The sequence below is a fragment of the Panicum hallii genome, chromosome 5, assembly GCF_002211085.1.
Source record: "Panicum hallii strain FIL2 chromosome 5, PHallii_v3.1, whole genome shotgun sequence".
Classification (NCBI taxonomy): Eukaryota; Viridiplantae; Streptophyta; class Magnoliopsida; order Poales; family Poaceae; genus Panicum; species Panicum hallii.
The window spans coordinates 10,879,279-10,940,226 of NC_038046.1; the positions used below are offsets into that span (position 1 = coordinate 10,879,279).

The 60,948-nt window shown below is 49.0% G+C and overlaps 3 protein-coding genes and 1 non-coding gene across 5 annotated transcripts; 2 read left to right on the forward strand and 2 right to left on the reverse strand.

Moving 5' to 3' along the window:
* The first annotated feature begins 43,482 nt into the window (after positions 1–43,482).
* Positions 43,483–44,441, forward strand: LOC112894041 (zinc finger A20 and AN1 domain-containing stress-associated protein 2-like). The gene has a single exon (XM_025961614.1). The coding sequence runs from the start codon at positions 43,666–43,668 to the stop codon at positions 44,116–44,118; it is 453 nt and encodes a 150-aa protein (XP_025817399.1). The 5' UTR covers positions 43,483–43,665; the 3' UTR covers positions 44,119–44,441.
* A 292-nt stretch (positions 44,442–44,733) lies between these two features.
* On the forward strand, positions 44,734–44,804 carry TRNAG-CCC. The gene has a single exon. It is a non-coding gene; the product is annotated as a tRNA-Gly (tRNA).
* An 8,728-nt stretch (positions 44,805–53,532) lies between these two features.
* LOC112895883 (alliin lyase-like) lies at positions 53,533–57,435 on the reverse strand. 2 transcript variants are annotated; one of them, XM_025963884.1, is made up of 6 exons: positions 57,268–57,435; positions 56,747–57,140; positions 55,009–55,309; positions 54,599–54,897; positions 54,236–54,522; positions 53,533–54,113 (listed from the first exon to the last, which is right to left on the reverse strand). In XM_025963884.1, the coding sequence occupies exons 1-6, from the start codon at positions 57,395–57,397 to the stop codon at positions 53,884–53,886; spliced, it is 1,641 nt and encodes a 546-aa protein (XP_025819669.1). In that variant the 5' UTR covers positions 57,398–57,435; the 3' UTR covers positions 53,533–53,883. The 2 variants fall into 2 exon arrangements, with proteins under 2 accessions (XP_025819669.1, XP_025819668.1); XM_025963883.1 differs by lacking the exon at positions 57,268–57,435 and having other exon boundaries at positions 56,747–57,149.
* A 1,408-nt stretch (positions 57,436–58,843) lies between these two features.
* LOC112892406 (alliin lyase-like) lies at positions 58,844–60,609 on the reverse strand. Its single transcript, XM_025959582.1, has 2 exons — positions 60,145–60,609; positions 58,844–59,603 (listed from the first exon to the last, which is right to left on the reverse strand). Exons 1-2 carry the CDS (start codon positions 60,489–60,491, stop codon positions 59,192–59,194), a joined length of 759 nt encoding a protein of 252 aa, XP_025815367.1. The 5' UTR covers positions 60,492–60,609; the 3' UTR covers positions 58,844–59,191.
* Positions 60,610–60,948: the final 339 nt, after the last annotated feature.

Consider the following 60,948-nt stretch of genomic DNA (forward strand, 5'->3'; position numbering starts at 1 on the left):
ATAGGTTGCCTACTTATAAACCGACATGAGTGGCAGCCGCACTACACAACCTCAGGGGGGAAAAAAGGAGCGGAAAAGGCAGCCACTTTTTTTTTTTGCGTTTCTTTTCTTCCGTTGAATCCTAGCCATGTCACCGTTAATGGACAGGGGCTAGCAGGCGCCAAAAGGTGCGCCACGTTCCTCGGCCTGATTCCAGCACGATGCTTCCTAACCTAATCCAACGATCACCACTGGCCACTCACCAGCATTAGCGATCCGCGTCGCACGACCGTCACCAGCTAGAGTTATTTAATTAATCCGATTACTAGCATTCTAGCAATGGCAGGAAATGTTTTTGGCAGACCAGCAAGCTTTTTTTCCCTCTCTTGTTTTCTGCGTCCGTTGCGAATGGTGGCGGCATGGCATGGCATCATGTGGCGCTGGGGCCGAGTAGGGTGGTGGCAGCGCGTGGCCGAATGCCTCCACGCTCATCTGCTGCAGCCTGCGGGAGGAGGACATGTAGGGCACCCAGGGGCAGGGTTATGATGGCACAGTGACTGGCTGCAGCAGCTTGAGCCTGAGCGGGTGGCCGGCCGGCTCCGGCGATCTAGCAGCAGGCAGGCTCGTAGCATCGGTGCGTGAAGTCCGCCGAGCAAAGATCACAAGGCGGGTTGCATCGCTCGAACCTGAACGCTGAAGCCTCTCCGGTGCCGGCGCTACAGCGCTAGAGCACCACCCCTCGATCTTCTCTGTCTGGCTTGCAATCGCAAGAGTTGCAAGGCTGGCTGGCTTCAAAGAAAAGTGACGGAGCTACGTATCATAAACATACGAGTAGGTCAAGCAGCGTGCCGGGTTGTTCGTGCCGGCGATGCGGCATTCATTTACCGCCATTCGTGAATGCGGCGCTGCCCATGAATGCGCGGGAGGAAGGGAGGGTACTGCGACCAGTAAAGCTGCGTGACCTCTGTAGCCGGCCTTCAATGGGTGTGGCCTGCGCCCATCACCTGCAGAGGAAAAGCTCGTCGTCCCGGTCCATCTGGCGCTGCTAGTGCTAGGTGCCTGCTCGACCGATCTAGTGCTCACGCAAATGGACAACGCTTGCAGTTGCAGAGTGGAGGCGCGCCTAGCTAGCTAGCTATACTTGTATCGGCTACGCCAATCCAACCTTTGCATCGGACAAGCAGGATGACGCGTGTCGCCCCTTGGTATCACTGGCGTATGCAAGCTCGAAATGGTGGCGATCTTCCCTACTCATCGGTTTGCCAGTAGATTTGCGAATCATTGCAGATCTCCTGAAAAGCGCAAGCGCCACAATCATAGCCGCCCAGCCGATTGAGCGAGCCTGGTAGGCTGACGCCGATGCGATCTCTCGGCATGGCGGCATCAGTGGCCGCTTAACCGAATGACAGAGATGAGAGAACGCCCCCTCCCCCCAACAGTATCGGACTGTTCGCGACGCTCCTACCACTGCTCCTCCTACCCTGTCGTCCTAGCGTGTACGATCGAGCCGCGTGCGTTGCAGCTAGCCGCCGCAGGGACTGGAGGGGGCGCGCACGTCTGCAGCGGCCAGTCACGCGCACTGTGCGCGCCGCGATGCCGCGCCACACGGGTCGATAGGCACGCCCGCGCGCGGCGGGCGCGCGTCGCGGCCGGCCGTAACGCGCGGCGCGCTCGGTGGATCGGCCGTCCGGCTCCGATCCGCACATGGCCCCCCCACCCCCGCGGCGCGCACGGGGCCGGCCGGCCGCGCGGTCGCCGTCCGAGGCGAGCCCTCTCGGTACCCTTTTGCTCGGTTCACGGACACCCGGACGGTGGTTGCCTACGGCTGCGAGCGCTTTGCCGCACGTACGGAGTCCCTTTCTTGGCGGCACACGCGCAGGACCCGGAACGCGCGGAACCAGCGGCGAGGCGCTCGTACGTTCCGGGCTACCGGCAGCGGGCGTGCGTTCCGACCACGCGGTTAGTCCTGTCGCCGTCCTGCCACTATTTTTCCTGACCAGCTAGCGGTGGCGGTGGCGAAGTTACCGGTCCGAGATCCGACATGCATGGCTGGCTCATGCAGTCAATCGATCACAGGCAAGCTGTGATGCAACTAGAACAGAAATTCAGAATTGACCTGCATATACATTACTTGCTAGCTGGTTCAAGTATGATTGAAGCCAGCGTAGTGTATGTGCAAGCAGCTCGCAAACCACAAGGAGAGCTGGACAGCTCGATCTGCAAGTGAACTTGACTTGAGATATACAACTAGTAGGCTAAGGCCGAGATCAGGGCTTAAAAAAAGGAGCCAATGCAGGGTGACAGGATTGAGCTCAAATGATAAGGCCTGCATCAACCAAATGATCACTTCGAAAAGCCCTGCTGCGCAGCTGATCCGTTTTCCTCTCTGACCCCCGGACGATTTTAAAAAATGGGGCAACTTTTGAACGTTGGGCCGATACAATAGAAAAGAACACATGTTTACTGACTAAGCAGGCGTCTTGCATAAATTTAGTCGTCCCCAACTAAACCGCCACCCACATGCGCCGACAATTTTATTATTTCGGTCAACATACAGGGGCCCCTTTTATCAAAGGCAATTTGTGCCTCGGCAGATTTGCACCACCTCGCGGCCTCATCCGTGATCGGGGGAGGAGATCCAAAATCCCCCGCGTTTTCCTTTTGACAAAGTTGATAGTTGGATCTTGAAGTGACAGGAGGCTTTGCCTCATGGAGCGGACTGGTCGTGGATGAAAAACCGATCACGCGAAGAGGACAAAATTTCCTGTTGGGTTCCACATCAGTTACGTGCAGTTTTCTCTCGCGGTACGGCTGCCTAATTAATTTTTGTGACTTTCGGACCCGGTGCTCCGTCTCTGATGGAGATTTGCTCTGAATCCGGATCGCTTACCGCAGGCGTATTTACTCGTGAAAGCTCCATCCTCCGTCTGTTGCTTTTGGATCATTGGGTGGCTGACAGGAGCAATCTTGTCCCAGATCATGTGCTCCTCATTTTCATTTCGAATACGGTATGAATATTTACTTTCGTCAGGGGCCAGTTTTCTCCACACGTGTAATGGACATTAGTGTAGAAAAGGTAAGAGTGAAAGACAATTGGAAAAGCCTAGGGCGTATCAGGTGTAGCTCAGGGAGATAGTTCCAGACGGCGCTCCCTACCTGCTTGTGCTGTTAAGATCAGGAACCGAATTCCGGAGAGAAAAGGCGAGAAAGGACACCAACCAGAAATACCAGGAGCACGAAACTCCCCTCCTGCTCAAAGCCCAGATCTTTTCTCCACTCCCTAGCAGTGCAGTAGCCTCCGGCCGCAAGCAAGGCAGCGAAGCTGGCAGTCAAGGCCGCGATCACGAACCCCTGGCCGGTTGGTCGCCCTTGCCCCCAATCAATCAGCCGCCTACGTTCCGGAAAGAGCCGAGCGGAGAGACAGCCACCGAACGGTGCGACGTTGCCATCACACCCAACCGTGCGGTCAGCGCGACCCGGGTCCCCCCCACACCGCACCCACAAGCATCCGCCCGCGAGCACGAGTGGTGCCCGTCCCCCCGTCGTGCCGCTGGCTCTCGGCGACCAAGCCAGCCGTGCCCCCCGTCCCGTCACGCGCGGAATCGGACCGAGCAGAACGGAACAGAATCGGAACCAGGAACCAGCAACCAGACGTAGACGTCGCGCGATTACGTGCCCGCCCGGCTCCGCCTCTCACCGCGCCGCCGCCGCCGCCTGAGAGCGAGAGGCCGCTGGCTCAGGCTGGCGCTTTCCGGCGGGTGGGGGTGGGGCGATGCTCACATGGGCGCGGCGGTCCTGGCCGCCGGTCGCGATCGGCCACCCCACCCCGTGCGGGCTCCGCCTTCCCCGGGCCGGAATTCCCGTGGTGGTTAACGAAATTGTTTAGTTTAAGATGTAAATGATTCTCTTTTTAATCATAATAAACAGTATTACATATTTATATGGATTCAAAGAACCAACACGTCGGTATGGAAGGGACACGCCTCTTCCGAACGGGCCTCTGTTAATGGACGCATCCGTTATTAGCAACCGCTAACTAATCCATGTGTTAATCACATGGTTAACGCTAATTGATCACACACTAATAATTTCTAACACTCCCCCTTGATCAATTTGCTTCAAATATGCTTCATGTAATCCTTGTTCTTTGTTCTTGAGAATATCCAAAATAATGGGAAAAACTCCTCCAAAACCTTTTAGGAAAAATGTGAGGAGAAACCATGTTGTTTATTGATATGCCATGAAAAACTCCTTAAAACTGATAGGAAAATGAGGAGAAAGTAATGTAGCATATATATGAATTACTATCTTATTGTTGACATATGAGATTGTAATATCCTTCTCCTAAAATCCAATGGGAAAAATATGAGAAAGATTAATATATCTTTGATATCTCCTCGAAAACCCCCGTGGGGAAAATTAGAGATAGATATACGTGTTTGCATTGATATTGTCTCATTAAAAACCTTTATGAGAAATTGAATTAAAAACTCATACAGGAAAAGAGTACAATATGAGGCTTGATCAGGTCTAATCTAAGTAGATTCTCCTCCTAAATCTTGTAAATCTCGTAGTCGTCGCATACAAATGCCACGTACCAATTTTTGAAATATTGATGTTGGTAAGGATTTTGTTAATAAATCAGCGAGATTATCACAAAATTTAATTTTCAAAATGTCAATTTCTCCACTTTATTTCAATTGGTAAGGGTAGAATAATTTTGGTGCAATATGTTTAGTTATATTGCTCTTTATATAACTTGTATCCATCTGTGCAACACAAATGGTATTATTTTCATAGATAATAGTCGGTGATTCGATGGAATTAATACCACATGTTTGTTGGATATGGTTAATCATTCTGCGTAGCCACACACATTCACGTGAAGCTTCATATAAAATAATTATTTCAGAATGATTGGTGGATGTATCCACTCATGTTTGTTTGGAAGATTTCCATGATATAACTGTTCCACCATGTAAAAATACGTACCCTGTCTGGGATCTGGCATTATGGGGATCAGATGAATAACCAGCTGAAAGGATCGATGGACCAAGAGGGGGGTGAATTGGGCCTTTTTCAAATTCTAAAACAAGATAAGGCAATCTTAACCTATGCAAAATTAGAAAGGCACCAATTCACCAACCGGGTAACTAAACTACCTATGCAAGCTAGGAAAGATAAAAGAGATAAAGCCTAGCAAGGTAGAGCAAAGTAATGATCCCTAAATCAAGCACATGAAAATATTTGCAAGAAAGATAATGCTTGAATAAGTAAAATGGACAAGGGACAACCGGATTTTTTCCCGTGGTATCGATGTGTTGGCACACACCTCTAATCCACGTTGTGACACTCACAAAGAGTATTGTCACCTCCCAAGTCACCAAGACGAGGGCGCTCACTAAGAGTCTCCGTTCACCATCCCGGTGTGGTGGAGATCAAGCCACGTACAATCTTCTTCTCCGGGCTTCCACAATCCTTGGCAAGCTCCGCGAGAATCACCTCGATCACCAAGATCGCCTAGGTGATGCCAATCACCAAGAGTAACAAGCTAAGGCCTTTCACTTGAGCAAGAACCGATCACCAAGAACGGATGCACACAAGCATCTCTCTACTCAAGTCCTTAATCTTGCTTCTTGAATGATTGAATGAACAAGTGTATGAAATGATGAAGCTCAAGGTGGCTCTTGACTATAGTATGAGTGTTTGGGTGTTGCTGGTGTCAAGAGTAGTAGAATGACCCATTGGAGGGGTATATATAGGCAGCTCACACGAAAAGAGCCGTTGGAGAAAAAGCTGCCAGAAAACTGCGTAGCGCCGGTTAATCCGACGTCCCTCCAATAGTCATCGTCGGTTTAACCGGTGAATGTAAACTACCCCTTCTGAAAACTAGCCGTTACAGTTTGGGCAGATTAACCGTCGTATCATCGGTTTAACCGGTGAGTGTAGTCATCCATTGATCAACTGAAACACCAAGTCTCTGGACAACTGCACCGACGTCCAATTTCAAATATCGTCGGTTTAACTGGTGAGTGTAGTTGTCCACTGATCAACTGAAAACCAAGTCTCTGGACAACTGTACCGACGTCCAATTTCAAATATCGTCGGTTTAACCGGTGTATTGACTTGTCCAGACCTGGTGACCTCGTTTAACCGATGTATAGAAAACTTGAGGCGTCGGTTAAACCGGTGTTAAGGAATTTCCTGTTTTTGCCTTTTCTGACTTGAGTCTTGAATGAAATCCAAATATTCTTGAGATATAAGTTGAGAACCACTTATTTGAGCTTCTAGAATCCTTGGTGACCATTGTGTGCATCCATTTTCAAATGACCATGTCCATGCTCAAGTTACTAAGCCTAAACCCCTCTTAATAGTGCGATCACTACAAAACTATAAAACCTATACTAACCTAAGTGTCCTTCTCAACCTTATGACACTTAGGACTAGAAGGATCCTTAGTCTTGACATATTATTGAGTTGAATACCGAGATCGCCTTTTTGAATAATGAAAGTTAGGGGCCTCTTTTGACATATAACCAAATGAGCGATAATGATCTATAAAGCTGCACAAACTCATTAGTCACAATAATGGTTGTCATTAATCACCGAAACATACCTTGAGGGCCTAGATGCTTACAATCTCCCCCTTTTTGGTGATTGATGACAACATAAACATAAATAACGAGAGAGCGAGAAAGATAAAGCACGAATAAACACAAGCAAACTCGAAAAGAGAGAATCAAGGAACTCAATGGCTCAAGCGAAATTCATAGATATGTCTCAAAAGCTCAGCATGCTCAAATGACAAATGTACATATCCATGAACTAACACCAAATATAATACAATAAGAAACATCAAGGTCCTGATCACGAGCTCTCTCTAATGCTACCCTCCCCCTGACTCTCTCTCCCTCTCCTCCTTTGGCATCGAAGCACAAAAAGGAGAGCTACTGATCCGGCTGACGAGGGACGGCGAGGAAGCGATCCGGGTCATCATCGTCGTCGTCGTCAGACGGTGGATCCTCGGTGACTGACGGTAGCTGCTGATCTGAAGTGCCTGCTGGTGTTGAGCTGACCGGAGGTGTAGCTGTCGTCGAGGCTCTGGTGCTAGCACTGCCGGGGAGAGGATCCGTGGAAGTAGTAGCCGGCTCAGCAGAAGATGTGTCAACATCTGAAGTAGTGAGTGCTGATGCTGCCGGCTGTGACGACTGCTGAACCAAAGAGACCTCTCCTCCTCCCCCTGAAGGTAGTGTCTGTGGAACGACGGGGAGGCCGGCAGACTGCACTGCTGAGGGTGACTCCTGGAAGAGTGAGGTCGCAGGCAGTGGAGAGAAGAGTGGACGACTCGCAGACCCAAGTAGTGCTGACAATGAGAACATAATCTCCGGGGTCGCGGAAGAAGCTGGAGCAGTGGAGGCTGGAGCTGGTGTATCTGCAAGTGGTGGTGCTCCAGCGCCCTGAAGGCCTGACGGTCCTGGCTGCTGTGGGGCGAGTCCGGTGTGAGAATATAGCTGAGAAATCATCCCGAACATCGCCATCATGCCCTGCTGCATCTGCTGAAACTGAGCGTCTGTCCTCTGAGATACTCTGTCAATGAGGCCGACAAAACGCTCCTCTGTAGCAGCTCGCTCTCGGGCGGCCTCTCTCTGTATCTCTGCAAGCTGGGCCTCATGGGCTCTCCTGGCCTCCTCCTGAGCACGGCGGTCCTCCCTCTGCTGTGTAACCAGCTGCTGCAGAAGTGCGGTGAGCTCAGACGGCTGAGACACCTGAGACTCTGAAACTGTGGTAGCAGCAGCAGCTGACACTGGAGCTGGCTCTCCGGAACCTCCTGCCTCGTGATCGTGACTCGCTGGAGCAGGTGCAGGGAAGTACTCCTCATCCTCGGAGGAGTCTGACTCTAGGTCTGACCAATGTATCTCATCATCTCCTCCGGGAAGCTGTGCCTCTGCGGCTAGCAGTGCCTCATCCTCCTGGGCAACACGGGCCTGTACCTCTGGTGACAGCCGTGCCATGGCAGCTCGATCTGCCTGTCGGCCTCTCCTCCTGTCTGAGGGTGCGGTCGGACGGTAGACTGGAAACCAGGGGACCTCCTCCTGCCTGTAAACTGCACTGACGGGTGACTCAGCTGGCACAATCATTGTGGCAGAACCAATCTGAATTATACCGGCTCAAGTACGCGAGTCCACTTCCGAGGGCTCCAACGTGCTTCAAACGGTATAATCCCTTGGCCTGTCGGGTAACGTCCCGATAAACCACCGATACACAGGATCAAATAAGGTTATCTCACACGAAGGTGAGTCCAGAGATACAATCACAATCACATTTTACATAACAGGGAATTACATTACAAGAGTTTATAAAAGTAGTACAAAGTTTCAAATTTAGAGAAAACAATACAACTGTTTAAGCTATGATTTTTAGCAGCGGAAAAACATATGCGATGATCTACAGCACGTCGACAAGACGGATGTCATGCTAAGTCCGGGCACGACATCACTCGATATCACCAGTGTTGGCCGGGGACGGATCCCATTCCACGGACCAATCATCTGGAAGAGCACAGGGCCAAGGCAAGGGAAGAGTAGGGTCTTCACAGATATCACCTGAAAAACATACAACTAGCAAGGCTGAGTATACTAATACTCAGCAAGGCTTACCCGTCTCATGGTATACTTAGCCATGTAACTAGACTTATGAAGGCTTTTAGCTTTGGGTAGAGTTTTCAGCTGAAAAACAATAAAGAGTAGATCCTTACTTTCAACTTTTAGCTTTCAGGTTCTAGTGGATTAACCATTCTAGGTAAGCACCTATAACTACTCAAACATGGTAGAATCTTTAACCAAATATCATTTTTGATAATCGTAAAGTTGCTCTTGTTACTCTATGTGGTAAAGGGGGTAAGCAGTCTCATTCATCGTGAGAGGCGGACGATTCCTGAATCGAGATTCAACCCTTGCAAGGTAAACCTAACACACACGCTTGGAACGCCACAGGGTCGTTCCGAAGCAACCGTTTGCCTTTCATTCCGACTCGTGGATCAGGGCCACCACAAGCGACTGCAGGTCATACGCACTTCCAAAGTGCAGGACGTACGTCTGTAGCGCGACTACAAAACCCGCACTCCTGGTTGCCCAGCAACACGTATGCCTACACGTCGAACAAAGTAACCCAAAGAAGCAAATACATGTGGTGGGTGGTATGTCCACTCCTCGGGCCGATCGGTTACTAGGCTTACCGCTTACCATATTTCACGGCATGTGGCTAGTACTTTCAAACGCTTAACCACCGCTACCACACACCGCGACCTTATCCAATTCAATAACACAGACGGGGTATCATCTCAACCATGATACCTCGCAAACTCCCGTCCGTCATCCTTATAGTGATAACAGGAATGTAAACATTACAACTCCTATATCGCGCGAGTGACAGGAAATCACCCGACTTCTACCGGCCCTATTAGCATAGCAGCTAGTCGGACTCGAGTTCTAGTGTTCAATACATTGGTTCCTGGAACAATGCAACTAAAGTTTCCAAACAACTCCTAAGAACTTAATGCATACAGATATATGTAAATAATATAGGTTGCAGTGTAGTAAAGTAGGGGTTATATCCGGAGCTTGCCTTTATTGGTGGGTCTGAAGTCAGTAAGTCAATATCTTCCGAACTTTGGTTCGGGGCTTCAGATAATCCCGCGACGAAGTTCCCGGGGTCTTCAGAATAACTTCCTTCTGGTTCCGGGATTAGTTGGTAATTTCCGTCGGCGAGAGTGGTCGAATCTATATGATATGCAAAATGGAGTTTAATGAATGCATACACTTTCATTTCAATTCACGATAAAGTTGCAATCTAAATAAAGAACATTACATTTCGACAAACAACCTAACTACCCTGTACTGGGCAGTCATTTATTGGGTATCAACCAAACTAACTAGTTACGTTAAGCAACAGGGTGGGTTACTCTAAACATTTATACTAACTTCATTAGGTAGTATGTTTGGTTATCTAATTGGTTGGTGTATAGGTCTTGGCCTTAACCGATGAGGATGAATCAGGTTTAGCTGACTGATGAGCTTTGGTCGTGTCTAATAGAGGCGTGTCTACTGTACAATCTTATTGATCTAGGGTTGTGTACTTTGGTCTGGGTAGCCGATTGACAGGTGCACTGGTTTTCTAATTGATCGATGAAAACATCGATCACTTTAGTAGAGGGATATTTCCTAAAGCGGCTGTGTCCTAGCTAATCTGTGTGAGCATCGGCGTACTTAACTGATCGCGTGCGTATCAGCATAGCGAATTCATGCTTTAGTAAAACTAGTCGATCGGTGATTTGACCTTCTAGCCGATTTAGTATATCGGCACATTCGCCGATTTATACATCGGTAGAATTAGTCGAGTGATGTATCGGCATAGCTAGTTGACTAATGTGAGTAACTAGCCGATGGTGTATTAATAGACTAGTCGAACTATGTATCCGTACGGCCTGTGTCTCAGCGTATTCAGCCGATTGGTGAATCAGCTGTGTAGCCGGTTTTCATCCTTAACGTTCTCTTATATCTACTGGGGCATATCAGCTGTGTAGCTGATTGTCCTACTCTGCACTGGCTGTGCCTAACTACGATGTGCTTAAGTGTTATCTTACGTAACTAGATGTGGTTGCATCGGCTGGATTATGTCAACACAACAATTGAGTGCCGTACAGCCGATGGGATTATCTAAGTTAGACCTATTTTAAGAATTAGGTGAACAGAACACTAATATTAAACTAGGTTGGTGAGATCATAAGTGTGGAGTTAGACTAAGGAGGATGTGGTTGAGGGTATGTAACTGGTAAGCATATAGCCGATCTCTCAGCCGATTTATCGGCTGATAACAGTGTGTGGATAAGGATAAGAAAACTAAGAATTGACCGGCCATATTTGACCGCTATGGGAAACAACTGGAATCGGCTTAGATCAATGGGTAACCGAACTCTAAGATCATGTGTGCATCGACTATGTGCAGCCGATACGTTATCTAAATCGGATGGCTAGCTGATCACTGTGCGCATCGGCATAGCCGATTTGTGTTTTTAGCAAACTAGTCGAGAGTGTGAACATCGGCTGTTACTATGTGCACATGCGTTAGATTTGTGAATCGGCACAAGTAGCCGATTCCCTATGTTGTACTGGCTGTGCTTAGCCGATAAATACATTCTCTATTGGATGTACCCATCCTACTATTGATGGAAGTGTTAACCGGAGTAATCCGTGTTGGAGTGGTTCGATGATATCAGCAAACATCCGATTGACGCATAACCGGCGTGGTTGTCTAGATCGGATCAGGTGGGTCAGAGCACTAGCATCGGATCGGACTGATAGGGTGGTTAACACTGGGCCGATGGGCTTTTGCCGATAGGGAAGAAATCAAAAGGCTTATGGCCGATGGGGTCCTACAGACCTGTAGCCAAAAAGGTATATGGCCGATAGGGTCGTGCCTATCGAAAATCAGCTGAACTAGTAGCCGATTGCTAAGCCTAGTTACAAAGGTATATTAACTAAGTAGTTGATACACGAGGTAGACTAAGACCTTTATATAGGAAGGGGCTCTAACAATATTGCAATCAAGACTGAAGTAAAGGCATGAATATCCATATGAATAAAAAGTTAACTAAACATCACAAAGAGTCTGCCATAAGGGCAGCAAGTACATCAGGCATGGTGCACTATTTATCTTTAGTCAATCTATGGCAAGGACTTTGGCTACCAATAATTAATTAAGTTTAGCGTCACACAAATAATAGGTTAAATATAAATCAAACATTTCACGTTCGAACTAGACCTCTCTTATGCTTTAAAGTTGTACAACAAGTCTAATTAAGATTTAAACAAGCGGTACAAGAAACACATTGCAATAACAAGCAAACATGACTAAATATAGCTTAGCTATTTCTTCTATAAACAAATTGAATTGATTAACTTAAAAGAATTTAAGTTATAAAGCAAAATTAGGTTTGAAAATTCCACATCGATTCATACTTAATCTATAAAAATGGTATGCCAAAAATCATGATCTATAAAGTTAACATGTAGAAGCTATGAATATTACACTCTCTTATCTTAGATTTAACATAGATTCTAAACTATTTAGTTTCATATCAAACTCATTTAATAGAAGTTGTAGAGCTCAAAATCTAGTTTCTAACAAAACTGGTTTTGTAATTTTTAGAATTTCCTACTATTTTCTATTGATTTTACAAATCAGCAGCATCACTTCACATGAAATAATAAGTACCCTTACACAGAGGTCCTCAAACTTTACTGTTTATATGGGTCTAGACTTTGCAGAAAACACCCTGACCTTGTCTCAATTGTTGCACAGGGTCCTTCACATGAACTGGAAGCAGAGGAGACGCCGTGGGGGTTCGGTTCCAGTGGGAGGAGGTCATGCTGAGGGCCGGGGAGTTCAAGCCGTTCACCGGGAGTTCGTTTTGGGGATTAGAAGGCGAGCAGGAAGACCGGAAGGAGGTTCTCCACGGTGAGGGGGCGGAACTCAGTGAAGCAGGCAGCTCCGGCCGAGCCACACCACACGCCAGCGCGCTGCGCTTGCCTCCCGCGAGCCCGCGCGCGTTCGCCTGGCCAGCGCCACGCCTGCGCGCCTGGGCCCGCTCGCCCACGCGCCAAGCCGCCGCCTGGAGCCGCCTGCTCCCATACGCGCTTGTGCCCGCGCTGCCGCTCGCGCCTGGCCGCGTCCGGCCGCTGCCGCCACCGCTCGCCCCAACGCCCAGCGTGCGTCGCCTGGGCCCGCCTCCAGCCGCGTGCTGCGCCGCGCACTGCTGCGGCTGCCACTCGCCCGCGCTGCCGCAGCTCACCCGGGCCCGCCGCGCAGCCGCGCCGCCTACGCGTGCGCCTGGTCCGGCCCCGCCCCGCGCGCCTGTGCGCGCGCCTGCGCCGCGCCCGCATGGGACCACCTGCCCGCACAGCGCCCTGCGCCGCCCGCTCAGGCCACTGCTGCCTGTGCTAAACCGGTGGAGGAGGAGTTTAACAGAAGGAAGAACAGAGGGAGGAGATAAGGTTGGAAGAGGGGAAAAAGGGATTTACTAGTGCTGCTATTGCTTGCTGAGGGGACGCGTGGATTTCTTTGCAGCAGGAGGTGGCGAGGACGGGAAAAACAGCGGTGAACCGCAGTTCAGAGGAGCAGAGCAGCGCCAGAGGAGGAAGACAAAGGGAATTTTCCGAGGACTTGTTTGTAATTTTAGAAAATTGCAGGGACCTCTTGGTAAAGATAAATTTAACCACTGTTCTAGGGCTCAAACAAAAATGTGACCAAAATGAAAGTTGTACAACTTTTCAAGCTCTACAACTTTGTTTTAGGGTTTGAACTCCAAAACTCACAATATGAAGTTTTATTTTAAGACTTGGACTAAATTTGAATTTTCTAACATCTTTGTCATTGTTAGTATAAATTATATATAACCTTGGGTCTATTCGCAAATTGCTAAGTAAGTCATGATTACTTACATTATTACCTTTTTATTTCTAGTAATTTTGGAAAGTTACTTTTGTAAATCACCTATTTTGCATAAAAGGACTTGTTCTTTTATAAAATTACATAAATACCCTTATTTTTACAACTTTACCCAAAAATTTTTATACACTTCAACACATACATTTTAAATACAACTATTGGATAAATATATAATTTTTACAGGGAGTAGATTAAGAAAAATATATTTGCAAAACCACCCTTCTCTTATTTTGAAGTTACCTTCTGTCCAATTACATTTTACAAAAACAACCCTAGGTTTTTCTGTAATTATAAAAATACCCTTTTTATTTGCACTTTAAATTTTCAAAAGCTTCACATATCACGCACATGCTTTATACAACCAAACACATATTTCACACTAAGAAAATATAAGTCTAGGATTACAAATACACAAACTGTCACAATCATAGAACAGATGAAGCTGATCCAGTGAGCATAAGGAAACTGTCGTACAACGCCCATCCCGTCAGTGATGACATCCTCAATCTCAACCAGAATAAAGTCAACAATATCGAACGGCTCGTGAGTGAGAATGTGAAGAAGCAGTAGCTGCTGCAGACCTGTGAACCCCTCTGGGTAGCCACTCCTCGGAAGCAACGTCCTCCGGAGTGCCATGTGAACTGCGTAAGCCTCTGGGGTCAGCAGGCTGGGGACTCTGGCGTAGGAGGCTGGAAAGGGCTGGCGGAAGCACTGTGAGATCGCCTCGTGAGAAGGTGCAATCCCGCCGATCATGGCCCTGCGAGGTGGATCTGCATCACCGTAGACCATCTCGTGCAGAGAGACGTCAACTAGGTCAACTCCAAGAATCCCTGCAAGTGTCGCTTTGGACAAACCAAAAACCTGGCCTCCAAACATGAAATGTACTGCTCTGCGCTCTGGGGCAATCCATGTTGTGGCATAAAAGACTCTGACCCAGTCCTCAATATACTTGTTCCGCTCAATCGAAAGCAACCTGGACAGACCCCTGAAGTGAGCAAAGTGCTCCCTGACATCAGCTCCCCCTGCGGCTGTCCTCAGTGAAACCCAGTCAAGTACTCTGTGAGGAAAGATCCTGTGGCCCCGCCTCTGATAGGTCTCGTAGAAACTGGCCTGAAGGAGTGTCCAGAATCTGCGATCAACCCTGCTGTCACGTGTCACCGGGAACCACTCCTCCTCCTGTATACTCCACCTGAGCCTCTTGACCTTTGCCGCATTGGCCTTGGTCAAGTTCTGGAGCAGCACACCTGGCTCCAGACGCACGACAGTGTCCATGCGGAACACTGCGCGCTCGGCCGCTAGGGCCTCGGCTCGACGAGCTGCTGCTGCTGCTGCGGTGGACCTGCGAGGCTCCTGTGGCTGGTGGCCTCCTCGCGTCCTCGGTCCGGTGCGACGCTCGGTCGCTGGTGAAGTCTCCCCTGCAGGGGACGTCTGCCGGGTGCGTCCAGAACGTCGTAGAGCTGGTGACTGAGTGTCCTGCCCCTGAGACTGCTCGGACTGCACTGTATCTGAATCTGAATCGGACTCTGCCGCTGAAAGTGACTGCTCTGACTCTTCTGCTGCTGCTGTCGCAGCTCTGGTGGCCCTGGCGCCTCGGACTCTGCCCATCCCTCTGCCTCTGCCTCTGCCCCTGGCTGGCGAATCTCTGATCGCGAACGGACGAGCACGGCCGGATGCCTGCTCCTCGGCGGCCTTAGCCACCATCTCGGCCCTCTCGGCCTCTCTCGCTGCGCAAGTCCGCTTGCGAGCGGGTTCCTCGATCACTATCTCCTTCCCTTTCCTCTTGTCACGACCCATCTCGACAACCGACAGAAACAAGAATGTGGCGGCGCGGTGACACGCGGGCGGCGCAGAACAGTGGAAATGGCGACGGCGAGGGAGGTGCAATGCGCACGAGCGGTGAAGGCGGAGCAATGCACGCGGGTGGTGACGGCGAGCACGAGAGCGGCGGTTGTGAGCGGCGCTGTGGCGGTGGCGGCGGCGCAGTGACACGCGGGGGCGCGGTGGCGTACGGGCGGCGACAGTAAGGGCGATGCAAGGCGCGCGAACGGCTCAATACGGTGGCGTGAGGCGCGTGCGGGCGGCGGACGGCGGCGCGGTCGTGCGTGGGCTGCAAACTGCGGCGCGGGTGGCGGTGCTACGCGGCGCAGGCGGCGGACGACGCCGCAAGGCGGCGGACGGCGGCGCGGGAACGGGAGTGGACGGCAGAAGGTGGACGGGCGGCAAAACGAAAAAGTGAGCGGCGCGGTAGCAAGGGAGATATATGACGGGTGGACCCCGCAGATTTTCTTATCGCCGGTTGATCCGACGCTTAGGTTTTGAACACCGGTTGATTGCGTCGGTGTAGTTTACCAGGGACTCTGCCAAATCTGCATCTGTACGCCGGTTGAACCGATGCTTCCACAGATGAACTCGTCGGTTGAACGATGCAAATAACAGTTGATTTTCTGGTCAAATTTGTGATCTGTTCACCGGTTGATCCGATGCTGCAAACTTTGTATACACCGGTTGAACGCCTGAAATGACTGAGCTGAAGCTGACACATAGTAACGCCGGTTAAAACGATGGTTATAGATCCATTGAACGTCGGTTTAACCGGTGAACCCAAAAACCTTCTCTCAGCTCACTTTTCTATGCTAAGTCCAATGAACTTATAAGATTCAACTAAACTCAAGTTAATGGACTTGCATAGGCGACTTTACCCCTCAAAGTAAATAGGATAGCTTAATAACTTAAATAGTTTTTCTTTTCAAAATCAAGAAAAAGTCGCAAGAGAGACAAAGCGCCAAATTAAAATGTATGAGCTATGTCTTAGGAATATTGAAGGAGGAAAGCTTCAAACTCACCACGACATTGCTCACTAGGCAATAACGCACCTAACACTTTACTCTTTTCACTTCTCATGAATTAAGATCTTGCACGTAAAACAAGTCTCATTTTCATCAAGTGATCTCCTTTGTGACCTTTACGCATGCAATGATAATGCAAACTACAATCACATGCGAAAGAAAGGTAAACATAAAGTGCACAACTATATGACAAGAAATGCATATCGAGAATTAAAATTCTACTTGTCAAGTTTGATCCCACGGAAAGCTTCTTCATGATAAGCCTTTCTACAAGCCTAGAGGAAAACAAGTGGACCACCACCTCTAGCTAAACCCTTGCTCATCACTATCTTACCATGGTTAGACAAGTGTCCTATATGTATGCATTTTTCTATATGACATGGCAACTTACATGACGTTTGCCGCATCTAACGCATTAAGCTCATTTCTTAGCCTAACAAAGGTACTCTCATCTAAAGGTTTTGTGAAAATATCCGCCAATTGCTCCTCGGATCTCACACCTTGAAGGGAAATGTCCCCCTTGGCTTCGTGATCACGCAAGAAGTGATGGCGAATATCAATGTGCTTTGTGCGAGAGTGTTGAACCGGATTCTTAGCAATCTTTACGGCACTTTCATTGTCACAAAGGAGTGGTATTCTTCCTAGTTTCACACCAAAGTCCAAAAGGGTTTGCTTCATATATAGAATTTGGGCACAACATGCACCGGCTGCTATATATTCCGCTTCCGCGGTGGACAAAGCCACGGAATTTTGCTTCTTACTCGACCAAGAAACTAGAGAACGCCCAAGCAAGTGGCAACCCCCGGAGGTACTCTTGCGATCTACACGGCTTCCGGCAAAATCCGAATCCGAGTATCCCAAGAGATCTAAGCTAGCGCCTTTGGGGTACCACAAGACTATGCTAGGAGTGTGTTTGAGATACCGAAGGATCCTATTCACAGCAGAATGGTGTGATTCTTTAGGGTTAGCTTGAAAACGGGCACATAAGCACACACTAAACATTATATCGGGACTAGATGCGGTAAGGTAAAGCAAGGATCCTATCATAGAACGATAGAGGAATTGATCAACTGGTTTACCGTCCACATCTAAGTCGAGATGCCCATTTGTAGCCATGGGAGTCTTAATTGGCTTGCATTCATCCATCTTGAAATTCTTCAAGATATCTTTAGTATATTTTTCTTGATAGATGAATGTTCCTTCTTTCATTTGTTTGACTTGAAAACCAAGGAAAAAAGTCAATTCGCCAATCATGGACATCTCGAATTCCCTAGACATCATGGTAGCAAACTCATGGCTTAGTAAATCATTAGTTGAGCCAAAGATAATATCGTCAACATAAATTTGACAAATGAAAAGATCCCCGTTGATGTCTTTTGTGAACAAGGTGGTGTCCACCCTCCCGATCTTGAAGGCTTGCATGATTAGGAAGTCACGAAGCCTCTCATACCAAGCCCTTGGAGCTTGTTTGAGCCCGTAGAGTGCCTTGTGCAACCTATAAACATGGTTGGGATTTCTCGGATCTTCAAACCCGGAAGGTTGCTCAACATAAACAAGTTCGTTAATAAAGCCATTTAAGAAAGCACTTTTCACATCCATTTGATATAACTTAATATTATGATGTGAAGAGTAAGCAAGAAGAATGCGGATAGCTTCAAGTCTTGCGACCGGAGCAAAAGTTTCACCAAAATCCAAACCTTCGACTTGAGAAAACTCTTTTGCCACAAGTCTTGCTTTGTTGCGTACCACCACCCCATGTTCATCTTGCTTGTTTCGAAAGACCCACTTTGTGCCGATGATGTTCTTGTCTTTCGGAGGAGCTTCGAGGACCCATACTTCATTGCGGGTGAAATTGTTCAACTCTTCTTGCATGGCCATCACCCAATCCGAGTCCTCAAGTGCTTCCTCTATGCTAGTGGGTTCAATACACGAAACAAACGAGTGATGTTCGCAAAATGAAGCATACTTAGAGCGAGTTCTTACTCCTTTGGAAGGACTACCAATGATTTGACCAATTGGATGATTCTTGGAGATGCGACCATGCTTCACTAGCGGTGTTTGCGTGGATGCTTGTTGGGGTGGATCATTTTGCTCTTCTTGTTCTTGGACTTGGGGTGTTGGCGTTGACACATTTTCTTGAGGTAGTGGATCAACTTGATCTTGATCTTCATCCACTTGGGGTGCCGTGGAGGTGTTTGGCAAAGATGAGGAAGTTCCTCCCCCTTGATCATTGTCTTCATGCACCTCCTCCGGCTTGATATCCCCAATGGACATCTTCTTTAAGCCTTCTTCAATCTCTTCATCCCCTACATTTCCATAGCCAACAACCTCCTCTTGGGAGCCATTAGATTCATCAAACTCCACATCACATGTTTCTTCAACTAACCCGGAGATTTGATTGAATACTCTATATGCTTTGGAGTTTGATGCATAACCAAGAAAGAAACCTTCATCACATCTACTTTCAAACTTACCGAGCCTTTTCTTCTTATAGATGGAAGCATTTACAACCAAAGACTCGAAAGTATGATATATTTGGTTTCCTCCCGGTGATGAGCTCATATGGAGTTTTCTTGAGGAGTCGGTGAGGGTACACTCGGTTGGATGCATGACACGCCGTGTTGATTGCTTCCGCCCAAAACTTCTCGGACGTGCCATAATCATCCAACATTGCTCTTGCCAGGGTGATGAGTGTCTTGTTCTTTCTTTCCACCACTCCATTTTGTTGAGGCGTGTAGGTGGCGGAGAACTCATGTTTGACTCCTTCTTCATCGCACCATTCTTCAATCTTCATATTTTTGAACTCGGTGCCGTTGTCACTCCGGATCTTCACGATTGGGGAATTGTATTCCCTTTGAGCTTTTCTTGCAAATGACTTGAAGATTTCCGGAGTTTCACCCTTATCGCCTAGAAACATAACCCAAGTGTAACGTGAAAAATCATCAACAATTACTAGGCAATAGAGGTTACCACCAATGCTCTTGTATGAAGTTGGACCAAAGAGGTCCATGTGTAGTAGCTCGAGCGGCTTGGAGTTAGACAACATCGTCTTGATAGGATGATGTGTTGCAACTTGCTTCCCGGCTTGACATGCTTTGCATAACTTGTTCTTGTCAAAAATGACGTCCTTTATGCCGGTGATCATCCCTTTCTTGTGGGCTTTCTTGAGGTTGCTCATGCCAATATGAGCAATTCTTCTATGCCAAAGCCACCCAAGAGACGACTTGGTGAAGAGGCAAGTCATGGTGCTTGTTTGCTTTGAAGAGAAATCCACCAAATAGATATTGCCATGCCTAAACCCCGTGAATACCAATGACTTGTCTTTTTCATGAGTCACTACAACACCATTCTTGTCAAAGGCACACGTTAGTCCAAGATCACATAATTGTGCAATAGAAATGAGATTAAAACTAAGTGCTTCTACAAATAAAATATTTGAAATGGATAAATCTTTTGAAATTGCAATTCTACCCAAACCTAAGACTTTCCCCTTTGAGTTATCACCATAAGTGACATGTTCATGATCGCCGGGGTCTTCAAGAGAGGTGAACATGCTATCATTGCCGGTCATGTGTTGAGAGCAACCGCTATCAAGTAACCAATATTTTCCACCGGCTTTGTAGTTCACCTACACACATGAGAATTCATTTTTGAGTTTTAGGAACCCAAACAAGCTTTGGGCCTTGCACATGTGTGACAAGAGCTTTTGGGACCCAAAGTTGCTTGGGGAGATTCTTCTTCGACTCCTTAGCAATTTTGCCAATGAACTTGGCCTTCACCTTGCCCTTCACTTTACTCAAGAGAAAATGGTTATTTTGAAACATTGATGAGTAATTTTTGGGTAATTTAGGAAGAGGACGTGATGGTAAGGTGCACTCCCTAGTGTGGTGCCCGGTGACTTGGCAATGTTGGCAATATGAGCCAACTTCCTTGATGAAGCTTGTCTTGATCTCCGGAGAAGGAGTTGTAGCCATGTTTGGCTCCGGAAATGAACCAAGACCTCTCTTGCCATAGTCACGGGCATTGTTGAAGAGAATCTCCTTGTGGATGTATTCTCCTCTTGAGAGTTTCTCCACACTACTCTTGAGGCTTGCCACTTGATCCATCAATTCCTTTTCCCTAGAAGAGACAAGCTTGGGCACAACATTAGTGGCATTTGCATCAATGAGTAGGTCATCACATGAGGTAGACGCATTGACCTTTTCATGAGCAACTTTCTCAAGACTTTGGTCAATAACTTCATAGGCAAATTCAAGTTCTTGATACTTATGAGCCAACTCCCTATGCTCTTGTTTGAGCTTTTTGTGGTTCTCTTCAACTTGCTTAGCAAGTACAAGTGACTCATTGTGCTTTTTGAGCAAGTCATTGTACTTACTAAGTAAGTCGGAGTGGGCAAGCTCTAACTTGGCATGAGTGCTCTCAAGAATTTTGACTTTGCCCTTTTCCCTCTTGATGACGGATGTATACTCATTGATGAGGTTAGTGAATTCATTAGGATCAAGCTCTTCATCACTATCATCTTCACTATCTACCTCACATACCTTGGTGTTACCTTTTGCCATGAGGCACATAGGAGGCGGAGGTAGAGATGGTTCTTCATTGGTGAGGGCGATGGTGATGATGTCTTCTTCATCACTTGAGTCTTCGCTTGATGAGACATCGGTCACCCACTCTTATTTTTCCACCAAGAAACTTTTCTTGGTGTGCCCTTTCATCTTTGGGAAGAGCTTGGTCTTCTTGTCATGGGTCTTTTTCTTCCCAAATCTCTTGTTTTTGTTCTTTCTTTCCTCTTCTTCATCATCGCTTGAATCATGACGATGCTTGCTCTTGTTGTCCTTGTTTCTTTTATCCGGCTTGGGGCAATTTGGACGGATGTGCCCTTTTTCGCCACAATTGTAGCAAATCTTGTTCTTGACATCCATTGGCCGGAACATTCCCTTCTTGGAGTCAAAGTTGAAACCCTTCTTATTGATCTTCTCATTCAAGCGTGTGAACTTTCTCATCATGAGAGCAAGTTCTCCATCATCTTCAACATCGGATGAGCTTTCATGACGATCATCTTCTTCATTGCTTGAGCTTGAATCTTGCTTGATAATCTTGAGCTTGCGGGATTTGTTTGTCTTGGTCTTTAGAGCAATTGATTTACTTGAAGTTGGCTCTTCGGACATACCAAGAATGCTCATTTCATGAGCGCGAATTTCCCCCACAAGTTCTCCTACTTCCATTGTGACAAGATCCTCCTTTTGAAGCATAGCATTAATGATGTTATACTTGGGCTTTGGGAGGAGCATGAGGATCTCGCGGTTGATGGATGCACTGTCAATTTTGGAAATTTCAAGTGCATTAATGTCCTTGACAATGACATTCAAGCGAGAATACATATCATTGCAATTTTCATGAGCTAGCATTTTAAAAGAATCATACTTAGCTCTAAACAAGTGATATTTTTGCTCACGAACTTTGGTGGAACCTTCATGAATTTCAATGAGCTCCTTCCAAATATCACTTGCTAGGTCCATGCCATTTACTCTAGCAAAGACCTCCTCACTAATAGCTTCAAAAATTGCATTTCTAGCTTTAGCATTCCATTTTAATTGTTCGGGGGTGGGAGTTCCGGTGAACCCGACTTTAGTTGCCGACCACACTTCGGGGGCAATCGCATCAAGGTATGCGGCCATGCGAACTTTCCAATAGGCAAAGTTCTTGCCCTCGAAGTGAGGTGGCGAACCACCCATCTTGGCCATAGCTCTAGGCGGTGAAGCCTAATGATCCAAATGAGCAACGAGGCTCTGATACCAATTGAAAGGATCGATGGACCAAGAGGGGGGGTGAATTGGGCCTTTTTCAAATACTAAAATAAGATAAGGCAATCTTAACCTATGCAAAACTAGAAAGGCACCAATTCACCAACCGGGTAACTAAACTACCTATGCAAGCTAGGAAAGATAAAAGAGATAAAACCTAGCAAGGTAGAGCAAAATAATGATCCCTAAATCAAGCACATGAAAATATTTGCAAGAAAGATAATGCTTGAATAAGTAAAATGGACAAGGGACAACCGGATTTTTTCCCGTGGTATCGATGTGTTGGCACACACCCCTAATCCACGTTGTGACACTCACAAAGAGTATTGTCACCTCCTAAGTCACCAAGACGAGGGCGCTCACTAAGAGTCTCCGTTCACCATCCCGGTGTGGTGGAGATCAAGCCACGTACAATCTTCTTCTCCGGGCTTCCACAATCCTTGGCAAGCTCCGCGAGAATCACCTACATCACCAAGATCGCCTAGGTGATGCCAATCACCAAGAGTAACAAGCTAAGGCCTTTCACTTGAGTAAGAACCGATCACCAAGAACGGATGCACACAAGCATCTCTCTATTCAAGTCCTTAATCTTGCTTCTTGAATGATTGAATGAACAAGTGTATGAAATGATGAAGCTCAAGGTGGCTCTTGACTATAGTATGAGTGTTTGGGTGTTGCCTGGTGTCAAGAGTAGTAGAATGACCTATTGGAGGGGTATATATAGGCAGCTCACACGAAAAGAGCCGTTGGAGAAAAAGCTGCCAGAAAACTGCGTAGCGCCGGTTAATCCGACGTCCCTCCAATAGTCATCGTCGGTTTAACCGGTGAATGTAAACTACCCCTTCTGAAAACTAGCCGTTACAGCTTGGGCAGATTAACCGTCGTATCATCGGTTTAACCGGTGAGTGTAGTCATCCATTGATCAACTGAAACACCAAGTCTCTGGACAACTGCACCGACGTCCAATTTCAAATATCGTCGGTTTAACCGGTGAGTGTAGTTGTCCACTGATCAACTGAAAACCAAGTCTCTAGACAACTGTACCGACGTCCAATTTCAAATATCGTCGGTTTAACCGGTGTATTGACTTGTCCAGACCTGATGACCTCGTTTAACCGATGTATAGAAAACTTGAGGCGTCGGTTAAACCGGTGTTAAGGAATTTCCTGTTTTTGCCTTTTCTGACTTGAGTCTTGAATGAAATCCAAATATTCTTGAGATATAAGTTGAGAACCACTTATTTGAGCTTCTAGAATCCTTGGTGACCATTGTGTGCATCCATTTTCAAATGACCATGTCCATGCTCAAGTTACTAAGCCTAAACCCCTCTTAATAGTGCGATCACTACAAAACTATAAAACCTATACTAACCTAAGTGTCCTTCTCAACCTTATGACACTTAGAACTAGAAGGATCCTTAGTCTTGACATATTATTGAGTTGAATACCGAGATCGCCTTTTTGAATAATGAAAGTTAGGGGCCTCTTTTGACATATAACCAAATGAGCGATAATGATCTATAAAGCTGCACAAACTCATTAGTCACAATAATGGTTGTCATTAATCACCGAAACATACCTTGAGGGCCTAGATGCTTACACCAGCATCAGTGTATCCAACATATTTGAATCTGCATTTCTTTGAAAGAAAAGCCCAAGATCTTTTGTACCATTGAGATATCGAAAGATATTCTTAATTCATGTCCGATGACGTTTAGTAGGAGCAGCACTATGTCTAGCTAATAAATTCACTACAAAAGTTATATCCGGCCAGGTGCTATTTGCAAGATACATTAACGCTCCAATGGCACTAAAATAAGGAATCTCAGATCCCAATAATTCTTCTCCATCATCTCGTGGTCTAAATTGATCCTTTTTTATATCAAGTGACCTTAAAACCATAGGTGTCTTTGATGGATATGATTTGTCCATATTAAATTTCTCCAATATTTTTGGATATAAGCAGCTTGATGTACAAAAATTCCCGTAGGAAGATGTTCAAGTTGTAAACCTGAACAAAATTTGATTTGACCCAAATCTCTCATCTTGAATTCTATTGTTAGGTGATTCCGTGCTTCATTTATATCTTGTATACGACCAATGATATTAAGATCATCAACATAAGAAATAATAGAAAATCCTTTATCGGACTTCTTAATGAACACACATAGTGAATTATCACTACTAATGTACCCCTTCTTGAGAAGGAATTCAATGAGTCGATACATGTTGCGATTCCATCCATTGGACTTGAACTGTCCAATAGGTGTCCGTCAACCCGAGGTTGACATACATTTACTGTATCAGAAGACTTGTTCTTCTGTTTTCGTGGATGCTTGCAAGAAGCTTTTTCCTGAACTGTAGCCATACTCCTCCCCCTCTTTTTCTGTTTTGGAGGTTGAGTGGTTTTCTGAGGTATTTCCACTTTTTCTGGTACATTGCGAGCAGGAACTAAAGATTTAGTGACACCTTTATAATCAGTAAATGCATCAGGCAGATTATTTGCAATATGTTGCAAATCTATAATTTTCTTAACTTGAAATTCAGTTTCTTGAGTACGTGGATCAGAGGCCGGAATGCCTTGCACAATCCAATCAATTCCTTGGCACACATTTTGGTACTTTGTTTCTCCCCCTAATGCCGGGAAATTGTCCTCATCAAAAATACAATCAGCGTACCGAGCCGTGAATAAATCCCCTGTTAGGGGCTCAAGATATTTTATGATCGATGTGAGGGCCCATGGATGTACGCTGCGGTGGTGATATCGATACGTACGTAGCGCAACCGAACTTACGCAGATGGGAAATACTTGGTGGATTTCCACACACTAATTCTAAGGGGGAATTAGTATGATAAGCAGTTGGACGCAATTGAATCAGATCAGCAGCGTGTAAAACTGCATGACCCCAACACGTAGTTGGTAACTTGCAATTCATCAAAATTGTTCTTGCAATAAGCTTTATCCTCTTTATAAGTGATTCTGCTAAACCATTTTGAGTATAGACATATGGAACTGAGTGCTGGACCTGAATACCTAATGGCATGCAATAGTCATTAAAGCCTTTGAGGAAAATTCAGCGGCGTTATCCATGCGAATGGATTGAATCCGATGTTCAGGATAATTTGCTTGTAACTTGATAATTTGAGCAATTATCTTAGCAAATGCATGGTTTCTTGTCGACAAAAGATACGCATGGGACCATCGTGTAGATGCATCGATGAGAACCATGAAATACCTAAATGGTCCAGATAATGGTTGAATAGGACCACATATATCACCTTGAATGCGTTCAAGGAATTTAAGTGATTCATTTTTAACTTTAAGATATGATGGTCTTAGAATTAACTTCCCCTCTGCACATGCAGTACACACAAAGTCTAAGGATTGAGGGAATTTAGCCTTTTGTAAATTATGACCAATTGAATTACTAATAATTTTCCGCATCATCCCTACACCAGGATGACCAAGACGATCATGCCATTTTGGAAATGTGTTAATATTTTGGAAAATTACCTTATATGCAACATGCTTTACGGGTTTGATGTATGTATAGTACAATCCGTATGAAAAAGAAGAAATTTTTTCAACAATTTGTTTATCATATCCAGTGTCTTTAGTAAAAAGAAGATATTTTCTTCTTTATTCTCTTCGTGTGTTTCAACATGAAACCCATTTTTCCGGATATCTCTATAACTTAGTAGGGTACATGTTGAATTAGGATATAATAAAGCTTCCTCGATTGTAATCTGCGTACTCATAGGAAGTGTGATAGTAGCACGACCAGCGCCTACTATCATTGCATCGCGTCCAGCGATTATTAAAATATTTCCTTCTCTTTTGGTAAGAGTATAGAAATATTTTGTTTCTCTAAGTTTATTCGTGGTGCAACTATCCACTAGGCATATTTCTTCCATTGAATTGACTCTCATTCAAACAATATATAGAATGAAGAAGCTAAATCAGAAATTCTTTTCAGATATATAGAATATATACCTATTTTATTGAATATCAAGTGTACTTGATATAATTATATATTATTACATTTATCCAATGTAAAAGAATGACAACAACTTTAATTACTACAACATTCTTAAGGACATTAAATATTATTATGTCTATGGAATCTTGATTTTATTCCATGTATCCAAACACATCGCCTGATGTGAATTCTACGATCATGTTATCCATGCTATCCTTGAGGTCGCCTGACTCATTATTTGTCTCGTTGTTGTTTGGTTCTCTTGGAACTTGCTTTGAACAACTAGGCTCCTTAGAAAAGTCTGGTTGAAGATTGAAGTGAGCTTCATATCTTGGTACTTGACTCTTGCGTACATGACCCACAGATTTGAGATATAGGTCTACTACGTGCTTTGGACTACGACATTTCTTTGCTACGTGCTTGTAGAAACCACACTTGTAACAAGTCTTGGATTTGTCGAGCTTAGGCTTTGAATTATCATTACTCTGATTGTTGGCATTGTACATCTTTTTCTTGTGAAACTTGCGTTTCCCTTTGAAGTCCTTAGAATGGCGTGAAGGGCCATTAAACTTTTTAGTATTATGAACATTATGATGGACTTCAGGTAGAGGCTTTGCTCCTGTTGGGAGCTTATGATGATTCTTTAAAAGTAGTTCATCATGTTTCTCTGCCTGAGTTAAGATGTGTATAAGTTCAGTGTAAGCTTGAAAATTTATTGCATGGTACTGATGTTGTAAAACCCTATCTGCGGGGAGCATAGTAGACAAAGTCTTTTATATCTTTGCCGCGTCATCAGGTTCTTTTTCGCAAAATTTCAATTTGCCACATATTGTATGAACGGCATGATTATATTCTTCCACAGTTTTAAAATCTTGAATACGTAAATTGTTCCATTCATAACTGGCTTCCGGCTAGACTAGTTGTTTTTGCTTCTTATACCGTGCTTTGAGTTCATTCCACAAAGTTTTCGGACATTCTTCCATTAAGTACTGAGCCTTAAGATCAGGGTGAATATAATGACTTAGAAATAGTAGCACACCGAATCTCATTTTTTCTGTGATATTTGGGTCTCCTGCATCAGGTTCATTAAGAACTTGAATTAATCCGCGAGATGAGAGAGTGATCTTCATGTCCGATGACCATGCTGGATAGTTGTGTCCATCAAGTGCGAGTTCTGTTAACTCCTTGGTGGTCATTATATCTACATGGTATAAACCATATATTTGATTAATTTACAATAAATTGCAAATCCAAATCATTATGGTAATGTATAATAATCATTATAATAAATGATAAAATATTTTAAACAAGTTGATACTTGTATGTGTGTGTGGACCTCATATTTGGAAATTAATTGTGGTTTGGGTAGTCACCAATTTAGGTGTAGACCTCTTATCATTTTTCATGTCTTAATATTGGATACGCACTTTGAAGATAATCTCCATGTATTAGACATAGAGTAGATCTCGCAGTAGCATGTATATCCCGCTACCTTGTGTATGGTCAATATTAAATATGGATTATAGCAATTGTATACACATATTTGTTCTAATAGTGATATTGTGTATGCACGTTGAAGATAATCTCTATGTATTAGACATAGAGTAGATCTCACAGCAGCATATATATCATGCTACCTTGTGTATGGCCAATATTAAATATGAACTTTATCGTATTTATACTAATTAAACCACAATAAGGTTTATCCAAGTCGTGGCTTAAATTTGTCCAAATTATAGCCAAATATATTCAAATAAAAATGAGGTAATCACTTGAGTTTTGCATTTATTTGTCTCAACATGTTGTTGTATTGTTCGAGTATTAGTTATTTATTGATTAAGCACATGCGTATAAATGATAATATGGCTTAATGTAAGGAAATAACCATAAGTTGCAAGTAAAGGAATTGCAATAATAAAGTAGAAATGTAATTCTTGCAACAATAATATTGAATATTGCAATATCCTTCAATCCAGGGTGCAGTTTACAAATGATGAGTTACTAAGTACGGGTTCTGAAATTTCTTTGAAACCCAAGGTCTACAACATAAAATAAGTTGTGTAGTGTGTCACTACTAAGGATTAAACTGCAAATATTTATAACCCTGGGGACTTATTCATGAATTCTAGCAATTAATGGAACATTCCATGGGCTAAGATCTGCAAAGAAATGGTGCCTATTGTAGCCCATGCGTGTGGCGCATCTGAGGCAGGTGAAGAAAAGCAGAGAAAAAGGGGGAGGTGGCCGACGGCTTAGGGTTAGGTTTTCCCTTTCCCATCATCAGCCGCTGCCGCCACCATGTTCTCTGCCGCCATTCCCCCGGCCGCCTGCCCCTTTGCACCGTCTTGCCGGCTTAGGCCGGCGAGTACTCCTCCGTGGAGGAGGAGGACTCGATTTCCTAGTGGTGTACGATGTTCGGGAGGCGCCGGGCCGCTTCGCCGTGGGGAATGTTTATCCACGTGCGGATGAGGCCCGGCCTCCGATTCGCCACCGCCGTCACGTTCCAGCGGGCGAAGGTCTGCGCTGGCGGTGGGGGGTAGCAGATCCCCCGGTGCTTGCTCTGTCGTTGTAGAAGGGAGCGGCTCCGCGTCGCTCCGCCATGGTGCGGCCCACTAGTCCACTGCTGCTGCTAGTGATGCTGGTGTTGTTGAGGCCAAGAGTTCTCGTCCAAGATCCACTGAAGCCCGGAGGAGCCGGTGTTGGAGATAGCGCTGCCACGGGATGAAGTCCCGGGATGAAATCGGTGTTGGGGCGGCGTGGTTCCGATGTGGTGGAAGACGAAGTGGGTGTCGGTGTCGGAAGACGGCGAGGTGGTGTTGCCGGGGCTGCGACGTGGCGCGTTGGGGTGGCATCGGGACCTCGGCCTGGCGTGGTGGAAGTGGCGCATGGGCTGGCGGCGCCGGGGCCGCGGCGTGGCGCAGGGCTGGCGGTGCTGGGGCCGCAGCTTGGCGTAGGGCGGGCGGCGCCGGGACCGCGACGATCGTCCAATTGCTTGGTCCGGCTGCGTCGTGGTTTGGCGCTGGGCGTTGAGGATGCAGACAACGATGGCCTCCGACACTCGTGGCGTGAAGACGGCGGCCACCACGACAGGAACTTCGGTGCACGGGAACGGTAAGACGGTTGCCAGCCTCATGCAGTGCGTGACCGCGGCGTGGAAGACTTGTTCCGGCATTCTGAGCGTAGGAGCCGCGGTGGTTACGGCGTGCAGGACGTCCTCGACGGTGAAGTCCAAGGACAGGGCGACGACAAACTTGACGAAGAACATCACAGAAGGATCTAACAAGCATGTTCACGGGCGGTGAATTCCTGGGCGCCATGCTCTCACCTTCGAGTGGTGGAGGCGGAAGGCCTCCCCTTCTTCTTGTTCCTCGTCGAGATCCAAAACAGCGTGTCGAGCGAAAGTGCTGATAACGTGTTTAGTTTAATCTTAAAATGGATGTAAATGATTCTCTTGTTAATCATAATGAACAGTGATTACATATTTATATGGATTCAAAAGAACCAACACGCCGGTTCGGAAGGGACACGCCCCTTCTGTTATCGCCATAATTTAGGGTTTCGATCGACAACACCTTCCGAATGGGCCTCTGTTAATGGACGCGTCCTGTCATTAGCAACCGCTAATGATGGGATTAACTAACTAATCCATATGTTAATCACGTGGTTAACGCTAAGGCTAATCACGATGGGGGTTTCATACCCCTGTTTCCAAGAATGCCACGTCAGTTTGGAGGATGAATGAAACACTATGCCTCAATGGAGAGTTTCATTTCACTATTTTCAAAACTAACCAGTGTAATTAAATGCTAGTTGATCTATTGGCGCACGGGATCCCCATGAAACAACGGCGGTCAAAGTGGTCGTTTCACGCCATTTCCAACGTCTTGGAAACGAGTTAGCAGAGTGTCGTGGGGATGAAACTGGTTCCTTCTCTTCGCTCATTAAATCAGTGCCAAATCATCAAAAATGCTGATGTGTCATGATAATTAATGTTATAAAACTCGCCATGAAACCCTATTGTAATTAGCCTAATTGATCAGACACTAATAATTTCTAACAGGAATTTCGGGGCGGCGCAAGGTGCCACACAAGCCAACGGGGTTTAAATGGCCCGCCCGTGCGCGCGAAGTGGCCCGTTCCCTTCCAACAGCTGGAAGCGCTAGTTGCTCTGCGTGCGGACAAACGGGAAGCCCTTGTTGGGTTCTTTCTTCTGTGCCAAGACCCCGTGTGCGCCAGTATGTGCAGCCTCGGTTTTTTTTTAAAAAAAAAGAGAGAATGGCCTCGGCTTATTTGCCGCCGCTGCCAATGTCCATTTCCTTCTGCTAGGATCGGAACGGCTGTACTAATATGATGGTCTAAAGTTGTACAGCTGATTAGGTAGTTAGGCTTCATGATATTGAGCATTCTAATCATGTGTGCCGTGTGCGTACGTTGCAACCGATGTAATCATCGCTCTAATCTGAACTGAAAATCTCCAGAACCACGGTCGGTATTAAACAAGAGTTCGTTCGATTATTGCGGTGCAAAAGGGACCAAAGGCAAGGGTATCGGAAGCTCATAGTTTATTCTTCTCACGTCTCCAGTGGAGAGCTCGGCGCCGCCCGGATAATCTTCCGGTTCGCTGCACTGGCGCCCGCCCAACTGCTGCTCCGCCGAACAGTTGGAGCTGCGCGCATCATTCCCCTTCGTGCGGCGTTCGTTGGCGAGAAAAGCCAACGAAACGACCACGCAGATATTGTTCTTTACTCCACTGTTCATGATTCCATTCCAGTTCCGTTTCCATGCATGCATGTACTTCAGAAATGCAAAGCCCCCGGCCCGCAGAATGATCGACGCGTTCCATGATTAAACTGGTGCGGTGCAGCCCTGCTTGACTAAGGCCCCGTTTTATTCCTAGGGCTAAACTTTATTTCTATCATATTTAAAAAGTTTATCATTTAGAAATATTAAATAAAATTTGTCTAAAAAATTATTTCACAGATTCAATGAGTTTAATTAATCTATAATTTGCAATAGTGATGCTACAATAACCGTCCGCTAATTATAAATTAATATACCTTATTAGATTCATCTCATAAATTAGCGCATGAGTTTTGCAATTAGTTTCGTAATTAAATTTTATTTAATATTTTTAAATGATAAGATTAACTTTAATGTGATCGGGCTAAAATTTAACTCTCATAACCCGACACTCCCTAAACAATCTGTTAACTATACCATCTTCTTTGTTAACTATATATAAGTATCTTTTGGGGGGCGGGGGGGGATCGTTTTTAAATCGTACCGATCGTGCAGGTCACACTGCGCCCGGCCCTCCCCTCCCTTTTTGCGCGAGTGGAGCGGCGCATTTGAAGCCCCGGTGGTCAGAAGAGACAAACAATCATGGGCTAAGAATGGGCGCAATCGATTACGCGCGCGCAACAGGACAGAGAGAGCCCGCATTTCGGCCGATCTCTTTACCTTTTTTTCTCTCTCTTCATTCACTTTGTGCATTCGGAACTTTTCACTATCATAATGCCATAATTAGGTCCTACTATGTTCCCACTAAAGCGTGCTATTCCTAAATAATACTAGCAGGTAGGTACTACCTCGTCTCCTCCATAAAGAAAGAACTAGCTAGCTAGGTTAGCCTCGTGACTCATGAGGCAGGGGAAGGGAGAGCATTCGTAGGCCCAGCTTTGGGTGACAGTGTACCACCACCACCACTCGCCAGTCGTTAGCTCACTCATCAACGGGCAATACCAGCTCCATTGGCAGATCAGCAGGGCGAGCCAGGTAGTAGATGTAGATCAGAATCAAATCGCACGGGGGCCAGGCCTGGAGGCCCATCCGGCAACCCCCACGCAGATTTTTAGGCAGCTGCTACATACGAGTGACAGGCACTTGACGGAACGTCTGACGCATGCCCGGAGCCTTCCTCGGTCGCTGGTCGCGGTCGTCGTGCACAGGTGGGACGCAGCCATCCGCGTCGCCGTCGAGGGCGCACGCGGCCCCCGACGGAAAGCGCCGTTGCCGCCGCATCCCGGCGCAGCCGTCGCCCTCGCGTGCATGCGGCCGGGACAGCGGCGGGCAGCGGCCCGGCCGTATACCGGGGCCGTGACAAGGCGACTGCTCGCCGCGACCGCCTGCCCCCCACGTCTGCGTATTCCTCCGTACGTACGCGCTGCCGCGATCGACCCGTGGCCAGCCGGCCAGCCGCCCCGTTGGACGGACCCGGGCGGACGGGCGCGGACAGCGAGGGCGACCGGACGGAACGGACGACGGGTACGACACCGCGCCGCGAGTGTCCAGACTCCAGACGCTATACGTGATGAGGACGATGATGCTTCGGGGCCGCCTCGGATGCCCGCCGCGAGCACGCGTCCCCAGCGAGACGGCAACGGCGCCATCAACGCGCTGTGCGTGCCCGTGCGCGCGGGTGTGGTTACCCGTCCCTCTCGCGGTTCGTACGAGGCGGCCTTGGACGAAGAACAGAAAACAGGGGAGGTGCAGGGATAGGGATGCCTGGGGCCGTTTGTCTTGTTTGCCTGTTCGCCGAGGAACCGTGTGGGGCTGCTCCTGATTGAGCGTTTGAGTTGTGTGCAATGCCGCACGGACTTGACGATGCGCGGGAATGGCAGACGAACTGGCGTTGCTGATGGTCTGATGGATGGGTGCAGACGGAGACGGCCGGCCCTCCAGTCCTCCCGTTGCAATCAGTCGGGCCACCGAGATGGTCGACGTTGGATGGCTCCATAATTCGCGAGTTCTGTGTTCTGGAATCTGTGTTCTGGTGCGCACAGCCAGGTGCACCAGGTCAGCAGTAGCCTTCAATTCTTGCTCGTGCTGATCACAGTTTCCCTCCTGCGCGCCCAGGTCTGGCCATTCCGTGGCACAGTCTGACTCTGTCCATCACGGTACAGCAGCAGCACGCAGAGGCAGGCAGGCGACTGCACCTGCGTCACCTGCAGTGAGTGCTAGGCCTGCTGGTTGTTTATCGTTACGAAGAGCAGTGCACGGAACCGAACCTGAGGCACCTGGGAGTAGCTCCTACACCAGCACTGGCGACTAGACTTGAGATAAACAAAACAATAACCGGTGGGAAGCCCACGCCCCTACCGATCTGAACAACTCACGTGTCGCGCGTACAAAAAAAAAATACTCCTGCTGTCCTCCATGCCTCAGCCCCCCTGGCCTCCTCGTCCTGTCAAACAGCAACGGTGGAGAACTCCACCGGAGACCTTGTGATGGATGGAGATGGATGCATAACCTTCCTGCGATTCCCAGACGGCAACGCCGGCAATTGAAAGCGGAAGCACATGGGGGCGAGGAGACCGGACGCGGAGGAAAAGCCCAGCGCAGCCAGCAGCCCAGCAGGTAACACCTGGACTGGGCGCTCCCCAGGTCATCAGGGGTCGATCCGTCCGCCCGCACCGTCACATGCCCTGTCTCGGCGACCCGGAGACTCATCCATGGCTTCTTCCCTTCCCAGTCCCGGAGACCGGCCGGCTTGCTAAACCTCGCTGGGCAAGCAGGCGCAGTAGGATATTGTTTCGTCACGTGACGCGCCCACTGGGGCTGTCTGGCCGATGCCATGCGTGCGGCGTACAGCTGCTGCTCGTGCTCGTGCTCCGGGGCGTGGAGGCTCCCGTGTCGCCATGCGACAGGCCTGCAGCATGCCACTCTCGGTACATGCATGTATAAGTAGACCAGTGCTGCTGGCACATGCGCACGGAGCATATAAATTCTTTCTGCGAACGACGTTTGAATCCGCGTGCCGGCCGGTGTGTTTGGCCCTGATTCCTGACGAATCGATCGGGCCTGCGAGCACTGCTCGAACTCGAGCTGCTCTGTCCTGTGCCGCACATCGGCACATCCATGCCGTGGTTCCGTGTTCGGCTGTTCGCTGCCGCACTGACATGGGAATCGGGTCGATCGGAAGGAAGGCGAGACTTGCATTGGGGGATAAACAAAACAAACGCTGCCACCTGCGAGAGGCCAGAGATCAGGTCGGTCAGGGGAGCTGCTTGTCGGGTTGCTTGACTATCTATGCTGCTACCCCGTGGAGAGGTGATGCCCGTACAGGAGGACACGATCGTATGTCTCAGTATGCGGCTGGTACACAGCAGGTGGATTGCAAGTCCGCAACTGTGCCGCCTCCGTCGGTAAGCAGTTCGGCCGTAACTTTTTTAATTAGTCTATATTTAATATTTATAATTAATTTTCAAACATTATATATATATATATGATAGGAATTAAAGTTTAATAGAGATTATCCTCTATACCGCGTGGCATGTCGCGGTGCCAGAAAAGGCAACAGACCTGCAGATCGGTAGGGGCTACCACTGCAGTGCTGTGTGTACGGATACTCGGCCGTACTACTCCCATTTATCACCATCCGATCATCGATCGCGTGTAGATAAGGCTAGCTAGCTCTCGCCTTGTGTTTACTTTACTTTCATGTCGAGAGCTACGTCCTGCTGCTGCCTATCGGCATGTAAAAGGCAGCATGTCCGCACGCGCGCGAGTTGTCGCGGAGCGTACCGTAGGGGCGTGAGCATACGTATCCGTATGACCGTATCCATTCTCCTCATCCTGTTGATCTCTTATCCAGACGACAACGGGCGGCGGGGACCTCAGAGAAAGAAAGGAGGAAAGGAGAGGCGTGAGAGCGAGGCGTACGTGCACCGGCCCGTGGGATGGCGTCCGCGCATACTTGAATCGACAGCGATGGCGCGAGGCGGAGGGAGACGGGAGTCCCAACCGGGCGGCACGGGCCAGTGCGCGCGCACGCACGCGTCGACAGCTGCCTGCCGTGGGAAGATCGAAGACGAAGAAGAAATGTCTGTCCGGCCACTAGACGCGCCGCGCGCGCGCGACGTGCGTGTACGTATGGTTGCGCCGCGGTTTGCGTGTAGCCAGCAATCTGTCCCGTACTCCATCCCATCCAACCGTCCGACAACTACGTGTCGACGCAAGTACGCGTCGATGCGCTTAGACTTTTCTGCGTGCACGCGCGCGCACCGAGGGCGGCACGTGTCGGGACTCGCAGGATCCGATTCCAGTCACGCTGAGTTTTCCTTTCAGCAAAGACGTTTGCAGGCGTACAACACGGCCGGCCGGGCTGACGCAGATATATATATTTTTTTGACGCAGATACTTCTGCGGTACGTGGAGCCAAGTCCAGATCATACACATGGCAGCGATGAAACGATCAAACGAAGGCGTCAACCTTTCCGTGCCAGGAGCCCAGGACAAGAGACACATTAACTCGCCCGCGCTAGCTAATCGAACAGTGGATGGATGGTGTGCAGCAACTCAACAGGAAGGCGATTCGCAGCTTCGCCATGGGCAGCGGCAGGTGGTGCAGTTCACTAGTTCAGCTAAGCTACCACCCACGCTAATAAAACCAGCCGCACATGCGCCTCCTCCCCAACCTTAAATCGAACGTCTGGTCAAATCCGGCAACAGCTAGCTGCTCTCCTAGCTGGCCGCGAGCCACCATCTCTGAGATCAGATCGCCACGCTCCAGTCCAATGCAGTACTTCTTTTTTTTTGTTTGATTTGTGAGTACACCTAGACATGCATAATATGATATGACAATGCAACTGCTAGTACATGCTGCAGTACGTCTCCGTGCCCTAATTAACAATCATTTAGGATCCGAGTTTCTTAATTGGAGAAGAAGAAGCTGCGCGTTTGTCACGGGCCCAGCAGCACCCGGCCTCGCACGTGGGCTGGTGCCGGCGGGCGACGCGTCCGGAACCACACACGCGTGCGACGAACGGAGCTGCGCTGCTCGCCGGAGTCCAGACACCGGAGGACGCAATGGACGCGCGCATGAACGCACGCGCGCGCGTGCCGGGGACGGAGAGAATGGATTGGAATCTCGCGTCCTCGCGGTTGGTGCCGCGCACCGTGCTGCCCCTGCCCTCTCTGCCTCGGTGGGCACGAGCTGGCCGGCCAGGCGATGCCGGGCCGGGAGGTTGGCTAGAGAGATAGATTAATCCGTCCGTGACGCACGGCACGGCCTCCGGCCTCCGGCTAGTTTTAACAAGTCCTGGGCTGGCCGTACGTGGCCACCCCTCGTGCGCCGCGAACGTCGTCGCTCAGTCAATCATCGAGACGTCGCGCGAGAGGAGGACAGGCGGCGTCGTGGTACGGGCGGATCACGGACACGAGCTAGAGCCCAGCACGGTGCGGGAGACGCCGATGCGGATGCGGATCGGGCGCGCGCCGTGCCGTGCCGTGCCGGACGCGCACCTCGGTGCGCCTGCGGCACGACCTCGTCGCAGGCAGGCAGGCCGCCCTGCCGGGATGCAGGGCGTGCGCGACGAGGACGGCTGCGGTGTGCCACTGGACATTGGACGGATGAGGGCTCGCCGCAGGCCCGCGTGGCAGCTGGCCGGCAGTGGGGGAGAGCGGATCGCCGGGCCGTACGTACGGGAGGTGGCGTTAATTTGGTCTCGTACGAGGCGTCGTGCCGGTGCTACTCCTACTTCGAGGGCTTTGCACGGTGGCTTTGCCCCACGAGCTGTGCTGGGCAAAAGCGGATCAGAGCTGTGATTCCGGGGGGAAAACGCGTCAGTCTCCATGATCTTGACTTGTCATTACATGGGTGGCATGGCCCACAATGACGTTAGGTTTTGATTTCTACACTTGCTTACGGCTATGATCTTAATCCAAAGTAAACATGATCTGAGCCCGGCACTTGGATCAATTTTTTTTATACCGCGTCACTCTCCCCGTACTTCCGAAGCTCACCGAGGAGCTCAGAAGTCAGAATGGTTGTGCCTTGACCCAACGTTAAATAGGGATTTTGAGACATGAAACATCATGCCCATGTGACATGTGGGTTGGGCTACTTGGCTGAACAGACACTAGAGAGTCCGTTGGCGGCCTACAGAAAGACCGCAACTAGACCCACCTTGATTCAGGCCCAAAGACTAAGGATCGCTTCTGTCTTGCCACGCTCTACTGGGCCGAGAGCCCCGAATTTAGGTGGGCCGTTCATCGTGTTATAGGCCTCCGTTCTGAAAGGTATGGCCCAGACTTGGTGCCACTAATTCCATCTTTTTGTTCACCGGATACCGAATCGACCGGAAAAGGTCATTTGCAGCACCTACTGGAAAACAATACGGCATCGATGCTACCACTTATGGGGTATTTGATTTCGAAGGGTTTATTATAAGCCTATAAGTTTTTATATGGAGGGATTTATTATAAGCCTAAATTGGTGTTTGGTTGTAGCGGTTTATAAAAGCTTCTGTAGTTGGTAATGATGTTTCTACCCTTATTAATGCTCGTATAGCTGAGGAAGACAAGATTAGTAGAAGGAAAGAGAGGTGTTTTGGTGGGGCTATAGAAAATAAACCTATAAGCATCCCTTGGAGGGACTTATGGGCTTATGGAACTTATGAGCATAAAACTCGCCTATAAATCTTCATGTTTGGATGAAAATACACTTATTAGAGTTTAATGGTGGAGCTTAGAATAAACCCTCGAAACCAAACTTCCCGGCTGGACTTAGACTGTATATGGATCGAAAGAACACTACGCACACATATAGCATTACCTAGTCTCGTACCTGGGTAGTTGTAGGGATTGATGGACACGTTACTGATGCTATTCCACGTTGGAAGGTGCCGAGACATTTCCCAATGTTCGGAGCATGCGCGTGCGGGCAGACTTGACTTCGGATTATCACCTCATGGCAAGTATATCGCCAATGCTTGTGAGGTTCCCTCCATTCCCTTGAGGTCGTTGTGCATCGAGCTCACCGATACAAAGCGGGTAACGTTCTACTGTAGTTTGTACTGTTCCATATTGGAAATTAAATAAATCTCCCAAAATACATTGTAGTCCAAAAAATATCTGATTCACAAACTGTTTACTTCTCCTTATTGTGATCTTCAGGACATGCATGTCATGGACAAGGTGATTCTGTGATGATACCCTAGGCAAGTGGACGGATCACGGGCAAATCTCTGTGGAGTTTCTTGTAGAGGTGAGGATAAGTGGATTCACAGGAGCGAGCGAGGAGATGGATCTTGTGAGTATTATTTAAGAGCTCACATTCAGTTAAGAGCAAAGGAATCTATCTGCTGCTGCCTCAAAGATGCGGTCGGCTATATTTTGAAATAAAAGATGGAAGATGCTGCTAGTGATGATTCTGCGCCAATTCACCTCAGACTATGATGCACATGTCTTCCACTAATAAGGGGCATTGACATTTTGGAAAGACTGTCTACACCTGGGTGTGCTACAAAGAGAAATAATAGGTGGTGCATTGCAACACTGTCAATTCAACGTAGAATTGTATTCAAAGATACATGTAATCATCAAGTCCATATTCTCCTTTCCAAATACAATTTATTGACTTTGCACGCACCAACACCAACTCATCAATCCTAAGTTGTTCAGTATGAGTAAGCGTCATATTTGAACATTTAATAGATAATCTGGTGCATCAAATGATGCCGCTGGAGGTAAGTTTCATGAGTAGAGATTACCGTGGATTATGTAGAACTGTCGTGACCGGAAGCAGCCACCACCTCGTCGAGGTTATCGTCAACGACATGTTGATTTTGTTATGCTCCCACTGAAGCGCCTAGGAGGATAATGACAAAGAATTAAGGTAAGAAATGATACGACATATTATTGGATGATGGAGAAGACTAGTATGCAGCCGCAGTAGCCTCATCATCTTCTCCTCCCAGTGACTCCAAATCCCTTGGTTTTTCTCCAGCCCGTCCCTATGTCTGCCGCGACTGGAGATGAGCTCAACCACCGCAAAAGCAACGGTACATGGCTCCTCAAATTGATGATGATAAAATTGAAGAAATTTGGATGGGTGTGAGGAGTCGGATGACGAAGAAGACGATGATGTAACCACTGCCGACACACTCACGAATGAAAAATAAGATAATGATGAAGATGAGAGGACGATGAGTGATGGCTATGGAAGCGTCTCTTCTTTTTTGGCGCTTGATGCCAAAGGAGGAGTGAGCTTACCATAGACCATTTGTGGAGGTTGGGCTGCTTTGAACTTTGAACTCTAATTGCTTGTGGATAAATGAGATTTGTATTTATGTTATGTGTGGTGGTGTGCCAAATGAAACTTTTAAATTTGTAAGACTTATTTGTGATTCTATGTACTAGTGTGATCTTAGAATCTTGTTTTTATTGTGCTCATGACTTGGTGCTTGTTTATTTCCACTTTCTTGTTGTGATATATTTTGTCATATGCACCACATTGATATTTATCACACTTCGCGCCCCACAAATGCAATAATATAGAAGAAACTATCTGTGCAAATGGCATTTGAGGCCATCTTTGAATTTGTCTTGATGAATGCAAATATTAAGGGGGAAATCAACTATACGATCGAATTCAAAATGTTTTATTAAATTTATTATGAGCCTTAATTGTGTTGTCATCAATCATAAAAAAGAGAGAGATTGAAAGTGCATTTGGCCATCTAAATGGGTTTTTGGTGTTGATGACATACAAAATTAAGGAGCTAATGGGTTTATCGAGTTATGGACAGGTTAAAATTTAACGAAATGAAAAAAGAGAAAATACGTCAAATTTGCTTAAAGAACGGTGTTGGACTTAAAACAAGATCTTTTAATACTTTCTATTTTGAATTTGAGTATAGAAAATATCGTACTATTAAGAGGGATGCGAATGGATAACATGAAGGTATCAAAGTGCTTATTTGAAGATGCTAGCTGCCGGTGTTTTACCGGCTGCCTACCGAGGGATATACCCGAGGTGGTAAGTTTAGGTGAGGAGACGCCGAGATCAGGAACTCGAAGGTGCAAGGAACAAAAGATTTTAGACAGGTTCGGGCCGCGAGGCGCATAATATCCTACGTCCTGTATGGTGGTTTGTATTCCCTTGGGTGTTGATATTATATTTTGAATGGGTCCCTGCCCCCCTTATATATCCGGGAGGTTAGAGTTACACGGATCTAGTCAATACTAGCCAAGGAATCGTACCCGGTAGCTTCCTTCTGTACCAACTAGCTTTATCTCCTACTCAAACGAGTAGAAAACAATATAAATAAGAGATAAGACAGACTTTATCTCTTAACCCTGTTTAAACTACGTTATATATACAGCTCCGTAGCTCCGGGTCTGACACTAACCATCAAGAAAAGATACAGAATCACACACCTATACACCTAGTTTTCTAAGTGTTTTAGCGTGTGTCGGAAGTTCCGACAAGGGGTCGGAAGTTTCGACACCTGTCGGAACTTCCAGTAACTTCCGACAGGGGGTTCTCGCCCAGCCAGTTTTAGCTGGGTCGGAAGTTCCGACACTGGCAGGGGGTTCTCGGCCAGCCAGTTTTAGCTGGGTCGAAAGTTCCGACACCTGTCGGATGTTCCCTGTACCTTCCGACAACGGGTTCTTGGCCAGCTGATTTTAGCTAGGTCGGAAGTTCCGACCCCTGTGTCGGAAGTTCCGACAATCACTTAACCAGTACACTAACAGCTAGTTTTGGAGGCTCGGGTTTTTATACCCCCACACCCCCTCCTTCATTTGTTGTTGACTCCACACGCAAGAACACCTCCAAGAACACTCATTCCACTCCCTAAATCCTTCCTTGAGCTAATCCTTTAGTTGATTTGAGCTAGAACTTGGGTGAGAGCAAGATTGAGGTGTGAGACTTAACCATTTGAATGTGAGGACATCCAAGTTCATCTCAAAAGCACTTGAAGCATCCTCATCCATTGATTCACATTTGTTACTCTTGAATCTTACCTCTAGACGGTTTAGTGTCGTCCGGTTGAGCGTCCTCTTGTTTGTGTGCGTCCTAGGAAGTCTGTATTACCCATCCTTTATGAATTTCATAGTAAGTGACTCAATCCTCCTTTGTGGTTGATTGAGTTTGATAAAGGGTTAGTGGAAAATCCGGCTCTTTATGAGCTCCTCAACAGAGACGTAGCTTCCTTAGTGGGAGTGAATTTTAGGAACAAATCTCTTATGTCTTGTGTTTATTGTATTTGTTTAATTCTTGTTGATCTAGAGTTTATTTTGTGCCGATCTACATGCTCGATTTGTTGCGCTCGTAAAGATCACCTGCAGAAATCTCCTAGTATTATTACACAACTTTTGATTCAGTCAGATTCTGCAGTTTCAAGTTTATTTTTGAATTTCGTATACATCCGGTCCAGTGTCGAAAGTTCCGACAGATTTAGTTACTGCGAAGAATTTTTCAGGTTTTTCAGATATCCCTATTCACCCCCTCTAGGCATCACCAAAATTCTTTCACCTCTTATTCAAAATTTCTACTTCTGACGCTGATAACAGCGACGCACCCACAACAACTCATCCCCGCTTCGGTGCTGCATAGAAGCTCTGAAGGAAGTCCTTTGCATCCCTATGGCGCTGGAAATTAAACGCTAATGAGATAATAGTAAAGCTAGGGCCACTCCCATGTATATCGAATTCCTATAATAGTATGGATGGTCTATTGTGGTGTGGCACTATGGAAAGGCAAACAACTCATGGGAATGTGGGGGAGAGAAAGGAGGAGGAGGAGGAGGAGGAATGCAGAGGAGGAAGAAGAGGAGAACCCCTTAGCATCAAGGCTGCATCTGCCACTTGCTAAGTGGCAAAAGAATGCTTTCATAGGAGCACCTAGCTTCTTTCATAGGAGCACCTAGATAGAGACAAGCAAAGACCCCACCGCTGGGCAGTATGCGTGAGTTCTAAATATTTAACCCAATCAAGATACACTCGGAAGCATGCCAAAACTGCCGTGCTCGAGGACAGCGGAGAAATAGATGTTCTTAGTCCTACTAATCACCACAATATGCACATTGTCATGACTCAATAATGTTCCGATAGTGTAGTAGCACAACAGGAGGCAGCCGCTGTCTGTGTGAGCCACAGTAAGTGCTTGCACCTTGGCGTGCCAGCATCCTCCGAGATGGATGCTTGCACCCTGGACTTTTTGTTTTCTTTTAGTTGATATAGAAGTGAGACAATTGCATGCAACATAACAAAATATAAAGCCTAACCAAGTTAAAAGGGAGGGTTGTTGAGGTTGCGCATCCTCTATTTATACTGTTGTAAGCCTGTAGCCCAAGCCAATGCAAGGTGATCAACTGTTGCCCAACTCTTCACACGAGCAACTGCTACTTAATAAGTTGACAAACGGCAACGACTATGGAAGCGGCAGTTGACCTAGACAAATCTTATTCGTTATCTTCTCGAGGATGTGGATGGACCGTCGGAGCACCGGCGTTACCAACGGAGAATTCCTTAATGCAAGCTTGCAGCAGTACTTTATGCAATTGTGCCTGCAACTCCTCCACTCTGTACGTTGTTCGCAGAACAACATGAATCCATGGTGAAGGCAGCTCGTTTGTTTGGATGAAGTGGTGATTCGATATGTCCCTGGTGTAGGACTTGCATTGGCCTTGAACACCTGAAGTGGTTCCACTACAACACTATGAACCTACATGTCAGTAGGGAAGTCCCCTTAGTTACTGCATCGATATTGAACTTGCTCCCTTCGACGGGACCGTCATGTCCGTCTTCTATTTGCTTCCTAACATCTTATCAAGGCTTTAGGGATTTTCAGCGTCAGCAATGCGGTAAGAAACTTATCCTCCTCGTCATTTCTGATGTACCTGACCAAAAGATAGCGTTAGGATTACTAAAAGAGAAAACTATACGGGAAAAACTATATCGCATCTTTGTACGGCTATAATAGGCACACCAGAAATTTTCTATTCTACTTTATCCGGCTTGTTTACATATCTCATTAGGTTTGTCCTAAGTCAAATTAATTTAATGTTGACTAAATTTATAGAAAAATATAACAGCATCTACAATACCAAATTTGCTTCATTGAATCCATTACGAAATATATTTTCATAGCGCATATATTTGGTAGTATAGATATTATATTTGTCTATAAATTTTATCAAAATTGAATAAGTTTGATTTAGAATAAATCTAATATGGTATGTAAATAAAACTGAGGGAGTGCTTTCTTTCCTCCTGCTTCGTAATTAACACGCATGGAGGAAACGAAATAAGACTTGGGTTCTCTAACACTTGAATTTCTTGTTAGAGTCAATTTATACTGGATTTGCAGTTGATAAGTTATGTTCAACATGCCAAAATGGCCTGTAATTCAGGACGCTCGGAGCGAGTAGCAAATTTTCCGAGCTACAATCCGGGTGCACAAACCAGGTGTTCAAGGAATAATTCAGCTAATTTTGTCCGTAAACTTTTCCCGAGTGCAAAGACACTCTTTGTGCCGATCACACTCGTCTGCTCGAGATTAAACCGCGAAGTCACCAGCGGAGGATTCCCCGCCCGCGGTTGCATTCCCGCGTAGCGTACAAAACACGTAGCCGCCTCCCACCTCGCGCGGCTCAGGCAAACGCCACCACACCACCCGTCCGTCGGAATCCACCTTCCCGAAGCCTCCCGCACCAGGTCGCGTCGGTGGCGCTCGGCCGCCTCCAAATCCACGTCCAGACGCCCAAGCTCCCACCCGCAGACACGCTCCGCCCAATTCCCAACCACCTCCACATCGACCAAACCGATGGAGCAGCAAGGGAGCCAGAACGCGCAGGAGCCGCTCCCCTGCGCCAACAACTGCGGCTTCTTCGGCTCCCCGGCCACGCGCAACCTCTGCTCCAAGTGCTTCCGGGACAGCCTCCGCCGCGCCGAGGCCCAGGCGGCTTCGGTGGCCGCGACCGCGACGGACGCGCTCACCACCTCTTCTTCTTCGGCCGCGGCGTCTGCGGGTCCCGAGCCGGCGACAGCGGCAGCGACGGATCAGGAGGTGGGGAAGGGGAAGAGCGGCCGGTGCGCGGCGTGCGGCAGGAAGGTGGGGCTGATGGGGTTCGAGTGCCGGTGCGGCGGCGTCTTCTGCGGCGCGCACCGGTACTCGGACCGGCACGGCTGCGGCTACGACTACAGGGGCGCCGGCCGCGACGCCATCGCCCGCGCCAACCCCGTCGTCAGGGCCGACAAGCAGGTCGACAAGCTCTGAGCAGCGCGCTCGCAGGTCGCAGCAAATCATCACTGGCATGGCTGCTCGATCGAATTAATGGCCGTGTGTGGCACATACTCAGTATGCGTGATTGAAGCCTTGTCGATTGGAATTAGCGTGAACATCTCTGTGGCTCTTTGCTAGTTCATGATGTATTTCTAGTTTGCTACTTGCTACTAGTGCAGTTGCTTGCCAAAGATGCTCGGCTTCGTGTGTTTCGTGCCCAGAAGCATGTCGCCCTGCGGTGCCAACCAGCCAATCGAGTTGATGGCAGTTGACTCCCCAAGTAGCAGCAACCGCGTATACGGTTGTTATTCTGGTGATAGGCTCCTCCTCATTCTCGCATCATGTTTACAGCTTGCGCAACTATCACCCAGCCACACACACCGTGATGGTGAACACTTGTGCTCCAGGAAAGGGAGCCCCCCATGGGATGGGAGCTGCGTAGTTGAATCTTGTGTCTTATGTTTGCATACGCACTTGGAATCTACACATTGCATGACTAGTCCTAATAATCTATAGGAGCTGAGCACAAGCGTGTAACCTCGTGTGCTATGGTTCCATGAAGCGTAAGAATGGTTTATAAATTTTCTTGTTTCAGTCACAGCAATAAGAGCGCATCTGGTGTAGTGGTATCATAGTACCCTCCCACGGTACTGACCGGGGTTCGATTCCCCGGATGCGCAATTCTTTTTACGTATTTGGCCTGGCCCCTCGGGAGCTGTCATTCTGTATGCTCGGCGGCGCCTCAGCATTCAGTTTTGGTTGCCATGTCATACGAGAACTGTTTTTTTTCCTTTCGTGCAACCCCGAACTCAGCAGCTTGTTTGGATTCACAAAACACAGCGTGATCCGTGCAACCAATACCGTCAGCGCTTCAATAGTGTCGGTTTCTGAAATGCTGTGGGCGGTAAGCAAAATGTCGATCGATATGGGTGTTCAGAGGCTCACCTGGGGGTGGTGTCTCTGAATTCTGATGCGCTCGAGGAGTCGAAGTAGTAGCACGGGCAGTACTGGGGAGAGATCTTCTGCGGCGAGATGCGGCGGGACCGCGACACGACGGCGTTCAGCCTGCCGCCTGCGCCACCTTGGTCCCCATCAAGTCGTGGCCGAAGCTGAAGGTGTCCTCGCTGAGAAATTTACGATTTCACCATTATTAAATCTAGGTTTCGCTGGAACGCCATCCTGCATTTGGACTTTGCCGGAATGATAAAACGATGCTAATCTGCTGAAATACCTTTTTCAACATTTACCAATTTGTTTCATATTTTATGAATGATTTAGTCATATGACCTGACCAATATGCCTTTGGACCACGCGGGCTTATCCCTCCCCTCTCTTCTCTGCCTCGTTCTTCTTTCTCGTTCTCCCTCTCTCCTCTGTCCTGCATGCCGCCGCCACAGCCATGGTACAGGGGCACGCTGCCCCTCCTAATCCCGTCTAAAATTGGAAGCCGAGCCCTTTTGCAGATGCAGCAACCCGTTCCAGGTGCTGCTGCACAACCCGAGATGGAGGCAATCTAGCTGCAGGCCCTATGGAGGTTGATTTGAGCTTCCCTCTGTTTGGTTCATCCTGTTAGATCGGGATCGGCTACCGCGTGGATATAGCTTGGAAGAAAACAGAGAGATCTAACACAAGCCGAGCGTGAGAGAGAGGGAGAGGGGAAAAGGAGCACGGGGTTATACCTTCGTGCTCTTGCGTCGCGGGCGATGCAGATGTACCCGCCATGGTTGGGGTGGCGCTGGAGCTTGCGGTGGCCGAGGCTCGGGTCGCGGGCGCGGGCATGGGGTCGAGGCGAAGGCGTGGACGATGACCGGCGGTGGAGCTTCCCGCTGCTACTGCGCTCGATCTACATCGGCTAGGGTTACAGTGTCGGTGGGGTGGCGGCGGCGGCAATCCTCGTATCGTGTGCTACTGGCCCCCACCTCTCTATATAGCGCAGCGCGACGGGGGTCCACCAGCTAGGAATGAGCTGGAGCGCCCCCGATCAGGGCGCAGGTGAGCAGAGGCCCATCGGGCCTGTTGGGGTCCGAGAGTCTTGGGAGATCAAACTAACATATCCTGCTCTTGCTCCACGGGGCCTGCTTGCTTCCTGATTTCTTTCTTTCTTTCTTTTTTATAAAGCTGCTTGGTTGGGTCTCGATTTGAGGCTTTGAGCTGCTCTCTACTGTTTTTTTCTTTCACCATTTGTGCTCGATCAGCTTCCTGTTTCCTTTCCTAGCACCATTGGGCAAGGGATGCGGATGGAGAGGACCTGGGGACGGCGAAATACAGCTCCTCCTTCGGCGCCGGCCAGCGCTGCTCCTCACCGGCACGGTCGCGAAGAAGTACCTCGAGGTCCGCCGCGCCGAGGTAGGTTCGCACTACGCCAAAACAGCAAATAGGAGCAAGCAATCTGAGACAAGCCTCTAAGGGCACGTCTCAGATTACAGAAAGAGAGTCGCGCTAAAAATGCGGGCACGGCGCTGCGTGGGGTGGGGGAGGGTAAGAGACAAATGCGAGACGCGCCGTGGGAGGGCACGTCTCCGATCATTTTGAGATCTGAGATGCGCCTTAACGTGGCTCGTCTCGCATTTATTCCCACCTCAATGCGCCGTGGGAGGGCTTGAAAGTACTGCGAGACGAGCCTTAGTAAGGCTCGTCTCTCATAGTAATGCGAGACGAGCCTTAGTAAGGCGCGTCTCGCATTGATCCAGGACCCTTTTGTGGCGCGGTGGGGCGCGTCAGTAGCGTACAATACAATTACGGTTTACATTACGTACATGGAATCAATCCCTTGAAACCGAACGAACATTCCATTACATTGTCTCAAATACGAATAATGTCACAATACATTACAATGTCTAGGCTAAATCCAACAATTATTATTACATCGACATCAATTATTACATAGATATTAAATCAGGCATTGGAGCTGGCATAGGAACGCTAGCAGCTTGGCGAGCTGAATCAACATCCTGCCCCCTGTAAGCATTGTTGTTCCCCGAGCCACAGCAGTTTACGGTGACTGCACAGTCGCTGCAGGGGAGGCAGCCGCCGAAGCAGCTAAACAGCTTCGACAAGCTCGGAAATTTCATCCTGGACCAGCTCGTGTTTCGTGGGTTTGGTGAGACAATAGAAATCGATAGAGTACTACCACTAAAGCAAAGAAAGAAAAGCTTCCTCCGTGGGTTTCGTGGGTTTGATGCAGATTCAGGCGGAATGCGACGATTCCAACAAATACATGCAGCAATGGGGGGTACCCGTGTCGCAGATCTGCGGCTGCTGGTGGAGAAGCCCGGGGATGTTGGTGGTGAAGGGAGCTGTGGTCCCCGTGTCGCAGATCTGCGGCTGGTGGTGGAGAAGCCCGCTGGAGGAGGCGCCGCAGATCTGCCGGTGTCGACCGCCGTGGTCTCCGAAGCGGTGCAGTCCGGGAGCGCGGCGGTCTCGGAGGATGCGCCGAAAATGTTGATGCCGAGCGCCGCGGTCTCCGGCACGCTGGGGAGGGGGATTTTGGTGGTGGCGAGGTCCTCGGTCTCCGGGACGCTGGAGAGGGGGATTTCAGCCGTGGTCATCTCGTTCAGCAGTACATCTCGTGACTATAATTTTCTGTCGATAAATAGCCGGGACGCGTCTCGCTTTACTTTACTGAGACAAATGGGAGACGCGCCACTGGAAAGCGCGTCTCAGATCGTGCAGATGGAAGACGCGCCATTGGATGGAACGTCTCAGATCATGCGGGCTCGAGTTCGACATCGGCCAGGCGCTCGGCGTCTCACTTTACTTTACTGAGACAAATGGGAGACGCGCTTTACTTTACTTTTTTTTAATTTGGCTTAGCCTTTTAATTTGGATAAGTATTTTGTATAACTTTTTCTTAAGTAACATGCAAACTTTTAAGCTTTGATTCTGATAGAAGTTACACATAATTATGGGAACACTTGTGCCTAAAGAGAGAAAATAAAAAAAAGTTACCCCCGGTTGGGATCCGGGGCCACCGGGCTCAACCCGCAGGGTACCACGAACAGATTGAACGGGTTCGACCCGCAGGGAGCCCTCGGGCCCCAGACCCACACCGCAAGCATGGGCAAAGAGAGGACACAGCGGCTCAAACGTACATGTATCGTAATTTCGAAACGGCAAGGACCGCCCAACCTTATAAGCTCGACGCACTCGCCTTGCGTTGGCGAGGTGGGACAAAATACCCTCCCCACGCGCGCCTGATCCGGCAACCAGCTAGTGGGCATCAAAGGCGAGACGCGCGTTTCCTACGGCGCGTCGCGCATATCGAAATGCGCGACGAGCCTTATATAACGCGGGTTGCGCATATCGAAATGCGCGACGAGCCGTAGGTAACGCGCGTCGCGCATGGTGATGCGCGACGCGCCTTAGGCACGGGAGCACGTCGCGCATTTAGAACGCTTACCTCGGCCTTCTTGGGACTTAGGTCAAATTTTCAAATCGTTCACACCCGTTCTCTGCTCCCCGCCGCCGCGCCGTCCTCTCGCGCCGCCCGTCGTCCTTGAGCCACACCGTCACTCCCTCGCGGCCGTCGTCCCCAGCCCCGCAGCGCCGCTCCGCGCTATCGGCGCCCCCCGGGCCCGAGCTCCCGTTCCCGCGAGTGCCGCCGCCGTCGAGCCTTCCCGAGCCGTCGTCCCCGGCCCCGCGGCGCCGCCCCAAGCCACCGTAGCGTCGTCCACTGCCGCCGTAGGTGAGCTTTCCCCCTTTCTAATTAGTCCGTGTTCATATATTTAAAAAAATGGAGATTACTTTGCGAGAATATGTATCACTAAAGAATTAAGCATGTCTAGGCCTAGGTATGGGATTCATACGGTTACTCTATGGTTGTATCTGATTCGGAGCGTTTACTCTATGGTTGTATCTGTTTGTTTTTCTTTCTCGTGTAGCACGATGTCCAGTGGTCCGGACAGTGTGCAGCAACCTACAGATGACAGAGCATCATCAGGACGGCCGGCACGGTCACAGTCAGGAGCTAGCACGTCTGGTGCTGGCAGAAAGAAAAGGTCACAGACAACGTGGCCATCGGATGTGAAAAGTTGTGGCCGGCTCAATTCTGAGGCAGCACCCGAAGACACATCAATCATGGTGAGATTAGGACGGGTTTGTGGCCTCACTGCCCGGCAAAGGGTGCCACTCACCTTGGAACATTTCGATGACTTGTCTTGGGACGACAAAAAGAGAATATTCGAAAACAATATTCAACCCTATGTTGAATATCCGATAGAGTTGCACGATAAGGCTACGAAGCATGCTATGAAGATAATCTCTAAAGCCTGGAGGAGCTACAAGAACAAGTAAAGTGTTGTCACTTACTATTGTCATTTACTAATTTTTTCATTATCCTACTGTCACTTATACAGATTTATTGTTTTGTCGTGCAGGCTTTTAAAGTGTTGGAAGAAGAAAGAGAACCCTTTTGACAAGTATGCGGACTTGACCAAAGAAGCCTGGGATGAGCTTGTTCAAAAGTGGAATACTCCCGAGTTCCAACAGTCAAGTGAGTATTTTCGGGATCTCCGAGCGCGGAACGAGCTTGACCACCACCTTGGCTCAGCGGGATATGCTGGAAAGCAACACAAGTGGGAGCAGGAGGATGAGATGCTGGCAGAGAGGGGCATTGAGAATCCCTATGAATCGTTTGAGGGACGGCTGGCACCATTTATGCGTGCTAGGTCAAAGCTCACGGAGGATGGCAATATCACTTTCTACAGCACGAGCGCTGAGGAAGTTGCTCAAAGGGCTTTGATGGAGAGCAGCCAAGGTTCAAATGAAGGAGTGAGGGAGTTTGATACGCTCACCAGGGCTTTGGGAACCCGTGAGCAACGGGGTCGTGTCCGTGGTGTTTCCAGTCAGTTGACCTGGAAGGAGGGGTTCCCTGAACACAAAGGCAGATACCGGAAGCGGACTCGAGACTCCTCATCAAAGGTTGACATAGATGAGATCAAAAAGCAGGTGAAGATGGAGATGTATGGAGAGCTAAAGACTATCTTCGAGTCTCAGGGATTGTCATTCCCTGATTTGCCGGGGAGTACGATGAGTGAAGAGAGAAGGGACAGCTTCGCTTGTACTGCAGCGGGTGCTTCTCAGAGTAGAGGGACAGAGAGGGCAATTGTGCCTACATCAGTGGAGCCGGATACGATAGATGGCTTGGCTCGTCCGACCCGATGCAGTCTTCTCGTGCAGCTGGTCGGAGATTCACCTTGATTGGAGGTCGGGAAAGGGCTTGTGTATCCGGTATGTCCCAGCTTGAAGGTGTCCAGGTCAGTGCATTGGTATTTGCCTCTCTTTTCTTTTCTCCTATTTCTTTTTGTTTTTTTTTCCTCTTGGTGTGTACAACTTGCTTGAGATTTAAAGGCTTTATTGTTGTTGTTGCAGGTCAGGGCTGATTGTGTTGTGGTCAAGATTGACTTAATGCATGAGTTTGCTAAGAATATCAAGCTGGATGTGCCACCAGATGACATGACCACCACTTTGCGGGATGCAGTTGCGAGAAGGGTTCAGTGGCGGAGAGCTGGTATTCATATTGATCCAGCAGATGCAGATTCAGTACCGACCACTGATCCTCAGCCACAGAGTGCTGCAGTGCCACCGACGTTTTCTGAGCCATGCCCACAGCTGCCGGATACACGGGAAGCGTTACCGGATCCGCATCCTCCTGTCCCTACTCAGCCTCAGGTTACCCCCCTCCACCTGTTCCGACAGAGCCAGCTACCGCTCCCAAGAAGCCAAGCAAGGCTAATCCTGTGAGGAAGAAGCAGAGTAGGCCGATGGCGACGAAGCGGGAGATCTCAGAGGGTAAGAAAAAGGTGGAGCGGATAAAATAACCGGTCACAAGGGCTTACACTTCTGAGAATCCAAAATACAGGGTTGGAAAGGCCTTGCTTAGTGTCTCTGAGCTTCGGGAAGCAGGTCAATATTGTGTGGACCTGCACAACTACTACATGCGCAATGTCAATCAAGCCGAGAAAATCATGGTGTCATACGAAGAGCGGCACTTTCTGCAGCTTGAGGGCAAAGGCAACCTCTTTATTGTTGCCTGGAGCGATTTGTTCGACCTTTTCAACCTCGACGCTTTGGATCTTTCTCTCATTCGGTGCTTTGCATTGTAAGTCGTTTAAGACTTGTTTCCATTTCAATGCATTTGATATACGTTCAACAATTTAAGTCGTTTCTATTTCAATTCATATGGATCGTGTAGGCACATGCAACAAGAGACAAGGCATCGAACCGGAAAGAAGTGTGGGTACATTGACCCACAGATGATGACGGTGATATTTATGAATTCAGATAGAGATAGCTTGGTCAGGTGCGCACATGCAACAATTAAACTTGTTTTCATTTCAACTTGTAGCCACATGTAGTCACTTGTTTCCATTTAACACATGTAACCGCTTGTTTCCATTTCAACTTGGTTAGGTACATGGTGAAGTGCATGCGAGTACATGCTGACAAGGAGCACATTATGGTGCCGTACAACCCAGGCAACCATTGGGTTACACTCATCATCAATGTCAGGAGCAAGCAAGTCTTTTACCTTGACTCGAGCATTCCATCAGATGAGTCGGGCGCGCCTCAGATACGTGATTATTCTCTAGTCATCTCAATCCTTGACGAGTAAGTTTGTTGTTTGCTTTAGTTTTTTATCATTTGCCCATTTCAGAAGCATTTGTAATATAACATCCGGATGTCTGTGTTTAGGTCTCTTGACAGGCATCTTAGGGCCAAAGAAGGATACAAAGAGCAACGTCAAGCTGCGTTTACACATCACACCGCGTGGACGGTAACTACTATAACTAAATCGCTTTACTATTACGATGTTTTCTTGGTTCTAAGTGTCGCAAAATGCTAATTTCTATCTATCTTTGACATGTAGTGCACACGGCAACCCTCGGGTAACTCATGTGGGTTCTATGTTTGCCACAACATGCTTCTAGTTGCAGAGAAACCGGATTTCACGGTAAGAATTATCACGTGTTATAATTAAAAAAATCTGTCTTCATCTTGTATTCTAACTGCTTGTAATTATATTTCGAAGGACGAAGATGATTATTTCAATCAAACGACGCTTGGTAACGTGAAGGATATCCGAGAGAGGCTAGCGGGATTCCTCATGATGGAGGTGGTCAACACAAAGGGGGAGTTCCATCCACGATAGCACGGCCCGCGACATTGAGCTAGATTGAGAGACTTGCTTTGCATGTACTCTATTGTTCTTATCGATCATTGTTGTTTTGAGTTAGGTTGAGCCTTGTTTTGAGTTTTGGACGAGACTAATTGATTGTACATGTGTTATATAATACTATCTTTTCTTGTGTGTATCGCACTGTGTGAATTGTATGGATGCGTGCGATGATTGCGGTGAATTCTGTGAATTGAAATCTTTTGCAGGTATTTGATTGCAGCTGCCAAATCCTGGCTAGTTCCAGGATGCAGCTGGGGAAAAAAAGACCCCTGTTGGAGGTAGACTAATGCAAGACGCGTCTCGCTTAGGCCGCGACTCTCAATAGGCTCCCAGGGGCGACTGTGTGAAGCCAAGGCGAGACGTGCCGTAAGTGAGGCGCATCTCGCATATGTGACTAATGCGAGACCCGTCTAGCCTAGAGCGCGTCTCGCATTTGGCTCCTAGGGGCGCCTTTGTGAAGTCAAGGCGAGACGCGCCGTAAGTGAGGCGCGTCTCCCATTTTTGACTAATGCGAGACGCGCCTAAACAAGAGCGCGTCTCGCATTTGGCTCCCAGGGAAGTCTGTGTGAAACAAGACGAGACGCGCCGTAAGTGAGGCGCGTCTTGCATTTTGGTAATCTGAGACGCGTGTGAGGCGTGTCTCAGATTTATTTTTAATCTGCGACGCGGTAATGCGGGACGCGACCCCTGCGCATCTAGCATTTTGCCTAGGGCGCGTCTCAGATTAGGGCTTCTGGCGTAGTGTCGTATAGAACGTGCGCATGTACTAACCGTGGGAGCACCTGAGGGCTAGTCGTGGTCGGGACGAGCACCACTGACATCGCCATGCCGTCACCCAGCGTCCACACCTATGGGAAGCGTCATCCCCCGATCCTCATGGGAGCCGGGGTTGGCAACCCCGAGGCTGGGAGCACCCAAGGACTCCGAGGCGGTGAACCGGCTCAAGGCACGCCGGGAAGCCGAGGTCCGTGGCCGGTGGTGGTGCTCAAGAAGAAGGCGGGAGGAGGGGCGGTGAGGAAAAAATAAATGAAGCAAGTCCTGTTAGACTCGTGCAGAACAGCCGACGAATTCAATCAAAAGGACCAAGGGTAGTTTGGGCAGTTCAAACCTAAAAATAAGTAAAAGCATGATAAAATGAAATGGTAAACGTTGGAAAGGTATTCCAGTGTATTGTCACCGTTTCATAATGGCATTCTAGCAAAAACCTAAATGCGGGATGATATTTTGGTGAAGTCCAGTTTTAAGAATGGCGAAATTATAAATTTCTTCTCGCCGTGCAGGGTTGGTTGGTCAGCACTCAACAAGCAGAAATAATATTTTTACCCCAAAACAAGTTCTGCTATTCCCGCCAGCTCAACAACACGAGAATCAATCAACTTCTAGTTGATCGTTCAAGTAATTTCGTAGAAGAATCGGTGCCTATCATACCATTTCCAGTATTAGCCGTATCTTTTCATGTGTACTACTCAACGCTTACCATTAGAAACAATCAGCCCTGGAGGAATTCACCCTGCAGTTTGAGCACTCCGGTGGTAGTAGTACTTTCGCCATCAGACCACAGGCTCTCGTGGCGGCATTGCCCGTCACATGGAGCTCGAGCCAGGATCAGCGTCGTCGTTCTTCTCGGCATCGACGAGATCGGTGACTCTCTCCATGAGCACGTCGAAGTCGTCGTCCGACTTGAGGAGGCTGATCCTCGTGTACCTGCTGCCGGCCTCGAAACCAACGCCGGCACGCGTGATGATGTTTGCCTTGAGCAGCGCGTCGTGGCAGTCTTCGTCTTCCTCCCTCTCACACCTCACCCACGCGTAGGCTGTACGTCCACCGGGCCGGTCACCATGCACGCCAAGAAGTGAGTTCAGCAATGCCGGTCCGAGACAATGTGTTGACTGTTGAGAGCTGCACGCGGACACCGAGAGGTTCAGACGCTCTCACCTGGCGACGGCTCTCTGATGCGCTTGAAGTAGGTGCAGTAACCCGGAGCTATCTTCTGGAGGGAGATGCGACGAGACCGCGACACGGCGGCGTTCAGCCGGCGCCACCTGCTCCTCATCACGTCGTGCCCGAAGGCGAAGATGTCGTCCTCGCCGTGCAGGCTGGCCAGCATCGCCTTGACGATCCCCAGCATCCGGAGCTGGGTGTCCCGGGACGCGCCCATGATGCTGTCCGACACGTACTCTAGCGCCCTCTTGGCAACCTTCTCGTCCCTGATCAGCGCCCATCTGCGCAGCAACGTGACGCACCAGACGTGAGACGACGTGTCAGTTCGCCCTGCCCGTGCGTGTTGCGCGTACGTACCCGAATCTGCTGCCGGCGTGGCCGGAGGGCTTGGATATGGTGAACAGCATGACGTCCTCGTCGGCCGGCGCCGGGATGTGCGTGAAGTGCGGCCAGTAGTAGGCGTGGTCGAAGATCGCCGCCGGCGAGCCGCGGAGGGCGGGCTCGCGGAGCATGGCGTCGGGGTTGTTGGGCGACGTGACGAACTCGATGAAGCCGCCGTCGGTGGAGGAGTTCCGCGACGCGTTGGCCCAGCGAGCCGTGGTTCCGCCCCACCTGTACTCGCGGCCGTCGAACATCGCGGTCTGCAGCCTGTACACCTGCACCAACAGGAGCAGAAATAATGGCGGCATGATCGGCCCCGTTGTCTTCAGAGCAATGCGCGCGACGCCATAGGAGTATTAGAAGCAGAATGAAAAAAAAAGACTGACCCCGTAGTACGGCGCGGTGGCGACCACGCGGGCCGGCGGCGAGCCTGCGTCGGCGTCCGGGGAGAGCGCGTGCACGAGCGCGTTGATGAGCTGCAAGGAGCCTGCGGCGAAGACCATGTGCTTGCCGTCGGCGACGGCGTTGCCGACGGCCCTGTGCAGGCGCCGGATCTGCCGCTCGAGCTCGACCGACTGGAACCTGCCGTCGGTGGTGACGTAGCTCATGCGGTGCCACCCGGAGAACACCACTGCGCTGGCCGCCGCGTGGCGCCGCCAGTACGGCTCCAGGAACAGCGGGTTCCCGCTGCAACAAATTAAAGGATCACACGCCCGGTGAGGTCAGCCGGCACATTCTTAATTAGCACCAAAACAACAAAACATGCGCGAGCTCGTGATTGTGCTGGTTGCCGGCGGTTAGTTGACGACGGTCTGTGCCCGCTCTGGCCGCGCCATAGTTGCCGGGGTCGCGCCTGCCCGCTCTGTGCCCGCGTCCATCGCGCTCCTACCAGGCCAGTTGGGGATTTAACGGGCCAATCGGGTCGACGGGCTGGCACAACACGGGTAAAACTCCCTCTCGTGACGTGCCTGAGCCAGAAGCTCAACCCACGGCCGTACACGACACGGCTCATTTAATAAGCGTGCCTAGTCGGGTCGTGTTGGGTGGCCCGTTTTGCCATCTATAGATACTGATATGTAGGCGCAAGATGCTGGCGAAAGCTAAACCGAAACAGTATTGATTTTCGCATGCAAGCGCAGATCCTAAGTTATTTTTACAAAGTTCAATTATTCATGCATTTTTTTTAGAAAATATTTGTAGCCCATCCATTACTACCGACTTGTGTTCCATACACTACACAACATACACATTTTTTCTTTCCTATATTAACACGACCTAATGATCTGAGCAGTGACAACAATCAACCCGTAGCTGATCATCTCTTGTACGTTTTTTTACAGTCATGCCCAGCTATTCCGGCAAGCTCATCCCTGGGAAACAATCAACTTCTAGTTGACCGTTCGAGCTCGAGCTTGCCGTCGGCGACGGCGTTGCCGACGGCCCTGTGCAGGCGCCGGATCTGCCGCTTGAGCTCGACGGACTGGAACACGCCGTCGGTGGCGGTGTAGCTCATGCGGTGCCACCCGGAGACCACCACGGCGCTGGCCGCCGCGTGCCGCCGCCAGTACGGCTCCAGGAACAGCGGGTTCCCGCTGCACCACCAATCATTATTGGACACACGGCTGGCGGCGTCAGCAGGGCCAGGAGTAGGCACGGGAAGCGTCATGGTTCGCGATGAGGCCAAGCACGAACGCAACACGAAAGGAGTAGGACCGGAATTAGACAGGGAAACATAGCGCGCGCATGGCCGCGGCGTGCGGGGTGAGGTGCTGAGATGTCAGAACGAACACAACCGCCCACCTTCGCCCGCGGCCCCGCTCTACTTGCTACTAGTTGCTAGTTGCCGTGCATGCTTGGACAGGTAACCATGGAGCAGTAAATGGTAGTAGCACGGTGCATTATATTGGAAATCGACGAGTTTTAGAGTTGATATGAGTATGATCATCGGCTCATCTCTAGGGCGGAGCTAGGATTACTTGCCAACGCTGGGCCTTCAATTGTGGCAGTTGCAAACGCCTACTACTACCAGGTCGCCAAGACGACATGGAAAGGCGCAGGCCAAGCACACATGGAGAACATCATCAAAGCTACAGAGTACAGGCTACAGACAGACTGATCGCGTACCTGTCGGCGTCGGCGGTGCAGCCGGGCGTCCGGAGGGAGCAGTCCGGCCCGCCGAAGCAGGCGTTGCACTCGCACCCGGGGCGCCCGTCCTCGCCGGCGACGCCGTCGATGAACGCCTGCCCGTGGCCCGAGCAGTCGACGGCGGCCACAGCCTCGGCCTCCCTGGCCGCCTGCAGCGCCCAGCTCAGCCCGCAGGTGCCCCCACCGCCGCCGCTTCCGGCCAGCAGCCGCGACGGCGGCAGGAAGTGGCGCGCGAGGAAGATCGCGTTGAGGAGCAGCGACGAGCAGAGGAGCGCGAGGAGGCCGAGATCGGCAGGTCGTCGGCGGCTCGCCTGCTGCCGCCCTCCGCCACCACCAGCGGCCGGCTCCATTTTGACTGGATGTGTCTCTCTGGCTCTGCGCTCTGAGAAGACTGTCTATAAAATTGTGCCGCGTGCTAGTTGTGATAATATACTACAATTAGCAGGGTCGGACGCCGCAACCACTCAAATAATTGCCTGTAAAATTTAACGGTGACCCACCTTTCTTTTCAAGAGATTCGATCTGACACGGAAATCGAAATTGTGCCGGTACGTCCACCCGAAAGCTATACATGCAGCAATCTTTTGGCAACAGCAGGCGGCCGTAATGTTTGCCATGCCGGTCATCCATGGTGCTCCTCGCGATGGTACTCTGGCACCCCAACCAGTCGCCGGTCCGGTACTATTTGGCCATTTGCTCATTTCCAACATGGAGTCGGTGTCGCGCGAGAAAGCCAGTTTCCATACTGTCTGCAATGGTGCCCTCTAAACTGTTCTCTACCCTATATATAGAGAAGATTCCATTTTCTATTGTTCCAGCAGTGTTCTCTAAATGGTCCTCTAAATGGTTTTCTAAAATAGAGAACACTACAGGTTTCCTCTATATATAGAGATTCTCTCTCCTCTTCTCTATTTTTTCTTTACGTTTTAAACATTAAATTAAATAAAAATAAAATATGTCCATAGTATTTGAGGTATGATAAATACGTACGTATAAAAATTTAGAATAAAATACATTTCTAATATAGGGTTTAATGTATAGAGAATGAGATTTAGAGAACGTTGTTGGAGAGAAATAAGATATAGAGAGAAAATCTTGTAGAGAATTCTATAAATAAAAAATATAGAGAAGGATATAAAGAACGACGGTTGGAGATAGGCTCGTTATCTCCGTGGGGCCCAGCGCCCGGACCCGTCGAGAACGGGGAATCACGCAGTGACGATGCGTGCGTTCCGGTGAAAGGATCGCGTGCAGCACTGCAGATGCAGGAAGATTCTCCTCCACTCCGTCGACATCCCATGGAAAGGGCTTCGCGCGGGAGCGCGAGAGATTCCCGCGGATTCTTCTCATCGCTCGATGGTCCAGCGTACCTGTACCGCCGGCGCCGTCCCCGTAGACGAAAGAATCGCCTTCGGTTGGGCATTGGCGAAGCTTCCGCAATCGGGTCGCTGTCACCGCTAGCGCCTCTCGTCCTCCTAATTTTTGTTTTTACCGTTTGCATTCATCGAGGCGGAGAAGCGACGCCGTGCTGTGATTGGGCTTCGTTGTGATGCGGCCCTTACATGTCAGCCAACCTTTCTTTTCTACGACCCAGCTCAAGCCCGGCTTCCTTTTGTTTTTTCAGCCATCCCATATATACACCTCCTTCCGCAGCCCACGGACTGGCCCAAAAGAAACCTTCTAACGGCCTGCTGGCCTTTTGAGAAGCACTACTAGGCCTAATCTTCTACGAGGCTCCTTAAAGGAGAACAGAAAGCAATGGTTCGATGGGACGGATAACTTTCACTTCACATTATCCTAGAGAGCAGCGGCGGCGGCGGCGTTTTCAGTTATGCTCCGTCTCCTTCTGTAGTTCTGTCCCTGCTCCGGTTCTCGTCAGATGTATCGATTTTGTTTTGTTTTTTTTTTTTTGTGTAGCCATATCACCGTATCAGACGATGACCTTTTAACCCCTGATGCCACTCCGATCATGCATAGCACGTACGCCACTACTGCAGAGTGCTGCGCCGTTGAAGCTTCTTCATCGCGTTCAGTTTCATTCAGTGACCTTCTACGCTAAGCGCCGGGGGCCGGTGCTCTCCACAGCTATGTATCACCGATACGCGATACGGGTACAGCAGTATCGGTACGGCGATATACGATATGAGTTTAAAAAGCGACACAGTGATAGTATAGAGAGAATATCGGAATATCGAAGTATTGGATACGCAAGTACCGGATACGGGTACGGCTGGGTCAGTGAAGTGTCGGTGATTCATAGCTCCAGACTTCTCAGCTCTCATCGGTGCACCGTGCTGTTCAGTTCAGATTCAGATCCGGTGTGCAGTGGATCTGTGGATGGAATAATGGATGGATGGCAAACCCGCAAGACCTCGCTGGCGCTGGCAGTGATCAGCAGTGACGCACCAGACGTGAGACGACGTGTCAGTTCGCCCTGCCCGTGCGTGTTGCGCGTACGTACCCGAATCTGCTGCCGGCGTGGCCGGAGGGCTTGGATATGGTAAACAGCATGACGTCCTCGTCGGCCGGCGCCGGGATGTGCGTGAAGTGCGGCCAGTAGTAGGCGTGGTCGAAGATCGCCGCCGGCGAGCCGCGGAGGGCGGGCTCGCGGAGCATGGCGTCGGGGTTGTTGGGCGACGTGACGAACTCGATGAAGCCGCTGTCGGTGGAGGAGTTCCGCGACGCGTTGGCCCAGCGAGCCGTGGTTCCGCCCCACCTGTACTCGCGGCCGTCGAACATCGCGGACTGCAGCCTGTACGCCTGCACCAACAGGAGCAGAAATAATGGCGGCATGATCGGCCCCGTTGTCTTCAGAGCAATGCGCGCGACGCCATAGGAGTATTAGAAGCAGAATGAAAAAAAAAATACTGACCCCGTAGTCTTTTTGCCAACTACCACCACTCATCGCTGAAGCTACACTCCATGCCTTGTCGACAATTTTGCCAACTACCGATGATCAAAGCTCACCACCCCACTTCAAAAAGAAAAAACGAAATAGAATCATCACCAGTTTCCAAATGATCACCCAAGGATGCAAGTGGTACGTGATGGGTAGTTTTGTGCTACTACTTTTTTTTTGTGGGCGTAATCCGAGAGCATGTATACTATTTTGGTTTATTTAAGTCCCCCATAATATACTCCAGTAATCTAGAAATGGCAAAATCAGAAGAAGGCAAAGCCTCTATGTTTCCTTTTTTGAAACGCAAAGCATCTATGTAATCGGTTCCAAGTTCCAACCAACAAGCCAGGAATGGCAAAAACTTGTATCGTAGTACTTGCCATCATGGGACACGAGACGCCTCGCGCCGGTGAACGGAGGGAAACAAGCCAACGCCCATGGCAACAGCAAGCACGCGAAACGGCGAAAGCACATTTACCTGTCGGCGTCGGCGGTGCAGTTGGGCGTGCGGAGCGAGCAGTCTGGCCCGCCGAAGCAGGCGTTGCACTCGCACCCCGGCCGCCCGTCCTCGCCGGCGACGCCGTCCAGGAACGCCTGCCCGTGGCCCGAGCAGCCGGCGGCGGCCACCGCCTCGGCCTCCCTGGCCGCCCGCAGCGCCCAGCTCAGCCCGCAGCCGCCGCCATCGGCGAGGAGCCGGGACGGCGAGAGGAAGTGGTGCGCGAGGAACAGCGCGTGGAGCAGCAGCGAGGAGCAGAGGAAGGCGAGTAGCCCGAGGCCGGCAGGCCGTCGTGTCGCCTGCTGCTGCTCTCCCCCCGCGGGCACCATAATTGGGTGGGTGTCTCTCGGCTAGCTCCGCCTGCTTTTCCGACATGCCGTGCTATATAACTTGCCCAACCTGGTGGTGTCTACTGTCCATTTCCGTAACATCATTTTCTAGACAAGCACAAACTGTCTTTATCGGTGCCCTATCCTGTTCCGTATTATAGAGCACGGTAGGATCCTGTAAATGCTGCATCGGTACCCCGTAAAAAGCTCCGTAAATTAAAGGACGGTGCGTGTGCTCCCCAAATGCAGAGGACGTCCCGAGCTCCTCCATCCTCTCTGCCTTCTCTCTCCAACGGCAACTACCGTTCCTGCGCGATCCTGAGCGGAAGCGTGGAGGTGCCGGTATTGTATTAAAAATTGTACCGTGGGTATAAAGGATATGATATAAGAAGTGTTGGTGGAGAGGATTTTGATATAGAGGATGCAAGGAGGATATAATATTTCTTTGGAGTGTGAG

Excerpts from the sequence above, each read along its gene's own strand:
- LOC112894041 (XM_025961614.1), top strand. The coding sequence starts at position 43,666 with ATGGAGCAGCAAGGGAGCCAGAACGCGCAGGAGCCGCTCCCCTGCGCC.
- LOC112892406 (XM_025959582.1), bottom strand. The coding sequence starts at position 60,491 with ATGGTGCCCGCGGGGGGAGAGCAGCAGCAGGCGACACGACGGCCTGCC. Across the intron at positions 59,604-60,144 it reads TGCACCGCCGACGCCGACAG|CTATGGCGTCGCGCGCATTG; the intron begins GTAAATGTGCTT and ends CTTCTAATACTC.
- LOC112895883 (XM_025963884.1), bottom strand. The coding sequence starts at position 57,397 with ATGGATGACCGGCATGGCAAACATTACGGCCGCCTGCTGTTGCCAAAA. Across the intron at positions 57,141-57,267 it reads CGAATCTCTTGAAAAGAAAG|CCAGAGAGACACATCCAGTC; the intron begins GTGGGTCACCGT and ends CAGAGCGCAGAG. Across the intron at positions 54,523-54,598 it reads CACGCCGGCAGCAGATTCGG|ATGGGCGCTGATCAGGGACG; the intron begins GTACGTACGCGC and ends GTTGCTGCGCAG.